The sequence below is a fragment of the Notechis scutatus genome, chromosome 8, assembly GCF_049901735.1.
Source record: "Notechis scutatus isolate UNSWTSFEM ecotype Mainland chromosome 8, rNotScu1.2, whole genome shotgun sequence".
Lineage (NCBI taxonomy): Eukaryota > Metazoa > Chordata > Lepidosauria > Squamata > Elapidae > Notechis > Notechis scutatus.
The window spans coordinates 22,936,579-22,997,526 of record NC_142016.1 but is presented as its reverse complement, the minus strand read 5'-3'; the positions used below and the strand labels follow the sequence as shown (position 1 = coordinate 22,997,526).

Here is a 60,948-nt window from a genome sequence, read left to right as displayed (position 1 = left end):
GTCCCACCTTAGGCATGAAAGCTGGTTGGGTGAATTTGAGCCAATCACCAGGAGACTGGGAGTTCTAGTCCCACCTTAGGCATGAAAGCTGGTTGGGTGAATTTGAGCAAATCACCAGGAGACTGGGAGTTCTAGTCCCACCTTAGGCATGGAAGCTGGCTGGGTGACTTTGGGCTGATCACCAGGAGACTGGGAGTTCTGGTCCCACCTTAGGCATGAAAGCTGGTTGGGTGAATTTGAGCCAATCACCAGGAGACTGGGAGTTCTAGTCCCACCTTAGGCATGAAAGCTGGTTGGGTGAATTTGAGCAAATCACCAGGAGACTGGGAGTTCTAGTCCCACCTTAGGCATAAAAGCTGGCTGGGTGACTTTGGGCTGATCACCAGGAGACTGGGAGTTCTGGTCCCACCTTAGGCATGAAAGCTGGTTGGGTGAATTTGAGCCAATCACCAGGAGACTGGGAGTTCTGGTCCCACCTTAGGCATGAAAGCTGGTTGGGTGAATTTGAGCCAATCACCAGGAGACTGGGAGTTCTGGTCCCACCTTAGGCATGAAAGCTGGTTGGGTGAATTTGAGCCAATCACCAGGAGACTGGGAGTTCTGGTCCCACCTTAGGCGTGAAAGCTGGTTGGGTGAATTTGAGCCAATCACCAGGAGACTGGGAGTTCTGGTCCCACCTTAGGCGTGAAAGCTGTTTGGGTGAATTTGAGCCAATCACCAGGAAACTGGGAGTTCTGGTCCCACCTTAGGCGTGAAAGCTGGTTGGGTGAATTTGAGCCAATCACCAGGAGACTGGGAGTTCTGGTCCCACCTTAGGCGTGAAAGCTGTTTGGGTGAATTTGAGCCAATCACCAGGAAACTGGGAGTTCTGGTCCCACCTTAGGCATGAAAGCTGGTTGGGTGAATTTGAGCCAATCACCAGGAGACTGGGAGTTCTGGTCCCACCTTAGGTGTGAAAGCTGGTTGGGTGAATTTGAGCCAATCACCAGGAGACTGGGAGTTCTGGTCCCACCTTAGGTGTGAAAGCTGGCTGGGTGAATTTGAGCAAATCACCAGGAGACTGGGAGTTCTGGTCCCACCTTAGGTGTGAAAGCTGGCTGGGTGACTTTGGGCTGATCACCAGGAGACTGGGAGTTCTAGTCCCACCTTAGGCGTGAAAGCTGGTTGGGTGAATTTGAGCCAATCACCAGGAGACTGGGAGTTTTGCTCCCACCTTAGGCATGAAAGCTGTTTGGGTGAATTTGAGCCAATCACCAGGAGACTGGGACTTCTGGTCCCACCTTAGGCATGAAAGCCGGCTGGGTCACTTTGTCCAATTATGGGGAGAAACTGTACTGGGCAGCCAAAAAAAAAAAAACCTTTTTGGATGCATCATAACTTTTTTTAAAAATCAGTAAGTAGACCAGAAGAATTACTGAAGGGGAAATGGTATAGCCATTTATCCAGGATAAAATAAGAAATGCTCAAGCAGGGGGTTGGGCTAGATGACCTGCAAGGTCCCTTCCAAGCAGGGGTGGGATTCTACTGGTTCGGACCGGTTCTAATGAACCGGTTGTTATGATTCTGTGCGGTTTGGAGAACTGGCAAATCGTGCCCCTGGCTGGCCCCTCTCTGCCCGCCCCTCAGGGGTGGGATTCTACCGGTTCGCACCTATTCGCTAGAACCGGTTGTTAACATTCTAAGCAGTTGGGAGAACCGGTTGTTAGAAGAAATTCCTGGCCTAATCCTGTAAGGAAGGCAGGAAGGAAACATTCTGGTGTTGCTTACAGAAACCGCCTCTCCATTAACCCTTATCCCATTCTTGGCAGGACTAGACTTCCTGTCTCAAGAACTTCTCTGGAGGTTTTTTCCCCCTCCTTTGCTGGTCCTTTGCTTGTGTGGAGTGACCATTCAAAGTTACAATGGCACTGAAAAAAGTGACTTACGACCATTTTTCACACTTACGACTGTTGCAGCATCCCCACAGTCATGAGAAGCCAGGCGAGGAGATGCGTGCCTCGATGTGAGTGATGTTGAGTTGACCACGCCCAGCCAGTCACATGACCACCAAGCCACGCCCACCAACTAAGCCACACCCACAGAACCGGTTGTTAAAAAATTTGAATCCCACCCCTGCCGCCCCTCCTTTCCCCGCCCAGTCAGCCTTTATCGCGCATGCCCAACATCGCTGACTGCGTTCTTCCCGCCCAGTCACTCCTTAAGATATTTCTTTTTTTTTTCCCCCTCCCAACAATCAGCACTTCCGATGCCGGAATTCCCCTCACTGTCTTACTGCTTCACCCAGGAGGCTTCCCTGAGGCCCCCAAAAAACAGGGTGGGTGGGTGCTGCAAAACAAAAGAAGCCACGCCCACCTAGTCACATGGCCAAGCCCACTTAGCCACGCCCACAGGCCCAGGTGTTACAAAATTGGAATCCCACCCCTGCTTCCAACTCGTGTTCTCACTTGAGACTCTCCAAGAAGAGATTGGACTGCCATTTGTCAGAAATGGTGTAGGGCTTGGGCAGGGGGGGGGGTTGGACTAGATGACCTATAAGGTCCCTTCCAACTCCGATGATCTGTTATCTGTTATTCTGTCACATGTAGTCCTCAACTTATTACCACAACCGAGGCCAACATTTCTGTTGCTAAAGGAGCTATCTGTTAACGGTCAGTAAAGTGTTGCAAGTCAGGGACCACCTGGGTTACCCGTTGAGCCAGATACCACCTGTTCTAATACCTGTGCACTTGGATCCTTGCCAACTCTCCAAACACCAGTTTGGTTTCCCCCCCACCCCTTTTGTTCTTTCTGTCCCTCTTCACTCCAGAAGGAAAGAATCTGGCAGCTCTCTAAATCGGTAAATATTAAAGGTAGAATTACAGGAAGGGAAAAAAAAGGTTTGCACAGTGGCTTGGGGACTGCCCTGATATGATTTCTTATTTCTACACAAAGCCTTTCCCAGAAATATTACCCAGCTGGGAGGAGGGGAGAAAAAACAAGTTGGTTTGTTCAAGTAGGAAAAATCAGTAGAAGCCGTGGCCGTTGACGGAGAGACCCAAGGAACGCCGCTGTCGAAATGGACCGGTTCTTCTTCTTTCTGGTGTTAGGGGTCCTTGTCAGCTTGGTTTGCTGCTCAGAAAAAGGTAAGAGGATTGGGAGAGGGGGAGGGAGGGAGGGAGGGAGGGAGGGAGGGAGGGAGGGAGGGAGGGAGGAAGGAAGGAAGGAAGGAAGGAAGGAAGGAAGGAAAAGAGGAGAAGGAAGGAAGGCGAAGAAGGGAAGGAAGGAAGGCGAAGAGGGAAAGGAAAGAAGGGGAGAGAGGGAGGGAGGGAGGGAGGAAAAGAGGAAAGGAAGGAGAAGAAGGGAAGGGAAGGAGGAAAAGAAGAAAGAGGGAGGAAAAGAGAGAAGGAAGGAAGGGGAAGGAAAGAAAAAAGGAAAAGAGGTGAAGGAAGAAAGGAGAAGAGGGGAAGAAAAGAAGGAAAGGGAGGGAGGGAGGAAAAGAGGGGAAGGAAGGAGAAGAGGGGAAGGAAGGAGAAGAGGGGAAGGAAAGAAGGAAAGGGAGGGAGGAAAAGAAGGAAGGGAGGGAGGGAGGGAGGGAGGGAGGGAGGGAGGGAGGGAGGGAGGAAGGAAGGAAGGAAGGAAGGAAGGAAGGAAGGAAGGAAGGAAGGAAGGAAGGAGAGATTGACACAGTGAATGGATCCATGTGCCTCACCTAGAATGGAAATTGTTTTTGATAGCTGGAGGTAAAAGATTTGGAATGCACTCCTCTATGGTTCTCTCAGGTCCCCCTTTTCTCACTTGTTCCCAAATGGGATGATGTGAAAAAGAGAAGGAAAAACTAGGAAAATCACCCCCAAAGAAGAGCACCCACTTCCCCTACCTTGGTTGAAGGGAGTGGGGACAATCGGTCATCTCTTCTCCAGGATCTCCAAATCTATGATAGCTTCTTCTTCTTTTTTTAAACAAGTTTTATTAATTTTCAAAGCACACAAATCATCATTATCCATTACATGTTTAAACCTTTTTCCATTATAAATTTAACAAGTCAGATAAACTATAATTCTGTTTTAAACCATTTCCATATAAACATACAAAAACCTCTTGTCCAATTTCTCTTTACTTCTCTTTACTCTTATTCAATTTCATTATTATTATTTCATCTATTTCTTTCTGACTTAGTTACCATTATTCTCATTCTATATTTCTGCAAGGTTTTATTAATTCTCCCCAAAAAAAAACATATACACACAACACATAAAACATAAAAAAATCTTTTGGAAAGTAACTTGGACCCAGGTATCTCTCTCTTCATGGACTTCAATTATATTCATGCTCATCTTACATATCATTACTTATTTTATTTACCATTCTAAGCTTTCTATATTAACTTCTCCACATATTTCACTCTTCTTAATTCTATCTTAATTAATCATCTTAATTTGAGTCATTATATTTGTATCTTTTGTCCCTTCTTTATTGTCCCTTTGTCTCGTTCCTTATAAAAAAAAAAAGTTTCTCCTGAAATCACTAATCAGAGTATGATGCCTTTCTATCTCCCCCTAAATTAATCAAATTAACCTTTAAAATAACGCCCAATACCCAATCCGATTTTGCTTGGTACATTCTATCTAAATAGTACATCCAGAGTAATTAAATACATAGTTAAACAATAAATCTAAATATTAAAAACAAATACTATAATAGAAATTTTATAATAACATCAATACCATAATCTTATTAAACTCTTTAATTAAAACTCAATATTCTAAACCTCCCATCATATTATTAAATTTTAAAACCAATCATTATTAAACATTTCAACATTTTAATCTCTTATCATCTCTTAAACCATTTAAGTTTTCTATTTCTAATACCATACTACATTATCATCTTATGTACCTTGCAAAATCTTTTTGAAGAAATTATACTTTATCCTTTATCCCTAAAAAAGATTCCTTTTTTCCCATTTAATTTCAAAACTTTGTAGCTTTTCTCCACCTTTTCCCTTTCTTTCTTCTCCCAACAAACCTTTCTACCCCCACTTCTTCTAGCCTCTGCCTTACTGGCTTCCCTTCTCTGTCGTGTTCCTTTTCCCTTTTGTTTACTATCATTATATTGATTTTGCACCTTATTTTTCCCTTTCTTAAGTGTTTTTTTAAATCTTAAGTCTTTTATTTCTCTTCCTTTCACTCTTCCTTCTTTCTTGGTCAAGTTCTGAAATTTATTAAAAATGGCTTCCTCTCCTTCTTCTTCTTCTGCTGTCTTCATCTGTTGTAATGTTTGTTGATAGTTAATAAGCGCCATTTCTAAAAAAAGGAAGGCTTCTTTCAAACCAGATTTACCATTTTTTTTTGCTTGTTCATAATCTTTTCTCAGTTCCTCAATAGAAAGAGCCATTATAAATCTTTTCTTTTTCCCTTCTTTCTTCTTACAACAACCAGAATATTCCAAAGAAAAAATAAAACAGTCCCAAAGTTATCAATCAGTCCAAACCAAGGCAGAGTTCTCACTTTCTATGACAGCTTCTTGATCCACCTCGGTGGCTTCCTTCATCCCTCATAGCCCCTTCCAACTGTTCTCGTCTTTTTCCTCTTTGTGGGGTTCAGGTACAAGGTACGGCGAAGAAAAAGAGAGTTTGCTGAGAAGGTCGAAACGAAGCAAGCTGTGGCATCCGTCCTGCACTTGTCCAGGTGAGTCTCAGCTCTTCATCTCCATTGGGGAGCTGGAAGAAAATTTGCCTGGTGGGTGTCGGAGTTCCAGAAAATCTCCACTCCAACCAAGAACTCTGAGACAGGCATCTTCTCAAAAGTTCTTTTTATTTGGGATAATAAACTGGCACATCAGGGAAAACCCGAATCTGAAAGTTCCAGGCTTCCTTACAATAAGAAAAAAACTACAAATCCACCCCTGCGCCCATCATTGTATCACATGCCCCAATCGCCATCCGTTCCAGCTTGAGATGTCCTCTCACCCAGGGGCAGAGATAACATGACCTTGACTTAGAAAAAGAATGTTATTATGTCTAACCACATACGCTCCAAGAAATTCCCCCCTCCCATTTTCCCAGGCTCAAAATGTGGCAGTGTGGAAGGGCCTAGTTTCAATATGGCTTCCAAAGCTGACAGGCAGTTTACTTCAGATTCTTCCGGCGCCAGGATTGTGTGGTTGTTTTGTTCATGGGTTGTCTTTTGGGTTTTTTTCTCTCTGTCTCTGTTCTAGGTGCCTGACTCAAAAGCAAACAAGCTTTGTTGTTCATCGTGGTTTCCCTTCTGAGGGTTGCATTTCTTCAAGGGGTGACCTGTGGGTCAGGAGAAAGAACCTCTGTTTCCTTCTCTGAGACACCATGTTTTCTCTTCCAGACATTCTTTCAATCGTCTTCTTTTAATGACCCCATAAATCCCTTGCGGAGGAGGAGCCTGGCCAACTGAATGGAGCTAGCAGAATGTTTATTGGCCAGATGCCCTTCCTGTCACCAATGCTGAGTTTTTGTTCAGCAGAGATATTCTCCAGAGAGAGAAATATCTGCCTCTACCTAGGATCGAACTCACAGTCTCTTGATTGTGAGGCGAGAGCTCTACCTCTAGGCCACTGCATCACCCCTGACAACCTTCTAATGATGGTTCCTAATTGCTTTTAGATTTAAATGAATTCCAACAGCTAAAGAAGCACAACCATGCCTGCCCCTGTAATGGACTCAGTTTACATAGTTTGTCAGGTAAGAAAATAATCCTGGGTGTAACTCGTGTGGAAGGTCAAGGAAGATGGGTGTGGGTGTTGTATAGCCTAAGGATCTTCTCAGGCGTGGGAGAAAGGAAGAAATCAGAAACCACCCATCGGGACATTTTGAGAATACTCCCTCGTTTTAATTCAGTCCATTTATTAAAATCACTTTTGATTTTGCAAGATACTACAGATAGTAGTATCAACTTACAACCACAATTGAAACCTAAATTGCTGTGGCTAAGCAAAACATTGTTTAAGTGAGTTTTGCCCCATTTTACGACCTTTCTGGCCACAGTTCTTAAGTGAATCACTGTGTCAGGATTCTGACACTTAACCCCATTTAAATCATGAGTCTCGAGCCAAACTTCCAAAACTTCAAAAGGATTTATTGGGAATTAAACTGTCCGGCATTGTTTGTTGTCTTCTTTAAAATACATATGTGCTTATTAAACAGTGTATTGTCTGGATCAATTTGCTTATACAAGATAATAGTAAGGTACTAGTAGTAATAATAATAATGATGATAATAGCCATAATAATAGTACTGATGTTTGTTGATATATAATAACATTCTTACATCATTTGCTTATACATATCAGTAATCTTTCATCTTCTAATTTCTACTCCTTTTGTCTAACCCAGGGATCCCCAAACTTGGCAAGTTTAAAACTGGTGGACTTTAACTCCCAGAATTCCTGAGCTAACATGACTGGAGGAGGAATTCTGGGAATTGAAGTCCACAAGTCTTAAAGCTGTCGAATTTGAAGACCCCTGATCTAACCATCGAGAAAACATATATCCCATGTTGAAAAATAGCTTGTTTCTTCCTTATCTTGCCTAGTGCCCAAATTTTGTTCACGTGACCATTGGGGACTGTGAGGACTGGTCCTAAATCATGTTGCTCGGTGTTGTTATAACTTTGAGTGGTCATGAAATGTGGTAAGTTGAGGACTTTCCTGTACAAGGAAGTGAAACTGGCAGGATGAACTTGAGACTTTAGCACCTGAGGGATAGATCAACGTTGCCAGGGGTGGTATTCTACAGGTTTGGACTGGTTCAGGTGAACCAGTACTTCTGGTGATCGTTTGGCCCCTGCCCTAGTCTGTTCTTTATGTTTTGCAGCTCAACTGGTTAGCGTACTCACCGAACCAGTTAAATCCCACCACTGAATGTTTTGTTTTATGAAACTCTTCCGAAGGACCCACAATACAACAAACCACCCTATCAGCAAGCCAACTGGCTTTTCAAATATTCAAACATACAGCCCACCCACCCCCAAAAAACTTAAAACACCCAACCTCAAGGTGAATACCAGCCCAAACATAATCTACTTCTAGGTAGTCTCAATTTGCAGCCATTCGTTTGCTGACTGTTCGAAGATAGGGGTGCCCTGAAAAAAGGGACTTATGACCGTTTTTCAGACAGTGAGGAGGTTGGACAGAAACCTGGGCCAGTCCTGGAGTCTGGGGAATGCTCTGACGAGGGCTCTGCGTCGGAGGCAGAGATGGGGCCAGGGCCGTCTGACAGTGATCAGCTGCCTTCGGAGTCAGGAATGAGTGGGGAAGAAGAACAGCTGGAGCCTGTTCCCAGTGTGCACATGCACAGAGCTGCCAGGAGAAGGGAACAGTTAAGGAACAAGGGCTGACTTGGGAGTAAAGGCTCAGGTGGACGGTGAATGGGTCACGGGATCCACATTTGGAAGCTTAACAACTGGTTCGTATTTATGATGGTCACAGTATCCCCGGGGTCAACGTGGTCACCTTTTGCAAAACAAGCCAAGTCAATGTGGAGATCAGATTCCCTTAATAAACTGTGTTACTATCTTAACACTGCAGTGGTTCGCTTAACAACAGTGGTGGGAAAGGTCGTAAGATGGGACAAAGCTCCCTTAACAATGGTCTCGCTTAACAATGGAAAAGTCAATTGTGGTCGTAAGTCAAGGACTTTCTGCATACCTTTCAGTCGATTAAAAGATTCATTATTTTATTTTATTTTTTTCCCTGTTCCCTTTCAGAACATCGCAATCCTCATCCCCATCGCAAGAGCAAGAAACATGCACTCCATAAGAAAAAATGCAAGATGTTTTTGAGACACTGCGCTTTTAACGGGATGCACATTCCCTTATAGGTTATCTTGGTTCTTGGCAAGACCCCTGAGGGGATTATTACCCACGACGCAATGTTGATTCTTCTGTATGCGCCTTTCTCTTTTTAAAAAAAAATATTATTGTTTGCTCTCGGAAACCACTTGGGTTGGTTGGAAATAAAGCTCGGAGCTTGAGGCCTTTGTGGGAGTGAATGGTCCGTAAAGAGTTGTGTGGACAAATAAAAGTAATAATAGAACTTGCTATATGTTGGGCACATTGCCTGCTCCGCACATTTTGCAACCCCTTGTAAAACCCAGAGAGGTGCAGAAAATAAAGGAGTTCCAATGGGGAAATTGTTTCCAAATGGGATTGAAGTCTTTAGCCTATCCGTTTAGATCAGGGGTCTTCAAACCTGACAGCTTTAAGACTTGTGGACTTCAACTCCCAGAATTCCTCCTCCAGTCATGTTAGCTCAGGAATTCTGGGAGTTGAAGTCCACAAGTCTTAAGTTTGCCAAGTTTGAAGACTCTTGGTTTAGATCCTTAAAAGTCAACCCGTTGTTCACTTTGAGGTGTTTTTGCCAGAAGTTGAACGTAAATGCCAATGTTCAGTTAAAATGGCAGTCACATCACAACTGTAGGACAGTGAGCACCCAAAATGTACCATGTGACCATAGGGGAGGGCAGTCAGAAATTCAGAACTGGGTCGTCAATTCATTTTTGGGTGGTTCGTTGTAGCTTCAGTCACTAAGTGACAGGTTGTAAATTGAAACTACTTGTAGCTTCTAGTTCTATATGCATCCCAAAGCCAGATACAGAATTTGGCAGCAGTTCATGGGTTATTATCTCTCATTTTTCCACTCCTTCTCTCTTTTTCCCTTCTCTTGTTTTCCCTATGTGGCTGAGGAGGAGAATAGAAATTATGTCCTCAGAGGTTCTTAGCTAATTTGAGAGGGATTTCAATCATTTCAGTCATGTGTGCTGAAGGTACACCTGAGCCTAGTACCGGTTCCCTGAAAATACAACCTACCCTGAAAGTAAGTCCTAGCTTGATTTTTACATGTGCGCCCAATATAAGCCCTACCCCACTAAAATAAGCCCCAATTAAGATCCTGCCCACTCCAGGATGCATGGGTAAAAATTAAGCGAAAAGGAGTCTGGGAACAATGCATGAGAGTGAGGTGAGTCAGTGGATGACATCCCCCGAAAATAAGACCTGGTGCCTTTTTGGGTGGCAAAAAAATATATAAAACAGGGTCTTATTTTCGGGGAAACACAGGACAAGAACACGGGATTAATTGCCAGGATTTCTAGTTCCTCTTTGCAAAGCGAAGTTATAAGCTGTCTCAGCCACATCCAAGCACTTTCTTCCATAAAATATCCGGTGGAGAAAATTTGAAATAGCACTCCTTGTGTTACTACTCTGCAGCTCAGTTTGCCGCGATTGAACCGTTGCCACCAGAATATAACCTTGCAAATTGAAACGAGATCTTAGAAACAGGTTCCTCAAAAGATTGGCACTAGAGTTCCTGATTTTTATCCTAAATAGGCCCAACACAGTTGGCTTAATCAGACTGATTGCAAACCCGGGAATTCACAGAGTTAAGGAAGAAGTGAGGAAAACTGTCATATGAATCAGCCCTCTTTGGTTAGCAATAGCAATGCCACTAAGATTTATATACCGCTTCCCAGGGCTCTACAGCCCTTTCTGAGTGGTTTACAGTGTCAGCCTCTTGCCCCCAATAATCTGGGTCCTCATTTTACTGACCTCGGAAGGACCTTGAACCAGTCAGGATTGAACTGATGGCAGTCGGCAGAGTTAGCCTGCAATACTGCATCCTAACCACTGGGTGGGTGGGAGGGTGGGAGGGAGGGAGGGCAATAGCACTTAGACTTATATACCGCTTCTCAGTGCTTTCCAGCCCTCTCTAAGCAGTTTACAGATTGCCCCAACAATCTGGGTCCTCATTTTACCAACCTCAGAAGGATGGAAAACTGAGTCAACCTTGAGCCGGTCAGGATCGAACTGCTGGCAATGGGCTATTAGTTAGTTGGTTAGTTTAACTCTCTCCTTAGGAGAAGATTTATTACTTTTATTGTCAGAGTACAATATGTGTACAATGAGATTGGCTGAGCCTCCCTTCGTGCACACACACACACACACACAACCAACACAACTCACAGTGAGGACAGAAGTCCCTAACCCAGTCCCAATCTTATTACACTATGTGACCTTACTGCACAACGCGCCAGCCCTGCAAGTCTATCATACTATCTTGACATGAAGTTATTTTCTGTTCAGGAGTCTGACAGCCCACGGGTAGAAACTGTTCTTCAGCCTGTTGGTGCGGCTGGCTCTGCTTCTCTATCTCCTACCTGATGGTTGGAGAGTGAAGAAGTGCTGACCGGGGTGTGAGTCTTCCCTGAGGATTTCCCAGTGAGCCCCAGTGAGGTCATCTAGTGGTATCAGGGAACAGCCCATGATGTTTTGTGCTGGGCTCACCACCCTATGTAATGTCTTTCTATCCACGGCTGTCAAGCCAGCATACCATACCATAATGCAATATGTGAGGACGCTTTCTATTATGGACCGGTAAAAGAAGGTCATCAGTCGTTGTTCTTTCGCAAGACCCTGAGGAAATGGAGTCTCTGTTGGGCCTTTCTGGCCACCTGGCTTGCGTTGATTTTCCAGGTAAGATCTTCGCTGAGGTAGACTCCCAGGAATTTAAAGGAGAAAACTTTCTCCACACAGCCCCCCTCAGTGTAAAGTGGGGCGGGTTCCTCTCTGTCCATTAGATGTCCATAAGACTAAGTATTCCCTTCAATTCTCCTTTACCTCCTTTCACCTCATTGTGTCTGTCTATATGCAAAGCTTCTTTCCCTCAAGCTTACAGTTTATCCTGATTTACAGCAAAGGCTGGAGTAAAACTATAAAGCTGTGACCGAAAAGCTTTATAGCTCATTGATCAAATATGACCAGCAAAGAAAAGAAAATTCTGTGCTCAATGCTTCATTAAAAACCAAATAAGACACTTGGAAACTGATGGCATCTTCAAGAAGCATTTTTCCCCCAGAATGTGGCACATCACGGGTTCCTTTGAAAACAGATGCATTAAAAACTGGTTTGACGTTTATTGGCCATTTTATTTTCCCATGTGTAGGTGGACAACGCAACCACACACAGGCTTAATTCTTCCTTCCTCCCTGCGTTCCTGCTAAAGCTAAGGATACGATCTCTCTTTTTTTTATTTTATTACAAAATATAACCTCTGACTGCCAAGCAAGCCATATAGAAGCTAGATGGCGATGATAAACCAGAAAATGCTTGGCTTATTTATGTACAGCATTTTATGCACGATAACAAGTTTTAGCATGTTGTGAGAAACCAAGCAGAGAGGAAGATGGATGGTGTTAGTCTTTAGCAACAATATCAACAACAAAATCAGTGGTCTAAGTTGTGCCTTTTACACTCACATACATTAAACTACTTATTTAATTTCAATTATTCTATTAAACTTTATTAAAAAGTAAAAGATTCCATGAGCTAGAGCTCACAAAAGCTTCTGGTTCTTAATAAACTTGATTACGCAGAAAATATGCCAGTTCTGATTATTTGCAGCCCAAAAGGCTTACTTCTGAGGGAGGTTGCAATGTTTAACCCAGAGTTTTCCAAACTTTTAAGATTGGTGGACTTCAATTCCCAGAATTCCTCAGCCAAGTTATTTTAAGATGAATGGATATCAACTCCTAGAATCCTCCAGCGAGCTTGCTTTATGTTGGGTGGACATCAACTCCCAGAATCCCCCATCCAGCATGCTTTATGCTGGGTGGACATCAATTCCCAGAATCCCCCATTCAGCATGCTTTCAGTTGGGTGGACTTCAATTCCCAGAATCCTCCAGCCAGCTTGCTTTCAGTTGGGTGGACTTCAATTCCCAGAATCCCCCAGCCAGCTGGGGAATTCTGGGAGTTGAAGTCCACCCATCTTAAAATTGGCCAGGTTTTAAAACCCCGTCTTACGCGAACTCTTTCAATATTAGAATTTCGAAATAAAATGAGTCACGGAGATGACCATAGACCACAAACCCGCCTGCGGTCAACCCAAATAAAATCCATTCCCGAAGCTTACTTTAAATTTAAACTAAGCGCCCATCAGGTCGCTTTTCTATTCTCCGTAGAAGCGGGGGGCGGCCCCTTTAAGAACGGCGGCACCAAAAAAGTTGGGGCGGGGTCAGATCGCTGTCTTCAAGGAAACTGGCGGGGTGACGTTCCAAAGGGCGCCCTACGGCGACTCCGCCCATTGGTGCGCGGCCGTCATGTGGCGCTTCCGAACGTTCGGGCTGAGGGGAAAACCGTTCCGTAAAGGGGCCACCTGTGGGCAGAAGTGCACGGCATTGGGTGAGTGGAAGGCGAGGGAGCGGGACGGGCCGGCAAATATAACACCCCCCCCCATGACGTGGAATGGGACGGCCCGTCCGGCGAGCCTTTGGTCCGCAGATCGGACGAGTCCATTGACGAGGGAGGGGGGAAACTTTGACACCTGGACCCCCTCCAAGGAAGTACGACAACAAGTGGCTTTGGGGGGCCGGGGGGGGAGGATGGTCATCCAAACGGTGCGAGGGGAAAAAAAAAAACAGGGCAGGCTTTATTAGCGTAAAGTGAAGGCTGGCACGACTCTTGGCCCTTCAAGGAACTTTTTCCAAGGTCTACTTTACATGCCTTTAATCCCAATATGCCACATTGTTGTTTGTGTCTTTGGTTAGTATATGTCGCTTGTCATGGAGAATGTGGCACTGAATGATACTTGATAATCCCCTTTGATAATCCCCTTTGACTTTTCTGGGGGGATTCTGGGAATTGTGGTTCTGGGTTGATGCGGGTGGAAGATGGAAGGAGATGAGCCTCCTTAGTTTAGGGGAAGGAGAATTGGAGGGTGGAAATTCATGGTAGACCCCCACAGTGAGCATAGAGGGTATGAAGATGGGCGCAGGCCTTCTTGAAGAGGCTCTCCAGATACATTAGGGACTACAGCTCCCATAATCCCCAGCTTGCAAAACCAAGCAGTGGGGATTCTGGGAGATGTGATCTAAAGGATCCAGGGGACATCTGGGCACCTGACACTAAGCCCTGATGGAAATAGAACAGTGGTTCTAGGATGGAACTTACGGACTTCAACTCCCAGAATTGCTGAGCCAGCCAGCATGGCTCAGGAATTCTGGGAATTGAAGTCCACGGGGTCATAAAGTTGATCACCCTTGGGATAGAAGGTACCTGGGGCTGCTGATTCAGGAAGTCCATTTTCCCCAACATGATGCCTCCAAGATGGACCAGACTCGGTTCATAACTTTCTAGGAGTTTGACTTAGCATGAAGTCAATTAGTGTAAATCAGGTTTTTTTTTCTCAAAAGCTTGGCTGGGGAATTCTGGGTGTTGAAGTCCACACATCTTAAAATGGCCCAAGTTGAGAAACAGGGATGTAAAAATGATTGAGAAATTCATTCTGTAATAAATCAGCCTGGCTGTCTATGGAGGTTCTCCGTGATCCAGGTCATGGTTGTTCCCCAAAGGTAACTGGACTTTCTGGTTTTTCTTTGAAGACATTTCGCTTCTCATCCAAGAAGCTTCTTCTACTCTGACTGGATGGTGGGGAATGGAAGGCTGTATACTCCTTGCAGACATCAAGCTGTTTTGATGTTTTGGATTCCAGATCCCATCATCCTTGCCAATTACTGAAGCTGTGTCACTAGACCGACATTTTATCGTATCGGAGCTGCATCAGTTCCAGGCAGTGGGATCACAGCTGTCAAAATTACTTAACTGAAAAGATCCCTGAAGGCCACCACAAATATAGCTTACTAGTTTATGTGTAAATCAGTGATTTATTCTTTTAAGCTGCATCGAGTGACGTGGGTAGTTTGAAGGCTTCTGAAAGTGGCCACTGATGATAAAATGAGGAAAGCGGACAGATTTCTTTTTTAAAATGTGCTAAGAATTGCTTGGTGATATTGAGCGCTGCTTCCTATGATTTCTGGGCTTGTTTTACAATAGGTGTAGCTGACCCAACAAAAACACTCTAGCTGGGATACCAAAAACAAGACAATAAAGCCATCAAACATTTTTTAAAAAAATAAAACATCAAGAAACACAAAAGGAACTTCCATGGAATTTATAGCTCATGGGAAAGGATTTTTTTTGGCCACGTATCTTCCCGGAAATTCAGATATCAGCTGCATCCATTTGAAAATCCAGAGAGATTATGTATGTGTTTTGCAACGTGAGGTTTAGGATTGTCTGGAGATTCTCAATCCTCCAGGTCAGGGGTCTCCAACCTTGGCAACTTTAAGACTTGTGGACTTCAACTCCCAGAGTTCCTAAGCAAAGCTGGCTGAGGAACTCTGGGAGTTGAAGTCCACAAGTCTTAAAGTTGCCAAGGTTGGAGACCCCTGCTCCAGGTCATGGTTTTCCCCAAAGTGCTTTTCTTTTCCCAAAAGGGCAACTGGACTTTCTTGAAAACATTTTGCTTCACCTCCAAGAAGCTTCTCCAGTTCTTCAGAAGTGGGGCAGGGAATTCTTAAGTCCATTTGCTTTTTGAAAAGCACCTCTGGGAAGTTTAGGATTGTTACGTTAAACCTTCAAATTCTGAAATGGGGTTTACTCCCAAAGTAGTTTCATGTTACTTAGATGATAAGTTGCCTCTCAGTTTTCTACCCACAATACTTTTGATCCTTGTAAGCATGCTTAAGTTGGAATAACCTCTATCTGAGTTAGTAGAACTCTTCCCTACCTAAGATTGTGCCATAAATATTGCAGTATCTGTACTCTTGAATGCCTTCGGACTTGCTCTTAATATTTTGAACAAAAATGGATGTTGGATGAGACTGCCTCAGAGTCTTAACTTTTGCTGAATTCCTTGTTGGTTGCTTCGTTTGCTTATAAACAAAATTTATTAGTCAAGCTAGCTATTGTTAACTAATTTGGAGCAAGAAAAACGGTCTTCTTATGCAAGAAATAATTGCCAGACAAATAACCCAATTGCATAACAGAAAGATTCCTAGGCGAAGTAACCACAACATTTCTTTAAATCTTGTCTTACCACACAGCAATACTCCTTAATTGATGTTTCCAGATGAAATTATTAGCTGGGAAAGAAGTCAATCTTTCTGTTGTATATCCTCTTCTGATGTATAAGGGTGAAGCATTTTGTTGTTCCTTGAGAAATTGCTACTGTTTTAGGACATCGAACCTGCAAATAGGTCAAGATTGCCACAGACTCTTGTTACACCATCCAACCGTAACTTGGCACTGCTATTTAATGAATCGGTTTTTCGCGTCCTTGCTGCCCTCGATGTAATAAGAGAGATAATCTATATGTTTTCTCTCTCTCTGCAAATTCAAAAGGATGCCTCTCTCTCTTCTAAAGCAGGAGTCTTCAAACTTGACAGCTTTTAAGACTTGTGGACTTCCAACTCCCAGAATTCCTCCTCCAGTCATGTTAGCTCAGGAATTCTGGGAGTTGAAGTCCACAAGTCTTAAACTTGCCAAGTTTCAAGACCCTTGCTCTAAAGCCTTCAATTTCAATGATGTCTTAACTCCCTGGAGACTTCCTCTATATGGGGGGTGGGTGGGTGTTTCTCCAAACAGGGCGACTTGGGGACTTCAACTCCCAGCATGGCTGGCGGGGGAATTCTGGGAGTTGAAGTCCCCAAGTCTTAAAATGGCCACGTCTGCAGATCCTTGCTTCATATAACCCACATTTTTGAATATGAGCACAGTAAGTACTCTATATCCCAGAACAAAAACTTGCACCAGTGCTGAAAGAACAGGGTGGAGAAAACTCGCAGTGGTGCCAGCTTCCTTCAACATTTCTTTTTCACTAGTCATTCCTGTTGTCATCACTGCAAAGGGTGAAGACTTTGTGTTTCTGTTTGCAATTTGACCTGACAGTTGGCAAAGGAACTGTTGCAAGCCTTAATTCCTTTTTTTTTTTTTTTCCGGAGGAACGTGTTTGCCCACCTCTTGGTTGTTGTTTTTTTTTTTTTCAAAAGTGTCCTGCCATTGCGTCATCGCAGCTGTACTTCTCCGCTGTAGAGCTATGGACTGTTTTACGTGTATGTTGGGCAAGCTGTGCACGCTCACAGGTACTGCTAAAATTACCTGTTCTGTTTTTATTTATTTACTAGCTCTGTACCCATGCTTTGCTATGAAACTATGTGATCAGGCTTAGTTTTTGGAGAGGAAAATAAGGGAGGGGGGGGAATTGTGCCTCTGCCTACCAGCATCCATCGGTATTCCTCTGGCTAGTGTCCTGTCAGTGTGTGAGAAGAGAATTGAGGGCTGTTTGGAAACTGAAACAGTATTTGCTGTGTGAGCGAGGAGACAGCAAGGAGCATGGGTGTGGCTTAGCTCCACTGTTCTGTAAAAGCTGGTTGCTAATGTGAAACGGAAACTCCTCTCCTCTGCTTGTGTTTTGCATTTGGAACAGGTTTCTTTTCAGGTGGGGAGTAGAACTCTTTAGCATCAGAGCGTGTTGATATAACGAAGTACTAATGCTATGATGGTCATTTTGAAAAATGACCTTTCTTAGTGAGCCCCTAGAAGCTAAGAGGAACCTATGTGCCAAATTTCAAGTTTGTAGGCTTTCTGGTTCTGGAGATTTTGTGATGATGCATGAGGGGTATTTCGCTTTTATATATATAGAGAGAGAGAGATTTTGCCCAGGCGCTGTGTTTTCAAAGAGCGAAGCAGGCTCGTTCTCTTTCCAGGGAAATGTTTGCTCCAACCTGTACGCCTTGTTTTTGTGCGAGTCCCGCGGGGGGGAGTGGAGGTTGGTACTCCAGCTGGCAACCACAAAGGAAGGTTTTGTACGCTGTGTGCCTGGTACAGCTGGCCTCGGGTGGGGGGGGGGGTGGCATCTCCTTTGCCATCTGGGGCCTCCTAATTAAAGCCAGCGATTAAAGGAAAATGAGCTGAGACGTAGGAGAGGCTGATGCACTTTTTTTGCCTTGTGCAAAAAGGCAAACGGGGCAGGATGGAGAGATATAGAATTGGGAAGCTTTGTAGGAAAGAAAGGTGGTCCTTGACTCACGGCTGCAATTGAGCTCAACACTTCTGTTGCTAAGCAAGACAGGGCTTCCATTACATACAGATACAGATAATCAGAGTTGGAGCGGGAGTCCAAGCGGGAGACCCTACACCATTTCTTACAGATGGCAGTCCAATCTCTTCTTGAAAGCCTCCAGGGATGAAGCTCCCACAACTTCTGAGAGCAACTTCTGTTCCATTGGTGGATTGTTCTCACTCAGAAAATTCCTCATTTCCAGGTTGAATCTCTCCTTGTTCAGTTTCCATCCTTTATTCCTTGTCTGGCCTTCAGGTGCTTTGGAAAATAGCTTGACCCTCCCTTGCTCTCTGTGGCAGCCCCCCAAATATTGGAAGACTGCTCTCCTGTCTCCCCTGGTCCTTCTCTTTACTAGACGAGCCAAGCCCAGTTCCTGCAACCGTTCGTTGTATGTTTTAGTCTCCAGTCCCCTAATCATCCTGGTTCCTCTTCTCTGTACTTTTTCTAGTCTCAACATCTTTTTTATAGTGTGGTGACCAAAACTGGATGCAGTGCTCTAGGTGTGGTCTTACTAAGGCTTTATAGAGTGCTATTAGTACCTCCCTTGATCTCGACTGTATCCCTCTGTTAATACAATTTAGGATTGCATTAGCTTTTTTTGGCAGTGGCTGCACACTGCTGACTCCTATTTCGCTGGTTGTCCAGTAAGACTCCAAGATCCCTCTCACAGTTCCTGCTATTGAGCCTGGTTTCACCCAGTCTATATGTCTGTACTTTTGGTTTTTCTTGCCTAAGTGTAGGACTTTACTTTTCTCTACATTGAATTTCATTTTGTTAGATACGGCCCAGTGTTCTAGTCTGTCAAGATCCATCTGGATCTTGAGCCTATCTTCTTGGGTGTTAGCTATTCCTGCCAGCTTAGTATCATCTGCAAGTTTCGCCTTAGTATCTATCATCTGTAAGTTTCTCCCCATTTTACGTGACCCTCTCTCTGGCTGCCGTTGTGAAGGGAAGCCCCGCGGCTTCTAAGTTAGTAACCTGGTATGTTAAAGTGAAGTGAATCTGGCTTCTTCTCGGTTGATTTTGCTCGTCGGAAGATCACAAAAGGTGACACACTCGCACACACATCAGGACATTGCATGCAACCTGCCATAAATAGGAGTCAATTGCCAAGCGTCTGAATTTTGATCCTGTGACCACGAGGATGCTGCAATGGCTGTAAGTATGGGGTCCTTGGTGCTCTCTGTGGTTGGCGGTGGTCTTGCAGACATTTCATTACCCAACTAGGTAACATCATCAGTGCTAGAACATTAGATTGTTGGGTAATTGAAAGGTCTGCGAGAAAACCCCCAAACCCAGAGAGCACAAAGGACTTGGCAGTTCTCCTCCTCCTCCTCCTCCTCCTCCTCCTCCTCCTCCTCCTCCACAAACCCTACTCCATTCCAACATTGATGAGGTTACCTAGTTAGGTGAGGAAACGTCTGTAAGAAAAACCACCAAGCTCAGAGAGTACAAAGGACCCTATAGTCGTCATCGTCCTCCTCCTTCTCCTTTCCACAAACCCCACTCCATTCCAGCACTGATGACGTTACTTAGTTAAGTGATGAAACGTCTGCGAGAAAACCACAGAGTACCCAAGACCTCTCGTTTCAACCTGAAGCTACAAATACCCCCAAATTACTGGCCGTGAGGCTGAAAAACGGTCCTAAGGGCGTTCGTTTCCGTGCTGTTGTAACTTTGAATGGTCAGTAAACAAAGGGGTGTAAGTCCAGACTATCCTTTGCCCCTACCTTGCCCTTGTTTGCTCTGCTTGCTTTCCTTCCTTCCCTTCTGGGCAGCAGAGGTCAAAGGGCGAAGGGTCCCAGGCTTTGAGGAGTGGGGGGAAGGATTGGCTTAACTTCGTTGTGCTCTCCATTTCCCAATGCCCGTGTATTTCTCTCTCCCCTCGCAAAGCTGTTGAACCTCTTCCCTATCAGGCTGTTCCTTGCCCTCTCCCCCCACTGCCCCCTTCGCTGTTTACGGCCCCTGCCCTAGTCCCCACCACCACCACCCACCACCAGCTGAGTATTCCCCAATTCCCCAAGATGTTGTTTTCTTCCAGCTGCCAAAGGAGTGACTCAGCCCATACCAAATTCCACTTCTGGGGGAAGGAACGGCCAGGCGCCGGTGGAATTTTCGTCCCCGTGGATGTGTCAGTTCGGGGCAGTTTGGTCATTTTTCTCAGAACAGAAGTGGGGTCCTTAGAACAATTAATCAGCCCAGCGGCTCACCTCCAGAACTTGTGAGCGCTCCAACCGTGGAGATTTTTAAAGGAGAGATTGGAGCGCCATTGGTCTGAAATTTTAGAGGGTCTCCTGCTTGGGAAAGGGGTTGGACTAGAAGACCTCCAAGGTCCCGTCCAATGTTGTTGTTCTGCTGTTCCTCCATGCGGGCTGGAATCTCCACTTGGGATTTCATGTTGCTCTTTCCTGATTCGTATCTACCTGACGCCATGGGAATGAGTAAGGCAGAAGTCAGAATTGCTGTTCGATTCTGTAATATAATGTTGGGTCCTTCCAGGAAGAGGATACATCTTTATTACTTTGTTTGCTTATATATTATTATCTTTATAAATGACTCAAGGCAGCGAATATATCCAACACCCCCTCCTCCTCCTCTTTTCTCCACAGTTACAACCCTGTGAGGTGGATTGGACCAAGAGAGGGGACTGGCTTAAATTCCCTCTAGTGGGCTTTCATGCCTAAGGCAGGACTAGAACTCACCATCTCCTGGTGGTTGGCCCAAAGTTACCCAGCTGGCTTTCATGCCCAAGGCAGGACTAGAACTCACTGTCTCCCGGTGATTGGCCCAAGGTCACACCCAGCTGGCTTTCATGCCTAAAATGGGACTATAACTCACCATCTCCTGGTAGTTGGCTTAAAGTCTCCCAGGCGGCTTCCATGCCCAAGACAGGACTAGAACTTACCGTCTCCTGGTGATTGGCCCAAAGTCACCCGGCTTTCATTCCTAAGGCAGAACTAGAACTCACCATCTCCCGGTGATTGGCCCAAAGTCACACCCAGCTGGTTTTCATTCCTAAAACAGGACTAGAACTCACCATCTCCTGGTGATTGGCTCAAAGTCTCCCAGCTGGCTGTGAGACGGGACTAGAACTCACTATCTCCTAGTGATTGGCCCAAGGTCACACTCGGCCGACTTGCATGCCTCAGACAAGACTAGAACTCAACATCTCCCAGTTTCTAGCCTGGCGCCTTAACTACTATACCCTACTCTCTAGTTATAGGCATTCCTTCCCAGGGTTTGGAATTCACTCCCCATGACTTTTCATAGGTGAGGAAGCCGAGGTGATGCGTGCAACACCTTCTCCATAGATAAGGTCTCTTATTTGTTCGCCCATGTGGCAGCACAAGTTGTGCCAAGCCATCCTTCTGGCACGTGTGCGAATTAAACACTCATCATAAACAGCGAAAAGCTTTGATACCCTGACAGTAATCGGTGTTCCTCTTAGGGGAATTTCACAGGTTGTGTTATGATGAAAGCACACCTGTTGCATTTAGGCTTATATAACTGTCTCATGCCTGGGGGAATCGGCGATCTGGGGCTTTGTGATACGAGAACCGTGTTGTAACCTGCCCATCAGCTCGTCTGGCTGCGGTCGCTTTAAGCGGAGAAGGATCCGGTTGTCAGCTCATCCCCTTCCATTCATGAATTATGAGTATTTCACCTGGTAGGGTGTGAACAGAACCTGGCTGTCCACGGCGGTGATTGGCCGACACCTCTGACATCACAATCGCACCCATTCCTGGGAGGCTGGCTGGGTTTGGGGTTTTTTTAATGGTAGGTTTTATACACACACGCGCGCACACGCACACACTGCAACACCGAAAGGAAGGAAGGAAGGAAGCGAACACCAGCTTGGCATTCCAGCTGCTGATCTATAGGACTGCGTAACAAACCTCATAGGTAGGATAAGAAAGCATAAGGTTTTTTTTTTTTTTCAGAAGATCGCAAATAATTGGCTTGGCTTGCCTACTGAAGGCAAACACGCTATCTGGGTTTGGGTTTGAAGCCGTAGTTTCTTTAGACCAGGGTTTCTCAACCTGAGCGATTTAAGATGGGACATGGGTGGACTTCAACTCTCAGAATTCCCCAGCCAGCATGCTTATAATCCCAATTGTCGTAAGCGGAGGGCTTATATCCGAAGTCAAAAATGGATAGTAAAGTAAGAGATATTGAACCAGGTGATTTATTTATTTTTAAAAAGAGAGAGAATTCATCCTCTTCTGCCTCCTTCTCCAGACTGCAGTCTCCCAATGTTTGAGGGGGGGTCACAGAGAAGAGGGGTGGGCTCCCTGGCCCCTAAAGGCAGGACAAGAAGCAATGGGTGAACGACCATATGAAAGAGAGATCCGATCTAGAATGAAGAGAGATCTCCTGACAACGAGAACAATTAAATCGGTGGAACGGCTTGCCACCAGAAGTTGTGGGTTCTTCTCTCCATCCCTGGAGGTTTTTTAAGAAGAGCCTGGACAGTCATTTTTTTTGGGGGGAATGGTATCAGGGTTTGGACTAGTAGACCTCTAAGGTCCCTTCCAACTCTGTATAGTTTATGTCGAGAAGATCCACGTTGGGGCTATTTGATGTAAAGCAGGGGTGGGATTCTACCGGTTTGGACTGGTTCGAGTGAACCAAATATTAAAGTTACGGATGGTTTGCCGAACTGGTATTTCAACCAACCGGCTGGCCCCGTGGCCCATTTTCAATGTAGATAAGTGCGGGGTCTACTGGGAGGGGGGAAACGGGCCTTCTGGAAGTCTGGAAACGGGCCTATTTCCGGCTTCCGGAAGGCCTCCAGACCCCAGGGAAGGCTGTTTTCACCCTCCCAGAGGCCCGGGGGAAGCCTCTGGACCCTTGGGAGAGCGAAAACGGCTTCCCCCCCGGGCTCTGGAGACCCATCGGAAGCCGGAAACAGGAAGTTCCGATAGGCCACGCCCACCCAGCAGCCAGTTGCTGGGATTTTTGAATCCCATCCCAGATGGCAAACCCAATGAATTAAAAGAATCTCTCGGGATCCTTTTCCAAACCTGCCCAATTCTTTGAATAGTTCTGGTCAAAAGCAGTAGGATGTTACCGGTAGTCCTTGACTTACAACAGTTCACTTAGCGTCCGTTCAAAGTTACAAGGAAAAGTGGCTTATGAACCTTTTTCCTCACGTTACAACCATTGCAGGGTCAGGTGTCAGGTGATCCCCTTTTGCAACCATCCGACGAGCAAAGTCGACCCCGATTCGCTTAACAACCGGGTTGCTCGCTGAGCAGCTGCAGCAATTCACAGAACAGCTGTGGCAAGAAGAGTCGTAACGTTGGCCCCCAAATTCACTTAACCAGTGTTTCACTTAACAGCAGAAATGTAGGGCTCCATTGCAGGCATAAGTCTAGGACAATCTGTATTCGCTCCCTGGATAAAGGCTCAAATTGCTTTCCTATCAGAGTCCAGCAGCCCCTGAGCTGTAGCTACCCATCCATGGGGAGAATATATATATATATATTCGGGTTTTCTCCCGCGTAAAATTGGAAGTATCTAGGCGATGTTTCAATGTCTCGTTCATCATCTTCAGGCTTGTGTCTTCGGCTTTGTGCTTCTTCTTCAGCTTTGCTTACTCCGAGAAGCACAAAGCTGAAGACACAAGCCTGAAGATGATGAATGAGACTTCATCGAAACGTCGCCTAGATACTTCCAATTTTACGCGGGAGAAAACCCGAATAACCAAAGATCCACATACAAATGTCCGCAAAAACCTGAGAAAACAAATATATATATATATATTTGATCGGGACTCGTGAACTTAAGGGAGTGAAGAGCCAAGTCAGCATGCCAAGTGTTGAGAAAGGGCCCTGTTTGTGTAGTGGTGAAAAGAACACAAGTTCTCTTTTCTTAGAACTTGAATTTCATGAGGATTCGGATAAAATTCCATGCAGGAGATCTGGGGCAAATGTCTCAATGCCAACAGTGTTGTGTGACCTGGAAGTTTTCATTTAGTTTACTGTCATTGACCCTTGTACCACGGAATTAAATGCCTTCTTCAGTGTACATTATACATTAAAAAAAAAAAAAAATACACATATCCTTCGTATTCTACACAGTTGAATTGAAAACCTCTGATATTGCATTAATATTGCTCTATAACCACGACGGCAAACCTATGGCACACGTGCCAGAAATGGTTTTCGCGTATGCGGGAGCACCGGAAACGGGAAGAGGAGCTCCCCGGGGTGCATGTGAGCTTCTGGTTGTGCACACCGGCCAGCTGATTTTCACACGCACATGCACGCCAAAAAGACCAGTGGCCGGCGTGCGCATGCGCACCGGGGAGCTGTTCTTCCACTTTTCCAGCGCTCCTTCACACACACGCATTCACACTCCCGTTTCGGCACTCGGTGTCGAAAAGATTCGCCAATACTGCCTTACACAGTAGGGTTCAATGTAATTACTGCTCTGGGATAGAAGTTGTTTTTCAGCCTCTTTGTCCTTGTTTTTATTATTATCCTGTACTGTCTGCCAGATGGTAATAGTTCAAATAGTTCAGGATCTTTGAGAATGTTTGAACTAAGGCAGCGGGGGCGATAAAAGCTCTTCCAAAGAGGGGAGAGGGCAACCCATGGTCCTCTGGGCAGTGACGTTCACCCTCTGGAGTGCCGTCCTATCTGCCCCCGTGCAAGTGGCAAACCCTACACAGGTGCAGTATGTTAAAAGACTCTCTGGTGCATGCTGATAGGAAAAATTGTTCAACCTGAGAATTATTAAGCCTTATTTTAGGGAATGATGTGTAGAGGTAGCCCCCGGCTTACAACAATTCATTTTCATAACCGTTCAAAGTTGCAACTACATTGAAAAAAGTGACTTTATGATCAGTTTTCATACTTAACAACGGTTGCAGTATTCCCCAACAACCCCAGGCCAAAGAAGGTGAATTTATTTATTACCGAAATATAAGTACAATGTTTCGCTTAGTGACTGTTCAAATTTACAACAGCAATGAAAAAGGTGACTTATGGTCATTTTTCACACATACGACCGTTGTAGCATTCCCCCACGGTTGTGTAATCAAAATCCAGATGCTTAGCCAGTGACTCATAGTTATGACGGTTGCAGTGTCCCGGGGCCATGCGATCCCCTTTTGCGACCTGCTGATGAGCAAAGCCCAACGGAGAAGCCAGTGTCTGAACATCTTCAGCGGTTCACTTAGCAACGGTGGCACCAAAGGTCATAAAATGAGGCAGCATTCCCTTAACCAACGTCTCACTTAGCAGCAGAAATTTGGGGTTCAATTGGGGTCGTAAGTTGAAGATTACCCTATACAGAGTTTGGCAGCTTTCTTTTCCAAACTGCCTTTGATCATTCCTGCTCCTCCTGCCTCCAAATCTTCTCACTTCCGCTTACGTGCCCCCCCCCCCCAAAAAAAAACTTGCCATGGGCACCCAGATTTCTCCTTAAAGACCTGCTTTGTGGTGCCTAATGTATTCCAGAAATGGCATTTCAGAGGAAGATTGACCTGCTAGCCCAGAATTCCTGTCTCTGGAGGAGATGATCTTCTCTGGAAAAAAAGTAAGTCCATGCAGTTGAGAAAGAGAGAGAGGGAGGGAGGGAGAGGGAGACAGAGAGAGAGAGAAAGCGAGAGGGAGGGAGGGAGACAGATGGGTAGAGAGAGAGAAAGGGAGACAGAGAGAGAAAGACGGGGAGAGACAGAGGGAGAGAGAGGGGGAGACAAAGGGAGAAAGGGAGACAGAGAGGGAGACAGAAAGGGGGAGAAAGAGACAGAGAGAGAGGGAGACAAAGACAGAGAAAGGAAGACAGAGGAGGGGAGAGAGAGAGAGGGAGGGAAAGGGAGAAAGAGGGAGACAGAGACAGAGACAAAGAGAAAGGAAGACAGAGGAGGGGGAGAGAGACAGAGGGAGGGAGAGGGAGAAAGAGGGAGACAGAGACAGAGACAGAGAGAAAGGAAGACGGGGGGAGAGAGAGGGAGGGAGAGGGAGACAGAGATACAGAGAGAAAGGAAGACGGGGGAGAGAGAGACAGGGAGGGAGGGAGAGGGAGACAGAGAGAAAAAGGGAGACAGAGAGAAAGGGGGAGAAAGAGACGGAGATGGAGAAAGAGAGACAGAGAAAGGAAGACAAAGGAGGAGAGAGGGAGGGAGGGAGAGAGAGAGGGAGACAGAGAAAAGGGAGACAGAAAGGGGGAGAAAGAGACAGAGAGAGAGAAGGAGACGGAGAAAGAGGGAGACAGAGATACAGAGAGAAAGGAAGACGGGGGAGAGAGAGGGAGACAAAGAGAAAAAGGGAGACAGAAAGGGGGAGAAAGAGACAGAGACAGAAAGGAAGACAGACAGAGAAAGGGGAGAGAGACGGTGGGAGACAGAGATAGAGACAAAAGGGAGGGAGACAGAGAAGGAGACAAGAGACAGCGAGTGACATCCCTCCTTCCAACCTGTTTTCCTTGCTCCCCAGACCTCGTCGCAATGGGTTAAATGTAGGCATCTCTGTTTAGCCTGCACCCCTTCACCCAGCAAGCCGGGGGGGGGGGGAGGTGGCACCTTCTGCTTTCCTCCCGCCCCCTTTCTTCACTGACCCCTCCTTTTCGTCCTCCCAAGGCGGAGTCAGTTTCCCCAGCGGTGTTTTAAGTCAGCCAGTGTTTGTAAGGCAACTCGATCCCTTCATCAGAGAAAGGCTGGATGCCGGTTAGTTGACACCGGGTGAGTTGTCCTTCTCTTCTCCTCACAGCAGGATACCCTCACACACACACACACACACACACACACACACACCTCGAGGTGAGATGATCCGACCTTGCACGGTGGAAATTTGTTAGCCAAATGGGGAAAGGGTCTCAGCTCTGGGCAGAGATGCCCACCGATCTCTCTCTTGCTCCCTTCGCTCCCCTACTCAAAAAAGGGGAATCCGAAATACTTTTCTCTCCACCTCTGTCTCTTTTGCTGGGTGACGGGGGGTGGGTGGGTGGGGGTCTCCCTGCGGCAGAGAGGGCTTTTCTTAAAGTTCTTGGGGGTTTTTGTGAGGACGAGGGACAAATGCCTGGGAAGGGTTGTGAAACTAGACGAGGCTTGCTGTTCCTTGAGTAGCCGAAATGGGGCTGGGGAGAGAACCGGGAGGGGGGGCTTTCTCCCACTTGGGGCGGTGGGAAAAGAGGGGGGGAAAAGGGGCAATCTGGCCCAAATTGTGAGTGTCGCGGTTTGTGCCTCAGGAGGGAAATGTGTGGCAATTGTACTACTTTTTTTGGGGTGGCGAGTTGGAGAAGTCAAAAGAGATGGAGTTACAGGCCAAGCCAGGGTGTCCAAACTTTGCAACTTTAAAACTGGTGGACTTCAACTCCCAGAATTCCCCAGCCAGCTTTGCTGGCTGGGGAATTCTGGGAGTTGAAGTCCACAAGTCTTAAAAGTTGTCACAATTGCACACACACACCCTTCGCAGGCTAAGCTTTCTCTCCTTTCTTTGACCAAACGCCCTTGGTTCTCTCCTGATGTCCTTGACAGTCTCTTGCTTTGTCCTGTCTCCTGATGTCCAGCTTCAAAGGGGGGGTGGACAATTGGGGAGAAGAATCGGGGAGGGGGGCTGTGATAGAATTCCTTTGAGGATTACTGCTGTATTAAGCGATGCCCCGCTCCCCTTATAGGGCCAGGAGTCCTCCAGGAGCTACGTGGTCCTTATGGAGTATTTAGCTGAGACAGAGACAGGAGAATGTAAGTAAAAGTTAGGAGTCGAGGCCACCACGCCTTCCGTCCTTCCGCCTCCGAAACCTCCCCCTTGATCTCGTCTCTCTTTTCTTCAGAACCGGTTTCATTCTTTTCTCTTTCCTCCCTTTCGCAGGCTCCCCCAATTCCAGCACCATGGATGCCCGGCCACTCTTCCAAACCTTGCTCACGCTGGCCGAGGATAACATGGCTTTCTTTCAGGACGTCCCCACCGAGACCGGCCAACGTTTCCTGGCCGCCTTCACCACCATCCGAGAACACGCCCGGTGCCTTGAGCCGATGCTCGACCATTTCTCCGCCATCTACCATATCTTCGACCTGGATGAGCATACGCCGGCCAATGGCTACCGCAGCCTGGCCCAGACGGTGCGCTGCTGCGTGGCTCACATCATCCACAAGAGCCGTTACGTGGCCACCAACCGCCGCAGCATCTTTTTCCGCACCAACCACAATTGCGCCGAGCTGGAAGCGTACTGCACGGCCTTGACCCAGCTCCGGGCCTTGGTTTACCTAGCCCAACATCTGCTGACCCAGAACCGCCCCGGGTACCTCTTCAACCACGAGGATCGGGGCCTCTCGGAACAATTTCTCCAGGAATACATCACGATGCAGAAGGGATGTTTTTACGGGCGCTGTATGGGCTTTCAGGTGAGGACTGTCGAGGCGGCCATCTTGTAGAATCGTGGAGGTGGATTATATTTTATATATATATATAAACCTGAGAGGCAAAATCCTCATATATATAACCTCCATCAAGCAACATGACTGAAGCAAAAACAACAGAGTTAATTACAGGTGGCAGGTGGTTGGAAGGGCCTATTATGCATGCAAGAGCGAAATTGATTAATGATATATAAAGGCGTATATATCTGTAATGGTAGTTTAATACTCTGACAATGTCAGCAGAGGCTGACGAAAGCTTAGTAAGTATAATAAATATAATTGTAGTTCCGGAGATCGCAAGTATACCTGGAACTCGTATTTTTAGAATAGTTTGTCATATATATTAAGAAGAGGTGAGGACTGTCAAGGCAAAAACTGGAAGTTTTTAAGAAGAGTTTGGATAACCATTTGCCTGAAGTGGTGTAAGGTTAGTTTCCTCCCTAAGCAGGGGGTTGGAGTAGAAGACCTTCAAGGCCTCTTCCAACTCTGTTATTCTATGTATATATTTATTAGGATTATCATGTAGGTATGTAGGTATGTGTTTGTTTATTTGTTTGTATCCCACCTTAGTTATTTTTTACAAATAACTCATGATGGTGAATATATCCAACACATCTTCCTCCTCCTATTTTACCCACAACAACAACCCTGTGAGGTGCGCTGGGCTGAGGGAGAGAGGCCTAAAGACACCCAGCTGCTTTTCCTGCCTAAGACAGGCTAGAACTCACCATTACCTGGTGATTGGCCCAAAGTCACCTAAGGAGCTCTCATGGCTAACCCTAATCAAAAAAAGGACCAACCTGGAATTCAGGAGAAACTTCTTACAAGCGAGAACAATTAACCAGTGGAACAGCTTGCCACCAGAAGTTGTGGAGGCTTTTAAGAAGAGAGGTGATCCATCTCAGGGGGGGGGGGAGGTTAAGAAGAGACGGGACAGCCACTTGTCTCAAATTATATAGGGTCTCCTGCTTCAGCAGGGGGGGCTGGACTAGAAGACCTCCAAGGTCCCTTCTGACTCTGTTCTAATTAAGATCTTTGATCTCATCCCCGGCTGGATTTTTTTATTTTTATTTTTGGAAGAATTTGGACTTTGCTTCCATGCTGCTGATTCATTTTAGGTGGTCTTTCCATCTGGGCAGGAGTTTGTGTTTGCTTCTTTTCGTCCATTTTTGGAACACATGCAAACACCAGACTTGGGTGAGGAAATAAGGCAGTTTGCCCGAATAATTTCCCGGAGGGCCAGAAACATCCTGAGGAAGTCATTCATTTTATGATTATTTATGAAACAAATTTATACAGCCGCCCAACTCATCCATAGTGATTCCGGGCGGCGCTTGCAACATTATTTTTTAACCCTTGACAGAAGTGAATGCTGATTGCTGGAACGTTTAATTCTACTGCAGTATTTCTCAACCTTGGGCCCTTTTAAGAGATCTGGACTTCAACTCCCACAATTCCCCAGCCAGTCAATTCTGGGAGTTGAAGTCCAGGCCTCTTAAAGGGCCCAAGGTTGAAAAACGCTGCTCTACGGTCGTCAAAACTCACGTTTATTTCCTATTTATCTCCACCCCCAACACACAGACACACACAGGCACAACCCGAGTTGCAGCTTCAATTTGTTAAAAAGGACCAGTGATGGGATTAAAATAATTTAACAACTGGTTCTCTGCCCTAATGACCGGCTGGGTGGGTGTGCCCCCCCCCCCGTGCCCCATTTTGGGCCTAGTGGGCCTCCCTGCAGCCTTCTGGGAGCAAAAACAGGACACAGGGAGGCCACACTGTACATTCACACACACCCCACGTCCGTTTTGGGCCTAATGGGCCTCCGTACACTTTCCCGGGAGCCAAAACGGAGCAATTTAATAACTGGTTCGGCCAAAGTGGTGCGAACCGGTTGAATCCCACCACTGAAAAGGACCCTGTGAAGCCACAGCCGATCGTCATAGATGCGGCCTCCCTGTCACCAGACGCAGCAGTGACCTTGCTATTTAATTTTTTCCCCCACTTTCCCATGCAAGCTGCAGCCTTGACCAACTGGCTCTGAACAGTCAGGCACTTTCCTGCATTTCCCCCAACCACCCCCCACCTCCTCTTTCCAGCTCTTGCCTGTCCCTCTTCAGCCTTGCTGTGGCTATCTGATGGCTTCTGCCCTTTGCTGATTGCGGTGACAACAACACATGTGCATATCTGCCCTTTGTGTCTTCGATCCATGGATACTTGAGCTCAGGGCAGCGTAACCGAACTGCAATTCACGTTGCTAGTTTCTGGGCAAGATCTGTTTCGTTTGTACCTCAAAAATCTCAAGGCTGCCCAAGGAGCTGCAAAGCCAGTTCTACAGAGGAAGGATTGATTGACTCTGTCATCTCCACCTCCATAACTGTCTGGTTTGGCTCTGCAACCCGACAGGACAGGCAGAGACTCCAGAGGGTAATTAGAACTGCAGGAAAAAAACAATTGTTACCAACCTGCCTTCCATGGAGGACCTGTATACTGCACTAGTCAAAAAGAGGGTTGTGAAAATATCTACACACCCCTCACATCCCGGACATAAACTGTTTCAACTCCTTCCCTCAAAATGACGCTATAGGACACTGCACACCAGAACAACTAGACACAAGGACATTTTCTCCCATGCCATCAGTCTGCTAAACAGCTAATTTGCTGTTACAACTACAATTTGCTGCTAAACAACTAATTCCCACAACTCTGTCACACTATTGACTAAGACTGCATTAATATTATTCTCATCTTTCCTATTATCCATCTCTTTTTCTACTTATGACTATAACTTTGTTGCTGGTATCTTTACGATTTATAATGTTTTATTTAGTTTCGTAATACGATTTATGTTGATTCTACCACTGTTGTATTTTATGATTTATGAGGAAAGTATTTTTATGATGATTATGATCATGATTTATGACTTATAATTTTTATGTACACTGAGAGGTGATGCATCGAAGTCAAATTCCTTGTGTCCAATCACATTTGACCAATAAAGAATTCTGTTCTATTCCATTCCATTCCATTCCATCACATCACATCACATTCTGCATTCTATTCTGTTCTGTTCTATTCCATTCCATTCCATTCTATTCTAGCCTTCCATTTTATGCTTTAAATTGTATGTCCTACGGTATGCCTTATTTTAATTGTGTTGCTTCTGACACGAATAAATAAAATACATTTCAGTAATAAATATAAATTCAGTTCTGGAGGTGGAGTTAATATGGCAGGCAGAGTTTGAGTGTCAGGGAAAAAAAACAACCCAGGATTGCTGGCCACTTCTCATGTTGATTCTTGATCTTTGCAGTTTGCTCCTTCGATCCGGCCTTTCCTGCAGACCATCGCCATCAGCCTGGTCTCCTTTGGGGAGAATTACAAGCGTAACACCTCCAGCATTGGTGAGTGCGATTCGACCGGTTCGGACCGGTTTGGACCAAACTGGTAGTTCCAGTGAGCATTTGGCCTTGCCCACCTGCCCTTGCCTTTTCTGTGCTTTATTTCCTTGTTTGTGAGCTCAGTTGATTCGTGTGGCAGAACAATTTGCCGCGCCTCAGCTGTTTTAGTCACTGGGGCTGCAGTAGAAGGTAAGTAATTGAGTTGAAAATGTGCTTTTTTTTTTTCAATGTAGAGCACGTGTGCAAAGCACTCAAAGCACGCACTCACCGAACCGGTTGTTAACACCGGTTGAATCACACCACTGAGTACATCCTACAGTAAGACTTACATGGTAGCTGTGCTGCCCTTGCTGAGCCTTCCTGTCAGGATTCCAGCAATCACCCTAATTAAATCATGATTCTCGAGCCAAACTTCAAAAAACTTCAAAGGATTCATTAAAGGCGACATACTGGCACTGCCCTGTATGGAGCCAATTCAGATAACAGATCATCAGAATTGGAAGGGACCTTATAGGTCATCTAGTCCAACCCCCCACCCAAGTGGGAGACCCTACACCATTTCTGACAGATGGGAGTCCAATCTCTTCTTGAAAGTCGCAAATGATGACGCTCCCACAGCTTTCGAGAGCAAGCTGTTCCATTGATTAATTGTTCTCACTGTCAGAAAGTTTCTCCTTATTTCCAGGTTGAATCTCTCCTTGTTCAGTTTCCATCCATTATTCCTTGTCTGGCCTTCGGGTGCCTTGGAAAACAGCTTGACCCCCTCCTCTCTATGACAGCCCCTCAAATATTGGAAAGCTGCTCTTCTGTCTCCCCTGGTCCTTCTCTTCACTAGACCAGCCATACCCAGTTCCTGCAACCATTCTTCATATGTTTTAGTCTCCAGTCCCCTAATCATCCTGGTTGCTCTTCTCTCCACTTTTTCTAGAGTCTCAACATCTTTTTATAATGTGACCAAAACTGGATGCAGTACTCTAGGTGTGGCCTTACGTAATTCTGGCATACGTCATTTACAGTCCGCTGTGACCCTATTTCCCCCCTCCCTCCTGGGTGTGTCATAAATCAGATTCTCCAATTGAGCATCTTCACAGGCTAGGTGTCATCATTCATGTCCTCCAATTAAATATATTCGCGGGCAAAAGCTCTGGTAGTTTAGTTACAGTCTTTTAAAGATAAAGAGTTGGAATGTACTTTCGATTTCAAACTGCTGCACTGCTCTTCCAGATTTCCTTCCTCCCCCCCTTCCTTTTTTGTTATGGCAACTACTAAAACAGCCCTAGGAATGTTTTATGAGTTGACACTTCCCTTCCCCTAATGAGAGGAGGTCCCTACAAGAATCCTAGACCCCTCCCCCTCAAAGTGCCTTAATGCCACTGGGGGAAAAAGGCCCTCCCCCCTTGCATTTTAGGCATTAGAAGTTTTAACTTGCTTCTTGGATTATACGGGTAACTCTCGAGTTACGACCACAGTTGTTACGAGACAATTTGGTCGAGACATTTTGTTACGGGAGTTTTGCCCCGTTTTACGAACTTTCGTGCCCCAGGTGTTAAGAGAATCACGGCAGTTGTTAAGTTAGGAACAGGGTTGTTAAGTGACTCTGGCCTCTCCGTTGACTTTCCTTGTCGGAAGGTTGCAAAAAAACAATCGCATGAGTCTGGGACATTGCAACCGTCATAAATACGAAGCCGTTGCCCAGCATCTGAATTTTGATCTCGTGACCCTAGGGAAGCTGCAGTGGCCGTGTGAAAAAAAAAAACGGTCCCTTTTTTCAGTGCCGTTGTAACTTTGAATGGTCACTCAATGGACTGTACACAAATATTTGTACACAAATAGTCCTCCACTTACGAACACAGTTGGGATTGGAATTTCCACTGTTAGGCAAGGCTATTGAGTGAGCCGCATCCGATTATATGACCGTTCAGCAAATCCAACTTCCCTAAGTGACCATTTTTGTGCAAGAGATCAGCTTTTTAATTGTCCTTTTCCCTTCCTCTGGATGTAATCGGACAGGAAGACTTTTTGATCTTGATCTCCTTCCTTCCTTACTTCTTTCCTTCCTCTTCTGTGTCTCTATATTTATCTCTTCCTTCCTCCCTCTAATCTTGTTCCCCTCCCTTCCATCTATCCATCCATCTGTTCCTTTCCCTTCCTACCTCCTTTCCTTCCTTCCTTCCTCTTCTTTGTCTCTATTTCCATTTCTTCCTCCCTCTAAACTTGTTCTCCTTCCTTCCATCCATCTCTTCCCTTCCTTTCTTCCTTCCCCTCCCTCCCTTTCTTCCATCCATCTCTTCCCATCCCTTCCTCCCTTTCCTTCCATCCATCCATCTCTTCCCTTCCCTCCCTCCCTCCCTCCCTTCTTTCCTTTCTTCCATCCATCCATCCATCTTCCCCCTTCCTTCCTTCTTTCCTTCCTCTTCTGTGTCTTTATATTTATCTCTTCCTCCCTCCCTCTAATCTTGTTCTCCTTCCTTCCATCTATCCATCCATCTCTTCCTTTCCCTTCCTTCCTTCTTTCTTTCCTTCCTTCCTTCCTTCCTCTTCTTTGTCTCTATATCCATTTCTTCCTCCCTCCCTCTAAACTTGTTCTTCCTTCCTTCCATCCATCTCTTCCCCTTCCTTTCTTCCTTCCCCTCCCTCCCTCCCTTCCATCCAACTCTTCCCTTCCCTCCCTCCCTTTCCTTCCATCCATCCATCTCTTCCCTTTCCTTCCTCCCTCCCTCCCTTCCTTTCTTCTTTCTTTCCTTCCTTCCATCCATCCATCTCTTCCCCTTCTTTCCTTCCTTCCTTCTTTCCTTCCTTCATGCAGGAGTGGCTGCTGGCTCTCTCTTCATGAGCGGGAAGTTTGCCATCGACCCTGAATTGCGAGGATCAGAGTTTGAGCGCATTACTCAGAACTTGGATGTACATTTCTGGAAGAGATTTTGGAACCTCACCGAGATGGAGTTGCTGTCGGTGAGTAGCAACTACAAATATTTTCTTAAAATTGAAAATTAAAAATTTTAATAATAAAATTATTATTAAAAATAAAATAATCAATAGGAAGAAAGAACAGATCTGAAAGAGGTTCATGAGGACAAACAAACATTGTTTATGTTTATAACTTTTACTATAATTTTTACTATTCAGGTAGCCCTTGACTTAACCCAAAATTGTGTCCCAAATTTCTGTTGCTAAGTGAGATATTGGTTAAGTGAGTTTTGCCCCATTTTACGACCTTTCTTGCCGCTGTTGTTAATGTGAATCACAATGGTTGTTAAGTTAATAACACGGTCGTTAAATGAATCTGGCCTCCCCATAGACTTTGCTTGTCAGAAGGTCGCAAAGGGTGACCACATGACCCTGGGATACTACAACCGTCATAAATACGAACCAGATGTCAACGATCTGAATTTTGATCTCATGGCATGGGGATGTTGCACGGGTCATAGGTGTGAAAAATGGTTCTAAGTCATTTATTTCGGTGCCACTGTAACTGCGATGACCCAAAGGGGCGTGGCACAAAGGCAACACAGTCAGATAATCATTAGGAGTCCCTTTATTAGCTCCAACTTTGCCCCCAATGTCCTGGTTACCTTCCGGGCTGGAGAAAAACTCTCCCAGGAACCGCCTTTGGCTGCAGAGAATCTGGTCCTTCAACAAGTTCTGTGCATTGAATCTTTATGGAAACATATCAGATATTTGAAGATGGACAAGTTTTTAATCTCTGTTTTATCATTTCCTCTCGTTGCAGTCGCTGGCCAGCATGGCTTCCTCTCAGGTCCGGCTGTCCCGACCCCTGCTGGTCCCACCCCATTCCTTCGATCTACCTCTGGTTTCTAACCCCAAACTGACTGTTACCATCACACCTCCGGTGGCCCACACCGGGCCAGGAGCCGTCCAGATGAGGCTCATTTCCCACGAGCTGCGTGAAGGACAGGTATGGACAGGCGTGAAGGCCCAGCTCCGGCTTCTCTCAGCGCGTCCAGCAGGCTGAGGAATAGCACGTTCCAAGCGTAGCAGTTTGGGGACCATCCCTGCCTGTTGATGAAAGCAAAACTTAACAAGGAGACATCGTGCCCAAGGCAGGAGATGGCTTAGAACCGGGATTTCACCAACTTGGCACCTTTAAGACTTGTGGACTTCAATTCGGCTGAGGAATTCTGGGAATTGAGGTCCATAAGTCTTAAGGTTGGCTGGTTGTGGAATTCTGGGAGTTGAAGTTCATAAGTCTTAGCTTGGCTGGTTGAGGAATTCTGGGAGTTGAAGTCCATAAGTCTTAAGGTTGGCTGGTTGAGGAATTTTGGGAGTTGAAGCCCATAAATCTTAGCTTGGTTGGTTGAGGAATTCTGGGAGTTGAAGTCCATAAGTCTTAGCTTGGCTGGTTGAGGAATTTTGGGAGTTGAAGTCCATAAGTCTTAGCTTGGCTGGTTGAGGAATCCTGGGAGTTGAAGTCCATAAGTCTTAAGATTGGCTGGTTGAGGAATTCTGGGAGTTGAAGTCCATAAGTCTTAGCTTGGCTGGTTGAGGAATCCTGGGAGTTGAAGTCCATAAGTCTTAAGATTGGCTGGTTGAGGAATTCTGGGAGTTGAAGTCCATAAGTCTTAGCTTGGCTGGTTGAGGAATTCTGGGAGTTGAAGTCCATAAGTCTTAAGGTTGGCTGGTTGAGGAATTTTGGGAGTTGAAGTCCATAAGTCTTAGCTTGGTTGGTTGAGGAATTTTGGGAGTTGAAGTCCATAAGTCTTAAGGTTAGCTGGCTGAAGAATTTTGGGAGTTGAAGTCCATAAGTCTTAAGGTTAGCTGGTTGAGGAATTTTGGGAGTTGAAGTCCATAAGTCTTAGCTTGGCTGGTTGAGGAATTCTGGGAGTTGAAGTCCATAAGTCTTAAGATTGGCTGGTTGAGGAATTCTGGGAGTTGAAGTCCACGGGTCTTAAAGTATGGAGATCAAAGGTTTCCTTCTGGATAAGTATCTATCTTTCTTTGCAAAGGCCTGACATGATAGCAATATTCCAGTATTTGAGGGGCTGCCACAAAGAAGAGGGAGTCCATTCATTTTCCAAGGCACTAGAATGCAGGACAAGAAGAAACGGAAGGCAATTAATCAAAGAAACCTGGAATTAAGGAGAAACTTCCTAACAGTGGGAACAATTAGCCAGTGGAACAGCTTGCCACCAGAAGTTGTGCATGCTCCATCACTGGAAGTTTTAAAGAAAAGACTGGACAGCCAACTGTCTGAAATGGTGTAGGGTTTCCTGCTTGAGCAGGGGTTGGACTAGGAGACCTCCAAGGTCCCTTCCAGCTTTTTTCTGATTAAATCCGTCTTCCTTGTTTTGCCTCCTTCGCAGCTCGCCGAAATGCTTCCCAGAAACAGGTGCCGATGTTTGTCACAAGATCCCTGGGGAGTTCAGCCTCCAGGGGCTGGCGCTGTAGAGAGGAAGCAACGAGAGCCCTGCTCTAAGCCTTTGGGGTCTAACCCTGCAATCTGTTTCTCCTCTCTAGGATAGCGAGGAATTGCTCAAATTGATGCGACCGGAAGGGACGCTGGCCCTCGAGCTGCCCTGGAAATGCAAGACCCTGCCCCGTTCCCCCTACCTCTTGGTGCATTTCCACGGAGGGGGTTTCGTAGCCCAGACCTCCAAGTCACACGAGCCCTACCTGAAATCATGGGCTCAGGAGTTAGGGGCGCCTATTCTTTCGATCGACTACTCGCTGTCGCCCGAGGCTCCGTTCCCACGAGCGTTAGAAGAATGTTTCTTTGCCTACTGCTGGGCCCTTAAGAACTGCCACCTCTTGGGTAAGGAATTTTTGGGGGGGGGGGGCAGTGGTGGGATTCAAAAAAATTTACTATTGGCTCTGTGGGAATGGCTTGGTGGGCGTGGCTTGGTGGGCATGGCAGGGGAAGGATACTGCAAAATCCCCCTTCCCACCCCACTAACCTGCTTTCCAGCTCCGTTCTCCTGTGCAGGGCAACCAAAGGAGACCCAGGCGATCAGCTGGGACTCTGGAGGCGGAGAAGATATGGGGGCGGGGCCAGTTAGAGGCAGTATTAGCCGGTTCTCCAAACTACTCAGAATTTCCGCTACCGGTTCTCCAGAACTGGTCAGAACCTGCTGAATACCACCTCTGGGGTGTCCCCTCCCTCCAGGGGAGGCACAGAGGACAAATTAGTACAAGTAGTCCTTGATTTACAACTACAATAGCCAAATTTCCTACTGAGCAAGACCGTTAAGTGAGTTTTGCCCCATTTTACAACCCTTCTTGCCGCCGTTGTTAAGCAAATCACCGTAGTAACGTGGTGGCTTAAGTGTATCTGGCTTCCTCTTTGACTTGACTTGTCAGGAAGATCACAAAAAGGGGATAACGTGACCACTGGGACATTGCAACCGTCATAAGTACATGCCAGTTGCCACGCATCTCGATTTTGATTGCCCGGATCATGAGGATGCTGCAACGGCTATAAGTGTGAACATTTTACGACGGGAATGCCGTGACAGTCCTTTAATGTGAAAAAACGGCCAAAAGTCACTTGTTCTGTGGCCTTGTAACTTCAGACAGTCAGTAAATGAGCTGTTGTAAGTTGAGGACTACCTGTAACATTTTAATTTGTTTTCTATTGCTTTTGAAATAATAACAGAAAAAGAAAAGGAAGAAAATCCACCGTTGGTCAATGACAAAAAGCAGATTTACTTGAAACAGCTTACGTCCCACAACGATACCTGTAAACTCCATCAAACATCCACATTTTCCTATCCCAGGTTCTTGGGAAAGGCTCGATAGGTAGATAGAAATGCCAAATCCAGTCTGAACATCTGGCAAACAAACCATAGTAGTAGTTAGGCTAGAGAAAAAGCAAAGGGGTTTAAAAATAAGTGGACAAATGCAACAAACAAAAATTAGTATCATAAGACAGTTTCAATTCTATATATATATTTTTATCTGATGCAGATATTATTCAAGTACGCCTATATTTCTAATGCACTTGATAGTTATATGTTTCTTTAACCGACTTTATTTTGTATAAATGAGTCTCATGTTTCATTATATTTGTCCATACAAAAGCCTACTTCTTTGGGGAATCAATTCATAACATGGCCACCTATAAGCGGATAAATCAGTAATAGCGGAAGTTGTGGGAGCTTCATCACTGGAGGCTTTCAAGAAGAGACCGGATTACCATTTGTCAGAAATGGTGTAGGGTCTCTTGCCTGAGTGGGGGGTTGGTCTAGATGACCTACAAGGTCCCTCCCAACTCTGTTAATCTGTAATCTATGTAGTTGAAGTCACCGGCTTTTAAAATCTTGAGTCAGCAGAAGCGGGAGCGAATGACAGGAGCTCGCCCTGTCACACAGCAGCAACCGGGTCTCAAACGCGGGCTTGCCGATTGTAATTGGATCTCTCTACTTCTCTCTCTCTCTCTCTCCGTCACCACCATTCCTGACTCCTCTTCCTTTCCGTCCCAGGTTCCACAGCACAAAAGGTGTGCCTTGCCGGAGACAGCGCCGGTGGCAACCTCTGCATCACCGTCTCCATGCGGGCTGCTGCTTTTGGGATAAAGATGCCGGATGGGATCATGGCGGCCTACCCAGTCACCCTCTTGGAGGTCGCCGCCTCACCCTCGCGCCTTCTCACGCTGCTGGACCCGCTCCTGCCTCTCAGCGTCTTATGCAAATGCCTCAGTGCCTATGCAGGTGAGGGATCTCGCTGGAAAATGGGGAGGGGGGGGGGTTCCCACGGTTAGGGAGGTGGGAGAAGGAGGGATGAAGGTGGGGCTGGCGACTGACAACCAGGCATCTGTGTCGGAACTGGAGGCGTTTAGGAAGGATTGGACCCATGACGTAGGATGAGCTTTATTTCAAAGATGGCTTCCAGGTGCAGTCCTGTGTCAAGGAATTGCTCAACGGGTGTCCAAACGAAGTCAGAGACCCTGACACGAATTTGTAGCTTTATGTAAATAAGTATATTTTACATCTGTATATGCAGCAAACAAGATAGTCAGGCAAACGGGAGCATCATGAGGTAAATCAAAAAGCACACAGATGAAAAAAGGCGGGAAAAAAGGGAAACTCCCCCTTTACGCCCACAGTAACCAATCACGGAGCAGATTACCTCACGCAGGAGCCAGCCCTCTCCAATCAATCAGTCAACCACAGCTGTATGTTCTGGCTCACTGCACAACACCCCATTGTTCCAGCTACTAAATTTAAATCTCTTTACAACCTGGTTATGGCCAGTCAGTCCTCAAAAGTTCCTCCCCCGTTTGTGAGGTTGGGCAGAGTGAGGGCACTTTGGATCCCATAGATCAAGTCATGTCATCTTTGGGGGATCAGGAAGCATGCCTTCTCTGACGTCTGGCACAGCTTCCCACCAGAGATCCAGATGGCTCCCATCTGTCAAAGTTCCGACTGATGAACCCAACCCATAGCAAGAGCCCCTAGTCTTATATACCGCTTCACGGTGCTGTTACAGAATCTGGTAGTCCTGCTAGAAATACTTGGAAACCTCCTCCCAGAGGGGAGCAATAGAAACAGACTGTGACATGGGTGTGCGGGGTCTCTAACAAAGCTTTGAGCTCTAAGCACATAGCGGTTATAAGCAGTATCCTCAATAACAGGAACTCTACCAGTCTTAACGTTGCCAGGGACTAGAAGAGAAGAGAAGAGAAGAGAAGAGAAGAGAAGAGAGAATAGGGAATCGAATGGAATGGAACGGAACAGAACCGAACCGAACAGAATAGAACAGAACCAAACAGAACAGAACAGAACAGAATAGAATAGCTTTATTGGCCAAGTGTGATTGGACACACAAGGAATTTGTCTTTGGTGCCTATGTTCTCGGTGTACATAAGAAAAAAAATAAAGTACATTCATCAAGAATTACAAGATACAACTCTTAGTGATAATCATAGGTTACTAAATAAGCAATCAAATCCTATCAGGAAACTAAATAAAACTAGTTATAGTCATAAATAGAAAAGGAAATAGGTCATGGGAAGGATGAGGAGATGAATAGTAATACAGTCTTACTAAGTAGTTTGACAGTGTCGAGGGAATTATTTGTTTAGCAGAGTGATGGCGTTTGGGGAAAAACTGTCCTTGTGTCTAGTTGTGCTGGTGTGCAGGGCTCTATAGTGTTGTTTTGAGGGAAGGAGTTGAAACAGTTTATGTCCAGGATGTGAGGGGCCTGTAAGTATTTTGACAGCCCTCTTTTTGACTCGTGCAGTATACAGGTCCTTCATGGAAGGCAGGTTGGTAGCCATTGGTTTTTTTCTGCAGTTCTAATTATCCTCTGAAATCTGAGTCTGTCCTGTTGGGCTGCAGAGCCAAACCAGACTGTTATAAGGTTGGACATTCCTAACCCAAATACTTCCACTTCCTCATTTTTGTTCTTCCCAACCCGAAGGAATGGAGTCTGAGCAGCCAGACGACTCAGCCTTGGAAAAGCTGGACCCCATGGACATGATGCGCCGTAACACAGCCCTCCTCTTCCGAGACTTGCGCCTGGGAGCGTCCGCCTTGGTTGGCTCTTTGATGGACAAGACAGGCAAGCACAATGGGGCGGGTGAAGGAAATGGTAAGAAGGGCCTCCCGGCTGCCGGCTCCCCTGCTTCATCTGCTCCTGCCTTCCTCTTCTTTGTCTTCTCGCGGAAGACGTGGCACCAGCTCCGAGAGCCACCGGTGGCCAGCTGGTGCCGATACTCCCAAATGCCTTACTAATTCCAGCACTTGGTAGGAACTGTCCTTTTCTTCTCGGCGAAATCAGGCGCTGCTGCTTCTAAAATGCAAGTCTTGGTAACTGCTCGACTTACGACCGTCCATTTAGCAACTGCAAAGTTGCAACGGCACCGAAAAAGCGACTCGTGGCCATTTTTCAACACTTAACGACCGTCGCAGTGTTCCCCGGGGTCACGTATGATCAAAATTCAGGCTCTTGGCATGTGTTTGTGATGGTTACAGCATCCCCCCAGGAGGGGGAGGGGTCACATGTTCCTCTTTTGTGACCTTCCGACAAGCCAGGTCAGCGGGGAAGCTAGATTCACTTAACAACGGCAGCATCTCACTTAACAACAGTGGTAAAAACGGTCATAAAATGGGGCAGAACTCCCCGAACGGCCTTGCTGAACAATGGCAATTTTGGCTCAGTAGTGGTTATAAATAAAATATTGATTCCTCCATGTCAACTCAAAAATATTTCTCTGGTCTTTTAGAGTTGACAGCAGAAAGGGAGTGGGGGACACAGTACATTCCTTAAATGCTTCAGATAATTGCTAGGCGGCCGAAGCTTCTGGCGCTCAAGTTTATTACTGGAGAGCATGATTGATGACTCTTGGCTATGGATGTGTCCCATTGGAGAATATACATCCAGGGGTGGGGGAAGACCAGGGTCAAAGGGGAAATGAATGATGTGTCTCAGGTAGCACCGACATCTTCACTCCTAATAAATCATTATTATTATTTTTTACTCTGAGAGATGCGGCTAGAGACTCATGATTTGAACAGGGGGGTGAATGCCGGAGCCCTTTGCTTGTCCGAAGCGGCAGGGGAGGTTGCAAATCTGTAACGCTGTTACTCTGTTGTTCTGTGCAGAAGCCTTGAGGAAAAGCGCCTCCGAGACGAGCCTGAAATGCAAGCCGTTTGCCAGCCACAAAGACGCCCGGAAGAAGAGCCAGACGTGTCAGAATTTCTTAGGGTCCTCCGATGTCCAGCGAGACCCAAGTTCGACCACTCCAGAGCCTGAAGATCAGCCCACCTTCTTCTTCTCCGACCAGGACCAAGAGGCCTTCTCCTCCAGCAGTCCCCGGGGCTTGATGTTTCCCGACGGCTTCCAGCCACTACGCAGCATCCAGCCTGCCGCCAGCCTGCCTCTGGCGCTCTCGCCCATCGTCAAGAACCCCTTCATGTCGCCCCTTTTGGCCCCGGATGAAATGTTGAAGGGACTCCCTCCGGTCCATATCGTGGTGAGCAGGCCTGGGCGGCGGCAGGGAGACAAGGGTGTGTTGGAAGTGGGTGGGAGCAAGGTTGAGTAGATGTGGAAGTTGGGGGAGCAGGCTCGCACTTACCCTAAACCAGAGGTCTCCAAACTTGGCGATTTTAAGACCTGTGGACTTCAACTCCCAGAATTCTCCAGCCAGCTGTGTCTGTTTCTTTTTCTCCTATCCTCCGAAGAGGAGAGATCGCAGAGGAAGGGATTACAAGAGAGTAAGCTAGGCTGGCTGGAGAATTCTGGGAGTTGAAGTCCACAAGTCGTAAAGTTGCCAAGTTTGGGGACCCCTGCCCTAACCCGTAACCCTAACCTTTACCCCTACTCCTAACCTGGATGAAATGCCTTGGAAATTGTCAATCACGCCATATAATTTATTTATTTTTGTTTTGTTTGTTTCCTTATTTATATCCCACCTTCATTCTTTTTACAATAACTCGAGACCGTGAACGTATTTAATCTAATTTCCTCCTCCTATTTTCCCCACAGCAACAACCCTGTGAGGTAGGATGGACGGAAAGAGAGTGACTGGCCCAAAGTCCCTGCAGGCGGCTTTCATGCCTTAAAGGGGGGACTAGAACTCTCAGTCTCCTGCTGATTGGCCCAAAGTCCCCCCACCTGGCTTTCATGGCTGAGGCGGGACTAGAACTCACATTCACCTGGTGATTGGCCCAAAGTGACCCAGCTGGCTTTTATGCCTAAGGCAGGACTAGAACTCTCCTGCTGATTGGCCCAAATTCACTCAGCTGGCTTTCGTGACTAAGGGAGGACTAGAACTCACCATCATCCGGTTTCAAGCCTGGTGCCTTACCCATTACACCAAACTGGTCCAGTGGAGTATGTGAGGGTTAGGAGGATTTCCTGATTCTTGGGATTTACAGGCTCCGGCCATCTCTTCTCCTTAGGCATGTGCTCTGGATCCCATGTTGGACGACTCCGTTATGTTTGCTCAGAGGTTACGGGCCCTCGGCCAGCCGGTCATCCTGCGCGTGGTGCAAGATTTGCCTCATGGCTTTCTCAGCCTCTCCCAGCTGTGCCGCGAGACCCGCCAGGCCTCGGCCGTCTGCACAGATCTCATCCGGAACATTCTGATGCCCTCCGACACTGCCCCCCCACGGCCCACGGCCACCCTCCCGAAACATCGCAAACTACAGCGAACTTCTCCGGCCGTGGCTGTGAACGCCGACCTCGCTCCCATCCAGGAGAATGGGGTCCCCCCTCAACACAAAACGTCGCACACGCCAGCGGCCGAAAGCCGGGCCCCCAGACCCAACGAAGAAGTCCAAACCACCAGCAACACTCCAGAATCCCAAACGGGGGGCCACTCCCTGGACCAGCCGAACCAATCCAAGAACATCAGCACTCCTCCCACAGCCAGTCCCATCTTAAACGCCGCCATCATTCCCGGCCAGGATTCTGGCCCATCAAGTAGCACCTCAGGCAGAGGGGTCGGGGCCTGAGGAGACCCCCTTCCTAATCCCCACCCCACCCCCAGACCTTGTGTCTGGACATGGTGTGCAATTTACAGTGGTGCTTTTTTCCCCCTCCTTTCCCCGCCCCCCCTTTCACACTTTGGGATGGATTCCTCCGAACCCCGAACCTCGGAGGGCGGAATTGCTCTTTGCTGCCTGACTCCCTGGCTCACCCCAAACAGGGCCGACCGTTTGTCCCGGCGTCTCCATTCTTTTCATCTCCTAGGAAGGATGCTTTTATACCCGTTTTGGATTTTTTTAAAAAGGAAAAACAAAAACAAAACACACACACACAAAAAAAAAAAAATGCTGCGTAAAAAACTCTACAGGTGATTTTCCCTTTGTCGTGTTTGGGCCCCGAGGCGAAATGTTCTCGGCCTTCCTGTGTCCAACTCCACCTTGGCACTCACTTATATATCTTTTTCCACTTTTGGATCTCGGTGTTAGGTAAAAGATTTTTAGGGAGATGTATTTGGTGGGGTGGGGGGGTGACTTTCTATCAAATCCTAAGAATCCATTCCTAGCCACCGGAAGCACAATGTTGGTTTGAGGAGGGTGGGGTTTGGTCCATCCAGACAACGCTTCATACCCTTTTGAGTCTTCCACTCCTTTGCACAAAAAGTATTCACAGTCACTGCCTTGCCTCATCGGCCAACACACCCTGCCTCCCTCGGGTGTCAGCCATGTTTTGAGTGGAAAACTTTGCACTCCACTATTTTTATTTTTTATTTTCCGTTCTCGCGACTCTCTTTTCTATCCACCTCACCAGGTTGCCTTGAGGGGGGGGGAGCACTGTTGTTATTCTAAACCAAAGGTGGGGGGGAAGGTCTCGGGGACACGGGGACCTCTTAGAAAAGCTGCGGTTTTCAGCTTGCATCTGGGGCTAAGCAGGACACCTATTTTTGTAAATAAAAGCTGGTTTGATTTTGAGTGACGTGTCCTCTGTGAGGGGGGAGGGTCATGTGGCAGTAAATTCCAGGTAAGGTTGAACAAAAAAAACAAAACCAAGCAGCGGGTATAAAAACTTACCAAAGTTTCGACAGACCCAAAAACAAATGGTACTTATGAACTGGATGAGAAGTTCTGACCTACCTTCTCCAGGGTCATTTTGGAGACTCTGCAACTGGCCTGCATTTATGGCTGTTTGCAGCACTCAGCAGTCACGTGACTGCAATTTATCATGGGGTGGGTTTTTTTGCCCAAAATTGGTGTTTATTTCTAGTTTGCATATGTCAGTTCCCAATAAATGCATCACTTTTCCTGGATATATATATTCAAAAAGAGTCTATGGAATACATACACACATACATATTCCATAGACTCCTTTTGAAATATACCATATTTCGAACAGTGTCGCTTATTTAGTATCCTATAACTATCGCTAAGTGTTGTATCTTATGATTCTTGATGAATGTTCTTTTTTTTAATGTACACTGAGAGCTTGTGCACCAAAGACAAATTCCTTGTGTGTCCAATCACACTTAGCCAATAAAGAATTCGATTCTGTTATATATGTGTAAGTTACACCACTCTAAACATCGTGTATTTCAAAACATCTATGGTCATGATGGTGAACCTATGGCAGGCGTGCCAAAGATGGCCCAGAGAGCCCACTCAGTGGGCACATGCACCATTGCCAGCTGCTCTTCTGGTTTCTGGCATGCACATGGGCGCCAGCCAGCTGATCTACGTGGGTGCCAGGGTGTCGAAAAACAGCCCAGAAAATGGCCTGAAAGTGGCCAAAAAACCAGGCCATTTTTATTTTCGGGCCATTTTCCAGGCCGGTTTTGGCATGAAAAACGGCCTGAAAATGGCCCCAAAACGGTCTGAAAACAGACATGCACACACCAGCTGGTCTTCAGTTTTCCGGCACTCCGGCATGCGCGCGCATTCCAGTTCAGGCACTCAGTGCCAAATTTTTTTGCCATCACTGGTCTATGGAGATTCTCGCTCATCCAGGTCGTGGTTGTCCCAAAGGTGTTTTTTCCACAGAACTTTGTTTTTTCTTGAAGATGTTTCGCTTCTGATCCAAGAAGCTTTCTTCAGTTCTGACTGGTGGAGAATGGATTTATGTCCTTTGCAGTCATCTGGCCATTAGCACTCTTTCTGAGTCTTGTTCCACGGCACAACTCAAGAGAACAAAGCCATCAGGACAAGATTCAACAGCCCATCTGCATTTGAAAGACAAAGCCCGCTGTTTTGAAGACAGCAAAGTCTGCATTCTGGACAGAGGGGGCTGCTGGTTTGAAAGAGAGGTCAAAAGAGGCCAACAATGTCAACATTGAACAGTCTTCTCTCAGGAGGAGGAGGAGGGGGGAAATGACACCACCTATCTCCTGTTTACAACACAGTCCTTTCACCAGTTCCAAGGAGGTTCCACACCCATTTTGCACAATAGGGGCACAGATAAACCACCAACTGACCTCAACAGCTCTCAGAAAGAGAGCTAATGACCAGATGACTTGAGAGGAATGTAAATCCATCCTCCACCATTCAGTCAGAACTGAAGAAGCTTCTTGGGAGGAGAAGCGAAACGTCTTCAAGAAAAACAAAATCCAGTTGCCTTTTTTGAGAAAGTACCTTTGGGACATTTCACAAAGAGATTGGCACTTGGGAGAATTCCCAAGGCATTGTGTCTTGCCAGTTATGGTGTAAACCCTTGAATATTCTTAGACTGACCATTTAATCCAAACCCGAGATTAAGAATAATCTTCAGTGAATCAGAATATGAATGCTGAGTTTGGTAAAAAAGAAAAATGCCTTTATTCCCATTTTCAATTACATACCCATTACCTTCTGCCTTTTGACACGCTCTGCATGCAAGGTTTCTGCCTTCAAAGGCAGATAACAGATAATCAGAGTTGGAAGGGACCTTATAGGTCATCTAGTCCAACCCCCCCACCCAAGCGGGAGACCCTACACCATTTTTGACAAATGGCAGTCCAATCTCTTCTTAAAAGCCTCCAGAGATGAAGCTCCCACAACTTCCGAAGGCAAGCTGTTCCATTCATTGGTTGATTGTTCTAACTGTCAGAAAGTTTCTCCTTATTTCCAGGTTGCACCTCTCCTTGTTCAGTTTCCATCCATTATTCCTTGTCTGGCCTACAGGCGCTTTAGAAAATAGCTTGACCCCTTCCTCCTCTCTGGGGCAGCCCCTCAAATATTGGAAGACTGCTATCCTATCTCCCCTGGTCCTTCTCTGCACACTTTCTAGAGTCTCAACATCTTTTTTACAATGTGGTGACCAAAATTGGATGCAGTACTCTAGGTATAGTCTTACTAAGGCTTCATAGAGTGGTATTAGCACCTCACTTGATCTTGACTGTATCCCTCTGTTAATACAATTTAGGATTGCATTCGTTTTTTTGGCTGCTGCTGCACACTGCTGGCTCCTGGTTGTCCACTAAGATTCCAAGATCCCTCTCACAGGCTTTTTAGAACCACAGAAATATAGCCATAATCTTATTAGTTGCCTGCTTTTGGATTTATAAGGATTTTTCTCTCACAAAACAAAAAAATTCAATTCAGGGTATCTGAGGTGAGGAGGGAGGAAGGAAGGAGTCAAGATATGAACACTGTCTTCTGGGGGGCGTAGGTGTCTCACAAAACTGACCGCCATCTTGAATTTGATGATTCCCATGAACATCTGCAGGATACGAGGGGTGATTTTTTTTTCTGAATATCTGATCTACCAGCTTTTTGTAACCTTGTCTAAGGACAGGCCTGGCCCAATAACATTTCCCCACAGGAAACGACACAAGAATTGTGGTTTTGTGCAAAATGAGGAAGGATGAGTAAAGGAGGAAGTGTCCAGCTATCTTGTATTTCCAATCCAGTTTTTATTTCTCAATTCAACTTGCCTCATCGAGCTGTGGCGGCGGCGGGGGAATTAGGGGAACAGATCCAATGTCCTTGATGTAGTGGTGGGTCAGAACATCAGAAAAAGCAAAAGATGGAAATTAATCAAGGAGAGAAGCAACCTTGAACTAAGGAAAAATTTCCTGTCAGAACAATTAATCAATGGAATGGCTTGCCTCCAGAATTTGTGGGTGATCCATCACTGGAGGTTTTTAAGAACAGATTGGACAACTATTTGTCTGAAATGGTATATGGTTTCCTCCCTCTAAGGTCCCTTCCAACTCTGTAATTCTGTTATCAAACCAACCATATAAGTATTACTGTCCTGAAGAACCTAAGGATTTAGGATTCTGTTTTCTTTTCTCAGTTGCATTCCTGACTCCAGAGATTGCTCTATTATTTAACTTTGTAGATCTTTCTAGTACAGGAATCTTTCCAGCTAAAAACAGAAACTCTTGAGAGGCAGTTGCACGGTATTTCCATCAGCCTGTTTGGCCACGTACAGCCTAATGGAAGTGCTAGGCAATTTTGGGTCTGAATTAGGGATAAAAAGGCTCATATCCACTTAACCAGCTCAGTTGACATGGTGGCTACATATCCACATGAGTTCCTTTCAACCCGGTTAATTCAGATCACTCACAGCTCAGCAGACTGGGCCATCTGGGGAAAAATGTTAATTCAGTGCAATCCAGGGAAATCATAATAACAAATTGGGAGGACTGGGGATGCATTGTAGTCTTCTGAGTATCCCCAAGCGGGTGCCATGCAGTTGCATTGGACTGCAACTCCCATCCTGCCAGCTGGGGAGATGGGAGTTGTAGTCCAACCCTCTGGAGGCACCAATTTGGGGGGAGGTTGCAATAGACAGGAGGGGGGAAGCTATGCATCCAATGGGTAATGAGAAGGACTGAGTAGATGCATTGGACTGGAACTCCTCTCCCACCTGCCAGCTGGGGAGATGGGAATTGTAGTCCAACCTTCTGGAGGCACTAACTTGGGAGGAGGTTGCAACAGACAGGAACGACTGGAGGAGACAGCTCAGCTTCCTATGGGGCTCAGAAGGTCTGAGCAGTTGCATTGGACTGCAACTGCCATCTTGACAGCTGGGTAGATGGGAGTTGTAGTCCAACCCTCTGGAGGCACCAACTTGGAGGGAGGTTGCAATAGAGAGCCAGGAATGACCGGAGGGCGGGGGGGGAGAAGCTATGGTCCCAATGGGGCGTCAGAAGGACTGAGCCTTGGTACTCTTTCTCGCGGAGTGATACCAGCACTTTGCATGACCCTTCACTCCCCCACCCGCTCTCGGAGGTCCCCCTTGTGCTGCGCCCCGGAGACGGGTGGCGGCGCGGAGCAATCCCTGCCCTTGCCCGCCTGGGAGGAAAAAGTCCCGGACCCTTTGAGAGGCGGATTCCAAGATGGCGGCGCAGCTGAGGTGCTGCGAGCAGGCCTAAGGGAGCCGATGCGTAGCGGCCGTCTTGGAGGGCTTCAAACCCGAAGGCGGCCCAAGGAAAGAGGCAGTTAAGGTGCCCGAGGCGGCGGTGAGGTGAGTGGCTCCACAAGCACGACGTACGTCCTGGTATAAAGAGCCAGCACCCCTTAGGCGGCGAGCGTAAGTGCCGTCTCTGAATAGGCGAGCAGGTACGCAAATAGCTTACCGGGACTCACAAAGCCGCCTCCAGGGGTCGCTCTACGAATAGCTTTGAAATGCAAAAGGACCCTCGCGCCAATAGCGCAACGGGCGACGGCTGGCCCGCAGGTTGCGTACGGGAACGGGGACCGCAGCGCAAAGAGAGGCGCGCTCGTTGCACTGACTGCGTAGGACGCTTTCGGGAATAGTAGTAAGGGCACGTGGGGGACGAAATCAAAATAATTTGCAGCTTCAGCGAGGTTTTTATGCAACAAAGCGGGGTTTTGAAAAATAAAAGAGAAAGGCCGGCTGTAAAGTAATCCAAGCCTTCCTACCCATTTAGGCAAACTCTTCTCGATTATTAACGTTTGGAAATTCCTTATTTTTCCTATTAGATTTAGTTGTGAAATGAATTCAAAATAAGGGTTCAACGTTAAACAAGGACCAAATTTAGCAATTTTGTACCCATTGTCAACCAGGTTTGGCTAAAATGGCCAAGACGACTTCTGTAAAATTAAGTTTCTTGAATTATATTAATATATAAATATAGATAGATAATGTTTTCGTAGATTTTCACGGGTACAGGTATGTAGGTCTAGGTGTGTACACGGGAAAAGACCCGAACACACCTAGGCCTACCTAGATAGATAATATATATATATAATAATTAATATATAATATAAATAATTAATATATGAAGTATATCTGAACTTGAAAAATAAATTAAACCTTTGCCTTAATGGAGTTGTTATGGAGAAGTTGCCCATACACGAAACTTAAAATCAATCACCTTTATTTTATGTCCCACCTTTATTCTTTTTTGTAAACAACTGAAGGCATTAGAACATATCTAATACTCCTTTTTTTCCTCCTATTTTACCCGAGCACAACAACCCTGTGAGGTAGTCTGAGAGAGATTGACATCACCCAAAAGGTCTCCCAATTTTTTTCCACATCTAAAGCAGAACTAGAAAGAATTGTTATAATGATAGATATATTATATATACGAATAATAAGTGGAGATCTAAACATGTTATTGTTTTAGTGTGAGATATTATGTATATTAATAATAAGATAACAATGGAGAACTAATATCAATGTAATTAATATGGTAGAATTTTGATTATTGTTGCACAAGATATCTGTACCCAGATGACGTATCATTAAGTGGAAGATGAATTGTTTGTACTTATTAAAAAATAAAAAACTCTTATTAAAAAATAAAAATAAAACAGGACTAGAACTCACCATCTCCTGGTGATCGGTCCGAAATGACCCAGCTAGCCGGCTTTCATGGCTAAGGCAGGACTAGAATTCACCACCATCCAGTTTCTAGTCTGGTGCCTTAACCACTAAGCCAGACTGGCTATCAATTGATCAAGGTCTGTCCATCAAATTATTGTTTTTTAATTTAGCCTACTTTTTATTTCCCTTCGTGTGCCCCCCCCCCCCATTTTATGAAAGCTTATTGCTCCCAGATCAAAACCCGAAGACTCCTCCAAATGGACCTGCCTCTTCTTTCACAGTTTTTAATTAGGTGAAACCCGCAGGAGCTTTCAGAATTGGTTTTCACCAGTTTGTGCCAATACGATGGATCCAATAAAACTGTTCTTTGAGGAATCTGCCTGCCTCGGAGTTCTACTTTCTACGGGTGCATTACTTGGGAATGCTGACATCAAGACGGCTCTCCTTCAACTCTCCCGATCTAATCGAAGCTGCTCACCCGATCTATTGAGGGTTATCCAAGTAATGCACCCATAGAAAGCAGGATGCATCCTTTTGGCAGAAAAGGTCCCGCAGCTTTCACCTAATTAAAAAGCAAAGGTTTCCTTTTCCCCCAAGTCACTGGTTCTGCTGTCCAGTCAAGGTGCTGGCTAGTTCCTTAGTTACTTCGCTCCTCCTCTAGCCAGCCACCTGCGAGAATGTCCTTGGTTCCCACAGGAAAGCGTTATTGTTTCAGCTACAAAACTCCATCTAACTATTCCCTCCTTCCCTCTGTTGTGTGGCAACCCTGAAAGGTTCACTTCAGGGTTGACATCTTCCTTCTCCCTCACCTTGCTCTCTTCCAGGCATATCATAATGGCCCCGGCCTGCGAGCGGCTGCAGTTCCGGTTTCCTGGTTACGGCGATGGCGTGCTGCACCGCATGGACCAGCTGCGGGAACAGCGCCGCTTCTGCGACGTGACAGTGCAGGTGAACGAGCTGCGGGTTCCTGGGCACCGTGTGGTTTTCGCGGCCTGCTCCCCTTTCCTGCGTGACCAGTTCCTGCTCAACGATTCGCAAGAGGTGATGGTCTCCCTCTTCCAGAGCCCAGAGATTGGGCGCCAGCTTCTGCTGTCCTGCTACACGGGGTGCCTGGATGTGCCCATCAAGGAACTAGTCAACTACTTGACGGCGGCGTCCTTCTTGCAGATGGGTCACGTGGTGGAACGCTGCGCCCAGGCCGTCTCCCACTACCTAGTCCCGAAGGCGGACGCCCTGCTGCAGGAGAAGCAGGAGGAGGAGAGCAGTGAGCAGAAAGATGGGGAGGAGGAGGAGGAAGAGGAGGAAGAAGGGGAGAAGCAGCCCTCTTCCCCCCCAGTCAAAGCAGACTCTGAAGAAAACAAAATGGCGGCCGTGGAGTTCACCCCCCGCAGCTCCCACAGCCCCGCCTCCCCTGCCATTTCCCTCTCCCTCCTTAACTCCGCCGTGGAGATCACCCGCAGCTACCTGCAGGGTTGCTACGACGACGAGATGGGCGGCAAAGGGCTCCCTTTCCCCTCCACGATGTCCTCACCCGCTTCCCCGTGGAGAAACTACCCCTTGCACCACCGTCATCGCCACGGCCCGGCTATCAACTACCGGGAGTGGAGGACGGGCAGCGGGGTGGCCTCGTGGAAGGTGCCTGGCTTGGAGCGGCCTTACCGCTGCCCCCGTTGCAGCCGGGTCTTCCAGCAGCTGGGCCACCTGGTCAGCCACGTGCAAGAGCACAAGCTTTTCCTGTGCCTTCGCTGCGGCAAAGTCTTCTCGCAGAAGAGCAACCTGACGCGGCACATCCGGGTTCACACGGGCTTCAAGCCCTTCCAGTGCCCCATCTGCCACAAGTGCTTTACCCAGAACGCCACGTTGCAGGACCACCTCAACCTCCACAGTGGCATCAAGCCCCACCGGTGCAACTACTGCGAGATGCACTTCACGCACAAGCCGGGCCTGCGGCGCCACCTGAAGGAGCTGCACGGGAAAAGCACTGTCCAGAACAGCCACGAGGAGATCGAGGAAGTCACCATCGATTTTGACGTGCGGGGCGGGCAGGGGAGCGGCTACACCCTGAACGGCAGGTTCTTCTGCGAGCCGAAGGGGGCCCTTCCGGCCCCGACAGCCTCTCTATGAGAACCGGCAAGGGGGGGCCCTCCTAGGAGGTTTTGCAGTAGAGAGTAGTTGTCGGGGAAGGCCGCTGGCCTCGACTGTTTGTCGCGTAGTTCAGGCAATGACCTGGAATAGGATGTCAGAAAAACGGACGGAGCCGCGTGTCCTCTGTAGAAATTGCCTGGCTACCGTTGGCTGCTGGCTAGTTTGGTTTCCCAGAGCTGTTCCACCTTTGAGGTGAGGTGAAGCAACTCGCCAGGGACTTCGGGGTGCCTCTGTACCCCCCACCCCCCATCTCGAAGGGCAGCCCTGCAGAGCCACGTTGCTCCTATACCTCCCGTTCAGAACGGCAGACTTTGCGAAGGCGAACCTCTGCGGTGGGCTAACGGCTACAGAGCGTCCTCTTTGATTTTCCTACCTCAAGCACTTGAAGGTCTCACGTCAGTCTTAACGTCGGGAAGAACTCAAACGACACGGACACAGAGAGAGACAGAGAGCGAGAGAGGCTGCGTTTGAGAAGGAACTGGCCTGTTTGTGAATCAACGTCAGCACCTCCGTGTGGCTTGGAGCACAAACGAACGGTTGAGGGATTGCGAGATCGCTCGTCTCTCTTAATAAAAGGATGAGGCTCGTGGCCAGAGTTAATGAAAGTCCAAAATAGCCAGTGTGGTGCTGATAACTTACTGATTTGTTTGAAAAGGGAGAGAGAGAGCATGATAGGCAACTGCGTGATTAATCCCAAAGCGGCGAAAGATAAGATGTGTAATATGTGTGTTTAATCCCAACCCATTGAAAGGCAGGGAGTGTGTGTGTGTGTCTGTTTAATCCCAATCCATTGAAATAAGGGTAGTCCTCAATTTACTCATTTATTCATTCATTTAGTGGCCATTCAAAGTTACAACGGCACTGGGGAAAAAAGGTCACTTATGGCCGTTCTTCACGGTTACAATCTTTGCAGCTTCCATGTGATCAACGTTCAGACACTCGGCAACTGGTTCATATTTATGACGGTCGCGGTGTCCCCAGGGTGGGGGGTCATGCCCTTTTGCGACCTGACAAGCCAAGTCAACGGGGGTAGCCAGATTCCCTTCACAACCAGGTTACTTAACTTACCAACGTCCGTGATTCACTTGAACAGTGGTGGCGAGCAATGTCGTAAAATGGGACAACACTCACTTAACAAATTCTCACTTAACAACCATTTGGGGCTCAATTGTGGTCGTAAGTTGAGGACTCTGGCTTTCTATCTAAGGCTCTGAGAAGGAGGAGAACCTGGGCTCTGGAACCAGCCCTCTCTTCCCGAGACTCTCATCCTCCTTTTGCCTTCCCAATGGCTTCTGTGCCCCGTGGGCTGCTACCGGTTCACACCGGTTTGGGTGAACTGGTTGTTCATTTTACATCTGGTTCGCCGAACCGGTAGTTGCAACAACTGACTGGCCTCGCCCCGTTTTGGATCCCATGTAAGTGTGCGCAGAGGCTCAGGGAGGGTGAAAAATGGGGGTTCTGGAAGGCTGGAAATGGGCCCGTTTCTGGAGTCTGGGGAGGGGAAAATTCCCCCCCTCCCCCACCATGGTGCAGGAAGCCGAGTAGGTCACACCCACCCAGCCACTGGGCAGAGAACCCATTGCTAAATTTTCCGAAGCCCACCCCTGCGCCTGGTCCCCCACTCTCGCTCTCTCAACAGCTGAACTGGGACACAAACCAGCATCTGGAGGGAATAATCTCCCGTACTTGTATTCCTATATCGCAAGTTCGGGGAATGGGGCAGTTTCTGGAGCCAGTGCAAGGGGGCATCAATTAAGTCCTGTTCTGGGAAGGGTCTTAACCAAGAATGGGATATTCCCTGCCTTGAAGACCTCACATTGAATGGGAAGTGGGAACAGCCTCCCCAGTCCTCGAAGTTACAACCGTTCTGGGGGGAAAAGTCTTATGGCTGTTTTTCACACAACCGTTGGCATCCATGGTCACGTGATCAAAATTAGGATGCTTGGAGCAACCAGTTCCTATTTATGACGGTGGCCGTGTCCTGAGGTCATGTGAAATCACAATTTGACAGCCTAACAAAGTCAACAAAGTCAGATTAATTTAACAACCATGTTACTAACTTAACCATTGCACTTAACAACGGTTGGCAAGAAAGATTGTAAAACAGGACAAAACTCACTTCACAGCTGTCTCGCTTAGCCACAGAAATTTTGGACTCAACTGTGGTCGTAAATTGAGGGTTACTTATACTGCCCAGAAAAATACAATACAGTAGCAGAGATCCAAAGCGCGATAGCTTTCTCGCCCAAAGTCTCCCTGTGCTGAAGTCAGTCATTTGAGTCCGTCCTAGACAATCTGGGATTTAATTTACTGTTCCCCAGTTGAGAATCTGGATTATTTCAAATTCCTGGAGCTACTTTGTCCCACTCAAGAAATAGGTAGATAAAATTTATAAAAATGTAGCCAGCCATGCCTGGTTTTTTTCCCCCACCCCACCCCGCCCCCCCTTGTTGCAGATAACATAATCAGAGTTGGAATGGACCTTGTAGGTCATCTAGCTTAGGGGTCGCCAACCTTTTCGACCTCAGGGACCACCGAACTCATAATTTTAAATCCCGTAGACCAGAGACCCTGGGAAAGTCCCCAAAAAAGTCTGCAGGAAAATTCCCCACCCCGTTCTCCTACCGATCGATCATTTTTTATTTGGGATCGCAGGATAACATCTCCAGCTCCATTCTCAGGGGGACAGAAGGAGGGAGAGACTTTTGGCTTCATGCAAGGAAAGCAGCAGAAGCAGCAGAAGTCTTTCTTTCTCTCCCCCAAACTCCTCCAGAAATGATCTTTGTGAGACTTGCCGGCGCAGCCTCTTGGAGCAAGGAGGCCTTGCAGGGTCCCAAAGACTCATTTCTGGCGGAGTTTGGGGGAGAGAAAGAAAGACTTTTGCTGCTTTCTTTGCGTGCAGCCAAAAGCAGAAGAAGGAAGAAGCGGAAAGAAGCAGCCCGGTGGACAGGTGAGACACGTGGGGTGAGTGGGGCAAGTTCCCCCCTCCGCCCTTTCCACCCTCCCCTCACTACCTCATGTTCACAATGCAAGCTACGCAAGCCTTGTGTTCCCACGGGCCATGTGGGGGGCGCAGCCATGTGTTCCCGCTAAGCCTGGATTAATTGATTTGTGGGGTGCTTTGGGGGTGACATTTCTCTGCGGACCCCCAATATTTTCTCACGGACCACCAGTGGTCCCAGGCCCGCTGGTTGGCGACCACTGATCTAGCCCAAGCCGGAGACCCTACATCATTTCTGACAAATGGCAGTCCAGTCTCTTCTTGAAAGCCTCCAGTGATGGCACTCCCACAACTTGAACTTTCCTTGACTTGAAGGCAAGTTCCTCCTGTCCGGTTCTGCTGCCATTCCCAGAGAACTCTGCTCATGCACAGGAGAAAAAACAGGTTTCCAGTAAAAGACCAGGGAAAGCTCAACCTAGCTGGGAGCAGCTGGGCGGAGGCAGGAATCCACCTGTGAAGAAAGATTGTCGGTTGCGTAGCACGGCGAACAGGGAAAAGTTTTCCCCACCTCTGCAGACAGGAATGGCGATGATGAAACTCGGCTCGTTCAGATTGTAAATCCGAAAGCAACAAGTGCTTACAGATGTTGTCAAAGTATTGTCAAAAGGGTTTACCTAAATAACAATCTAATGACCTGCAGGCACGGGCTCTTGAAATCCAATTAGCTTCATCATAACGGCAGGTAGATTAGTGTCAAGGGGACAAAAATCTGTGCTAAACCCCCTATAGAAGAAGCCTCCTTGGCAACTCTAAGCCAATTCCACTCCCAGAATTCCCTGGCCAGCTTTGCTTTACTTGGTGGACTTCAACTCCCAGAATTCCCCAGACAGCTTTGAAGACCACTTTGCTGGCTGGGGAATTCTGGGAGTTGAAGTCCCCCAGGCTTAAAAGTTGCCAAGGTTGGAGACCCCTGCTCTAGAACAGAGGTGGGGAACTATGGCCCCTTTATGACTTGTGGACTTCAACTCCCAGAATTCCTCATGGCTGGCTCAGGAATTCTGGGAGTTGAAGTCCACAAGTCATAAAGGGGCCACGGTAGTTCCTCTGCTCTAGCAGTAGTCCCAAAGGTGGTGGTGGTTTTTTTCAAGAAGCATCTGGACTTTGTTTTTTTCTGGAAGACATTTTCACTTCTCCAGAAAGCTTCTTCAGTTCTGATTGAATGGTGGGGGGGAGTGGAAGGATTTGTACTTAGAAATGTATACGATTTATATTGTATAAATATAAAGGATCGATATATCACTGAGAACTGAAGAGGCTGTTGGGATGAGAAGCGAAGAAAAAAAACCAAGTCCAGTTGCCTTTTTAAAAAGCACCTCTAGAAGTAGATTAAAGATACAGACGTGCAGTTGATTTGATTGGAAACAATCTGTCCGTTTTGAGGGAATATATTTCCCAGGACAATATTCCTTGTAAATCGTTCCCTGTTCTTGAATTGGTGACGGGGACCATGCTAAGATTCAGCAGTCCAATTCTTAAAAATCTCCAAACAAGGCAAGAAGGTGAATTCTTCAGGGAACAAACTGAATGCAGTCTCAGCTATTTTTAAATCCACCCACCCCACCCCCCACCGCCCCGGATTTGCTATTTTTAAAAAGTCAAGAATTTCCTGTTAACAGAATAAAATGGGAACTGGGGCAACCTCGCCCTCTTCACTCGGCCTGCAAGTTCAGCACCTGAAAATTAGTTAAAGTCAGTATTTTCCCATCTGTCCTGCTCTTTAGTGCACATGTCTGCAAACTCAGAATTGTTTTTCCACGGTTGCTCTTGGGTATTCAAACTGCTTTCCTGCAGGGGGAAAAAAAATAAACTTGTTTGGCTAAGCTATGAAATGCGCTGACATCAAGTTTTTTATGGAATGATTGGTTATGACAACAAAAAAGATGTAATCTTTTTAAAATTTATTTATTTATTTACTTCCCCCTCCATTTTCAGAAACGCTTCATTGGTTTTCTTGTTTTTAAAACCTTTTCAGAGGTTGGCTTTCTACTTGTTCACGTGCCACAATGACATCAGAGAGGCGGGGGGGAAATTAAAATGTACTAGAACTTTTATGGGGTGGTAATAATGTGTAGTCTGAATAAAAGATCAGCTGAAAAGGACGTCTGGGACTGCAGTCCTAGGTGTGCCAAGAAAGGAACACCTTGTACTAGAAAATCCATCGGTTAAACTCTCGAAAGTCATGGGAGTGGAGAATTAATTTTAGCATCGAGGGATTTTGCTAATTGAATTGTTGCACAGAATAAGATCTGCTTCGTAGGAGCCGTGGTGGCGCAGTGGTTAGAGTGCAGTATTTCAGGCTGACTCTGCTCACTGCCGGCAGTTCGATTTTGACCATCTCAAAATCGATTCAGTCTTCCGTCCTTCTGAAGTCGGTCAAATGTGGACCCAGATTGTTAGGGGCAACAAGCAGATTCTGTAAACCACTTAGAGAGGGCTGTAAAAGCACTGTGAGGTGGTATATAAGTCTATTGCTGTTCCCCTTCCTTCCTTCCTTCCTTCCTTCCTTCCTTCCTTCCTTCCTTCCTTCCTTCCTTCCTTCCTTCCTTCGTCCCTCCCTCCCTCTCATCTTTCCCTGGTACACAGTGGTTAGTATGCAGTACTACAGGCTAACTCTGCTGACTGTTCCAAACTGCGAACTGTGCCAACTGCGATTTTCATTGGCTCAAAGTTGACTCAGCCTTCCACCCTTCTGAAGTCAGTCAAATCAGGACCCAGACTGTTGTAGGCAATGTGGTGACTCTGTAAACCGCTTAGAGAGGGCTGTAAAGCACTGTGAAGCGGTGTATAAGTCTAAGTGCTATTGCTGTTGCTAACTCTGCCGACTGTCAGCGGTTCGATCCTGACCGGGTCAAGGTTGACTCAGCCTTCCTTCCTTCTGAGGTGGGTAAAATGAGGACCCAGATTGTTGGGGGTAGTAGAGGCTGACTCTGTAAACCGCTTAGAGAGGAATGTGATGCACTGTGAAGCAGTATATAAGTCTAAATACTATTGCTATTGTATTGATTCAGAGGACAATGCTATTTTTCTCAGGCCTGAAAAAGATATTTTATCTCCCAAGGAAAAGATCTTCCCCTTTCTCAGGTTTGAAAGGACCTCCACAGGGGCCAGGAGAGGCAGTGTTAAAAATCATGTCATTGTGTGAAGTGTGTTTAGTGCAACATCTTCCTTTTGGATTTCTCTTTAAAATAGCCTCAACTGATGTCCCCATTCTGGCTCAGGGTATATAGATATATTTATTTAATTTGTATCTCGATTTCATTATTTGTTGCAAGTAACTCGAGGCAGCAAACATCTCTCAACACCTTTTCCCCTTTTCATCTTGCCAACAACAACAACAACAACCCTGTGAGGTTGGTTGGGATGACCCAACATCACCCAGCTGGCTTTTATGACTAAGGCGGGACTTGAACTCATGTTCTCCTGCTTTTTTAGCTTGGTGCCTTAACCACTAGGCCAAACTGGCTGTCCATACACTTGTATTTTGGATGGTTGTGGTTTTCTAGCCACAGAGTTCAAAATCTGCTGTGTATCCCAAGATAGACGTCTGCAATTGGTGGTTCTGCACGCCTGAGTCATTTCCGAATTGCTCTGTGCTCTTAGTCCAAATAGGCTTGCTCATCTGTGTAAGTGGCACCACAACTGGAGTTTAAATCAGGCACAGCATACCAGGCAAATGGGAGACACTAATTTTGGGGCAGCTTGGCCTCCCATTTATTTCTGCATGTCATTTGTTGTTGTTTTTAAAAAATCAGAACCCCAGCTTTGGATGGCCATTGGTGGCCTTTTAAAATGAGCCTCATCCTCAATTACGTTGATTCCACAGAGTTGTAGGGCTTAGCAAAGCTTACTGTAATGCCCATGTGTTTTGAGTCCTCCTTCCCCAGAGGCTGCATGGCCTTCTGTGACGGTCCTGAAGTTGGCGCATACACACACACACACACACACACACACACACACACAAACACACACACACAAACACAGAGGAAGAAGCTTGTCAACTCATAAATCATTCCTATGCCTGTTTCCAAGTTGCCATAAGAAGGAGGGTGGGGGGAAAGGTTTGTGGCAGATGAAGGCCAGAAGCACGTTCCACGCTTATCTTGGGGAGATTGTAGCCTAGGCTACCGCATCTTCTACCAGGGGAAATCCTTCATTGGAGAGTGTGATGGATGACATCCAGATCATGAATGTGTTTCGTTGGAGAATCTGATATATGGCACCCCCAGGGGGGATGGGGGGGAAACTGGGTCATAGGTGATAGTAAATTACATGTCTCAGAGTTGGCTTCATACGGGTTAGTGCCGGACATGTTGCTCCTAATAAATCTTTTGGATTCTTTTGAAGCTTGGCTCGAGGCACATGATTCAATTATGGCAATTGCCAGAATCCTGACAAAAGCTTAGGAAGTTTATTTTCCATGGCCCCAGAAGTATAAAGTCAAAACAATTTCTAGTCAGTTTAAATTCTACTAAAAATAAACATAATTTGTCACATTCACTTAAATAAAGGCAATTAATATATGTTTGTGTTTACGTATTTATGCCTCTCGACTAGGTGAATTCATAACTACTGATTAAAATAATAGCCTGTAAAAAAAACCTTTAAAAACCTCTCAACACAAAAACTACCGGATATGGAACACAAAAGTACCACACATATCTACTGTTAAATCTCCTTTTAGAGAAACTGCAAAAAAATAAAAATACAGGATGGATACAATAAGATAAAGGAGGAACAAAGCAAAACAGCATTGGATAAAATAAGATGAGGGACACAAGCAGGACAAGAAGCAAAATGGGTGGAAGCTCATCTGAGGGAGCTTCGACCTGAAAATAGGGAGGAATTTTCTGAGAGTGAGAACCATTAATCGATGGAGGCCTTCAAGAAAAGATTGCACAACCATTTGTCTGGGACGATAGAAGGAGGGCAGGGGGTTGGACTAGAAGACCTCTTGCAGGGGTGGGCTGCTGGGGGGCGG

General features: G+C 46.6%; 3 protein-coding genes across 7 annotated transcripts; all 3 read left to right on the top strand.

Moving 5' to 3' along the window:
- Nucleotides 1-3,022: 3,022 nt before the first annotated feature.
- Nucleotides 3,023-8,979, top strand: LOC148129965 (uncharacterized). The gene is made up of 4 exons (XM_087971130.1): nucleotides 3,023-3,122; nucleotides 5,583-5,666; nucleotides 6,614-6,691; nucleotides 8,714-8,979. Exons 1-4 carry the CDS (start codon nucleotides 3,056-3,058, stop codon nucleotides 8,824-8,826), a joined length of 342 nt encoding a protein of 113 aa, XP_087827256.1. The 5' UTR covers nucleotides 3,023-3,055; the 3' UTR covers nucleotides 8,827-8,979.
- A 4,149-nt stretch (nucleotides 8,980-13,128) lies between these two features.
- Nucleotides 13,129-45,024, top strand: LIPE (lipase E, hormone sensitive type). Of its 4 annotated transcripts, XM_087971122.1 has the most exons (12): nucleotides 25,363-25,447; nucleotides 26,490-26,591; nucleotides 27,527-27,593; nucleotides 27,721-28,253; nucleotides 31,582-31,672; nucleotides 34,476-34,621; nucleotides 35,400-35,585; nucleotides 37,145-37,439; nucleotides 39,106-39,333; nucleotides 41,045-41,185; nucleotides 42,229-42,599; nucleotides 43,528-45,024. In XM_087971122.1, the coding sequence occupies exons 3-12, from the start codon at nucleotides 27,560-27,562 to the stop codon at nucleotides 44,080-44,082; spliced, it is 2,580 nt and encodes an 859-aa protein (XP_087827248.1). In that variant the 5' UTR covers nucleotides 25,363-25,447; nucleotides 26,490-26,591; nucleotides 27,527-27,559; the 3' UTR covers nucleotides 44,083-45,024. The 4 variants fall into 4 exon arrangements, with proteins under 4 accessions (XP_087827250.1, XP_087827247.1, XP_087827248.1 ...); XM_087971123.1 differs by lacking the exon at nucleotides 27,527-27,593; XM_087971124.1 differs by lacking the exons at nucleotides 25,363-25,447; nucleotides 26,490-26,591; nucleotides 27,527-27,593 and adding an exon at nucleotides 13,129-13,343.
- Nucleotides 45,025-49,259: 4,235 nt separating this feature from the next.
- Nucleotides 49,260-53,582, top strand: LOC113421206 (zinc finger and BTB domain-containing protein 26-like). Of its 2 annotated transcripts, none has more exons than XM_026681467.2 (2): nucleotides 49,260-49,495; nucleotides 51,649-53,582. In XM_026681467.2, the coding sequence occupies exon 2, from the start codon at nucleotides 51,659-51,661 to the stop codon at nucleotides 52,946-52,948; it is 1,290 nt and encodes a 429-aa protein (XP_026537252.1). In that variant the 5' UTR covers nucleotides 49,260-49,495; nucleotides 51,649-51,658; the 3' UTR covers nucleotides 52,949-53,582. The 2 variants fall into 2 exon arrangements, with proteins under 2 accessions (XP_026537252.1, XP_087827246.1); XM_087971120.1 differs by having other exon boundaries at nucleotides 49,351-49,590.
- Nucleotides 53,583-60,948: the final 7,366 nt, after the last annotated feature.

Bases quoted from the DNA above. Each gene is read 5' to 3' on its own strand.
- LOC148129965 (XM_087971130.1), top strand. From the start codon at position 3,056: ATGGACCGGTTCTTCTTCTTTCTGGTGTTAGGGGTCCTTGTCAGCTTG. The intron at 3,123-5,582 runs GTAAGAGGATTG...TGTGGGGTTCAG, and splicing joins GGTTTGCTGCTCAGAAAAAG to GTACAAGGTACGGCGAAGAA. The intron at 6,692-8,713 runs GTAAGAAAATAA...GTTCCCTTTCAG, and splicing joins CAGTTTACATAGTTTGTCAG to AACATCGCAATCCTCATCCC.
- LIPE (XM_087971121.1), top strand. From the start codon at position 16,877: ATGGACTGTTTTACGTGTATGTTGGGCAAGCTGTGCACGCTCACAG. The intron at 16,923-27,720 runs GTACTGCTAAAA...TCCCTTTCGCAG, and splicing joins CAAGCTGTGCACGCTCACAG to GCTCCCCCAATTCCAGCACC. The intron at 31,673-34,475 runs GTGAGTGCGATT...TCCTTCATGCAG, and splicing joins GCGTAACACCTCCAGCATTG to GAGTGGCTGCTGGCTCTCTC.
- LOC113421206 (XM_026681467.2), top strand. From the start codon at position 51,659: ATGGCCCCGGCCTGCGAGCGGCTGCAGTTCCGGTTTCCTGGTTACGGC.